General features: G+C 52.2%; 5 protein-coding genes across 6 annotated transcripts in view; all 5 read left to right on the top strand.

The window, feature by feature from the left end:
- LOC116963257 (serine-rich adhesin for platelets-like) overlaps positions 1-350 on the top strand; it is a 975-nt gene extending 625 nt beyond the window's left edge. The window contains exon 1 of the mRNA XM_032999379.2: positions 1-350. This exon is cut by the window's left edge and continues 625 nt beyond it. Coding sequence (XP_032855270.2) covers positions 1-350 — 350 coding nt within the window.
- Positions 351-14,986: 14,636 nt separating this feature from the next.
- Positions 14,987-18,988, top strand: LOC116963258 (olfactory receptor 52B2-like). Of its 2 annotated transcripts, none has more exons than XM_032999386.2 (2): positions 14,987-15,914; positions 18,963-18,988. In XM_032999386.2, exons 1-2 carry the CDS (start codon positions 14,987-14,989, stop codon positions 18,986-18,988), a joined length of 954 nt encoding a protein of 317 aa, XP_032855277.1. The 2 variants fall into 2 exon arrangements, with proteins under 2 accessions (XP_032855277.1, XP_042649415.1); XM_042793481.1 differs by lacking the exon at positions 18,963-18,988 and adding an exon at positions 17,955-17,959 and having other exon boundaries at positions 14,987-15,896.
- A 2,161-nt stretch (positions 18,989-21,149) lies between these two features.
- On the top strand, positions 21,150-23,584 carry LOC116963256 (olfactory receptor 52D1-like). Its single transcript, XM_042792655.1, is given in 4 exon segments — positions 21,150-21,176; positions 22,066-22,116; positions 22,651-23,283; positions 23,285-23,584. Coding segments are annotated over 4 exon segments (1,011 nt in total).
- An 8,919-nt stretch (positions 23,585-32,503) lies between these two features.
- LOC104359944 (ubiquilin-2-like) lies at positions 32,504-34,282 on the top strand. The gene is made up of 2 exons (XM_032999377.2): positions 32,504-32,855; positions 33,003-34,282. Exons 1-2 carry the CDS (start codon positions 32,504-32,506, stop codon positions 34,280-34,282), a joined length of 1,632 nt encoding a protein of 543 aa, XP_032855268.2.
- Positions 34,283-38,729: 4,447 nt separating this feature from the next.
- Positions 38,730-42,656, top strand: LOC104365584 (olfactory receptor 52B2). Its single transcript, XM_009972400.3, has 2 exons — positions 38,730-38,837; positions 41,196-42,656. Exon 2 carries the CDS (start codon positions 41,203-41,205, stop codon positions 42,160-42,162), a length of 960 nt encoding a protein of 319 aa, XP_009970702.3. The 5' UTR covers positions 38,730-38,837; positions 41,196-41,202; the 3' UTR covers positions 42,163-42,656.
- Positions 42,657-69,149: the final 26,493 nt, after the last annotated feature.

Below are 69,149 nucleotides of genomic sequence, written 5' to 3' on the forward strand. Positions count from 1 at the left end.
CAACAGCCACTTCAACGGCCACCTCAATGGCCACCTCAATGGCCACATCAGTGGCCACCTCAACGGCCACCTCAATGGCCACCTCAACAGCCACCTCAATGGCCACCTCAACAGCCACCTCAATGGCCACCTCAATGGCCACTTCAATGGCCAACCCAACGGCCACCTCAACGGCCACCTCAATGGCCACCTCAATGGCCAACCCAACGGCCACCTCAATGACTGGATCGTGTTGGGCCACCTGTGCTTTGGAGGACACCAGCCTGAGCCTGGGCCTGCCGCAAACAGCGCGGGCAAGGCTGCCAGCGTGGCACTCGCCCAGCCCCGTGGAGAAGGACGCTGGAACGTGACGTCCTCATTGCTGAGGGATTTTTTTTTTTTTTTTTGCTGCTTTACTGGAATCGGTTTGGACAATGACAGGGGAAAAAGGGTTGCTAAAATTAACTGTGTGGAAGGAATGCTTTGTCTATAGAAACGGATTCAAAGCTTTGTATTGCCAGATATCATAACAAAGAACAAGGACGATCAGTCTGCAAAAAGCAATGAGCCGTGGCCGGAGATTTCAGCAGCTGGTGTCATCTGAAAGGCTGGCAAATCCCTGTTGCTTTTGAAGGTGTCGGTGCCTGTGAGCTTTTATTGAACTCAAGCTGTGCCGAGGGATAGTTCAGCAGTGATAATGATGCTGTTAATAGTGATTACTTCCTATCTGAGGAAACATATTTTGTCCTTATTAAGTCTTAAGTATTTTTTATGTTTTGGTCAGAAAATAAATTCTTAATGTAAGGAAGTGAAACCTATTCTTGATGGAACGCACAAACAAGAACACGTGTCGCCGCCCCCAACCCCTTGTTTTCGTGGGGGTCTGATGTGCTGCCGTGCTGATGTGATGCCCGCTGGGCCTCCCCACGGAGCCGGGGCCAGGGCTGTGCAGGTGATTTTGGGGGGAGGATTTCCCCGGCAGGACCCCCACCCCTCCCCAACCCCGGACACGGCACCAGCACAGCCTGGTCAGCCCCCAGCCCTGGAGAAGCCCCCCCGGCTGGTTGGCAAGCACGGCGAATGTGAAAAGGACAGAAAAGTCCTCATGTCAGCCTGACCCCCCCCCCCCCCAGCCTTGGGGTGGGGGGGAGCATGGCCCGTGCTGCGGGGTGCTGGGGGGTGCATGTGCGGGGGGGGGGGGGGGCAGCTCCTCGCTGGGGGGCTGCCTGCCGCCGCAGCTCTCGCTGCTCTGCTCCCGCACATGCCCCCCCCCCCCCCCATTTCAGAGGTCGTGGCTCACGCGTGCGGCCCCCCCCCCCCCCCCCACTGCTTCACTCGAGGCAAAGAGGGGGTCCTGCCGCTCCTGCACGACGCACTCAGTCATTTAGTTATTGGGTTAGTTAGTTGGTTAGTTAGTTAAATGCAACCCCCCCCCCCCCACCTCCTCCCCAGGCTGGCGTGGCCCTCCCAGTGCCCTCCTCCCGTTGTTTCCCAGTCCCTGTGATGTGCCTGCCCGGGGGGGGGGGCAAGAGGCATCCCGGGAAGCCCCTGCTCCTCTCTCTTCCTTGAGAGAGGCCGAATGTCCCTTTTTTGGGGCTGGAGCGGCTTCCCTGGTGTTCCAGTGGATTCTGAGGGCTCGGGAGCTGCTCGGTCCAAGCTCTCGGGGCTTACGCCGTTTCGGGCTTTGCTGCTTTCAAGCCTTTCCTTTTCTCTGTCGGGTTTGCCCTTGGACAAGTTGCCTGGCTGTGTTTCATGGTCACAGGTGATGTGCAGCACCTCTCTGAGCACAGCTCCGTTTTTCGGGCTGAGCCCTCCCCAGCTTCCTTGCGTCTTGCCACAAAGTGGGGCAGGATCAGCAAGTGGGTTATTTCTGACGCCCGTCTTCCTCTTCCCAGTATTTCCAACAGAAAGAGCCGCCTGGGCTGTGTTATCTGAGCAACGTGAGCCCTTTGCTCCCGCTTTTCTTCCAATAAAAGATCTATTTCGTCCCAGGTGTGGGCGATCCATTAGGAGCCTTTCTCTGTGGCATTCAAAAACGTTTCCCGGGCTGTGTTTACCCTGCGTGTTCGGTGCGGCGTTAGGCAAACATTTTCACTGTGAACACAACGTGCTGCCTGTGATGAGCCGGGAGGAGCATTTTGCCCTTGTCCGCGCTTTTGTCACCGTGTAGGCGCCCGGGGTGGGGGGGGTTGGGAGGGGGGAAAGCATCAAAGCAACTCACAGAAGCGTACCCAGTGCCCTCCCGAGTTGTCCCTTGCTCTTCCCGAGTTACGTGACGTACCCGTGTCCTCGGTGTTTGTTAGGAACGGCCTCCGCTGCACCCGCACCCCCGGTGCCTGCACCCTGCAGCACCGAAAACCCGCAGCACCATCGGAGTGTGAAGGGAAAATTCGCATTATACCGGCAGAGCCGGCTCCGGGCTGGGAGCGGGGCAGGGCTGGGGCGATGCTTTGATGGGCGCTGGGGAGCCCTGAGCGGCCCCGTGGGACCTGTCCCTGCTCCGGTCCCGCTGCGTGGGGACCCGTCGCTTGATGGTTGGCGGTACAGAAAGCCAAAAGCAAGTCTCGGTGCTGCCCACGGGAAGGGGTCTCGCCGCCCAGCCCCTCCTCAGGTCTCCGTCGCCGTTCCTGGGCCGGCTCACACCTCGCGTGGGGACCTGTGGGAGGACGGCTGGGGGGGGGACACACACGAGAGGGGCTCACGCCTCCTTTATCCGCAGAGGGTCCCCAGAACATGCCTGGCTTTGGTGGCAGAAGGCGAGGCCGAGGCGGCCGTGGCAGGGAGGGAAGGGGCAGGGCACCGTGTCACGGCACGATGCTTCGGGAATAGCGACCGCTTGTCCCCAGCCCGTGGCACGGCCGCTCCTTCCTACCCCATACAGATCATGGTACACTGCGGGGGGGGGGGGTGTGATAAATGTGCCGTGGCAGTTTGTGAGTGGGGAGGTCGGGAAATAAAGCTGAGCTTTTTTTTTTTTTTTTTTTTTCATTTTCCCTCAGAGGGAAGATGATCCGGGAGCAAAAATAACAGCTCTTGAGCATCAGTGCTGCTGTTTCTCTGCATCCTCGTTCTCTTGACCTCGGGGATGTGCAGTGTTTGCCACTGAGCTGTTGTAAGCTGTGAGCATCGTGTTCTGTGTCCCTGCACTCACTGTGCTTTTCTTCCTGGGAGAAAACACTTAAAGGTTAAATATATACCGGCCATTGCTCGGTGAGGTTCTGTAGCTGAAAAGACAAACACAAAACAAACATTGTGCATTTGGACAAGAACCAAGGGTAGATGTAATTTTTCCCCACTGGGGTGGCTGAGCCTGGCTGTGGCCTTGGAGCAAGAGGCAGGAGGGTTCCTCCTGAGCCCATTTTCTGGTGTGAACCTTCCCCCTCGCTCTGAAAGAGAAGCAGAAGAAAAAACAAATAAACACAGCTTGGCCAGTAGAGAATTCAGCCCTGTGCGCCTCTGATCTCTTTATGGGCATTTTGAGCGTTCTGGTTTTGAAATTGAAATGAAAGTTGGAAGAAGAGAGCCCAGTGATGGAGCGAGGAGCTGGTCGGCAAAGGCGACTTTCGGGAGAGCCGCTGCAGCCGAAAATCTGCTCAGAGGCCATTTCTGTGGAAGCCAAACAACAGCCCCTGCTCCGCTCACGTCTGAGCTCTGCTCGGCCTCAGCACCCTGTCTCCGCGTGGGTTTGACATTTCCTCCTTTCAGTGTCCCTGTTAGAGATGGGGGTGTGGGTGGGGGCGGCCGGGGGGGACATTTCCAAACTGACGTTGTCGGCAGGACACCGGGTGCCCATGGAAAGCTGGTGTGACACGGACCACAGCCGGGGCACCTTCGATGCTGCGTTGGCTGGTGCTGCTCTCGTGGTCCCTCCTGCCCCAACGCAGCGTCAGAGCTGGGCCTGACCTGCTGCTGCTGCTGCTGCTGCTGCTGTGCAAGATAACGGGGGAGGCTGAGGGGCTCTGAGCCTCCTGTACGGAGCCTGGCACGAGCGCCAGGGAGGGGGCAGGATGCGTCCCCCGAGGGCCCTGGGAAGGGCTGTGCTGGGGGATCAGGCTGGGTGCTGGTGCCACAGGCAATGGTTTGGGGACACGGCATCCCCAGGGGAGCAAGCAGGGTGCTCCCCTCTCTTTGCACGGGGGGTGGGAAAGGCTTCAGGTGTCACCGCAGCTCCGGAGCACCAGCACCATCGCTCTGCCACCCTCCTGCTCCGCACCCTCTGTGGCAGGAGCTGCGCAAAGCAGCGCTCGCCGTGCACCGGGCTGGGACCAGGGCTCCCTCCGGCCCCCGCTGTGCCCAGAGGAAAAGCCCTTCCCCTGCTTGGGGGGGCCTTTTGCCCGCACCCCTCCCTGCAGAGCCACCAGTGCATCCGCACCGAGGAGCATCCTGACCAGTGTTCCCAGTGCAGGGGGACATTTGGGTGCCTGTCCTACCCCCCGCCCCCCCCCCCAAACACACACACCAGCACCCACCCGGGGATGCTGCACCCCTGAGGGCACTGCCAGAAGGGCTTTGGGTCCTGCTGACCCCTTCTTTGAAGGTGGCAAGCGGCCAGGGCTGCGCGCCTGCAGCGGGGGCACATCCAGGGCTGCTCGCACACGTTGCTGCTGCGAGTTGCTCCGTCCGTGGGATGCAGGGAGGGAGCATCCTCCGCCAGCACAAAAGTTCCTGTGGTAGTAAACGTGTGAGGCCCCGAGGGAAGGGTGTGCTTGGCTTGCCACGCGGCTGGGAAGAGAAACATCAAAAGCGTGAGCATCAGCCCAGAGGAGATCCCCTTAGATGGGGCTGAGCTGCAGTGGAGTGGGGCAAGTCTAATCCAGGCCAGATGTCAGCTTTTCTGCACTCAGGTGCACCAAGGAGGGAGAGGAAAGTCCCTTCCTCGCACGTTGCAGGTGCTGGGAGGAGAATAGGCTGTGCAATAAATAAAAATGTTTTTAAAAAAAGCCTTGGGAACAATGGCACAGCAGCTGTGTGCGTGTGACTGGGCCGCGGGAGGGGGAGTGAGTTGAGGGAAAGCGAGCAGGTGATGCTGCCGGGGTCGGGGCAGGGATCGGGCACCGTGCCGAGCTCCACCCGTCCTCCGCGCCCTCTCGCTGTCCCTGTGACGGCCTGGCTCCTGTCACCAGCGTCCCCGGGGGTGTCAGCGGCTCTTTGCACCGGGATGGGGCAGAGCCAGGATGGTGGCAACGTGCTTTAACCGTGTGTGCTGGGTGCGGGGAGGGGGGCCAGCTCCCGCAAGACGCAGCGCTGCCTTCTTAACTCCCCTCAAACCCCGGTTCCTCTTCAGAGTCTCTGCCTTCGCCTTTGCGCAGGGGCCAGCCCTCGTGCTCCTGTGCAGGATTTGTGTCCCCTCGGGCGGCCGCAGCCCTGGGAGGGGACTGAGATGTGCAGGTTTTTGCATGGGCAGCGTCTCCCGGGGGGGCCTGAACCGTCTGTAGTTACAGCACGGGCAGAGCTTCCACGTTACACACACACACACACACACACGTGTGTGTGCGAGCATCCCCGTTTGGCAGTGGTGCACGGCGTGCAGCGTGGGCTCAGCTGTGGCAGTTTTGGGGTATTTCTCCTTAAATCTCTGATAAAGTCAGAGCTCGGCCAGCTGTGGGGTAAACGTGACTTACCCGGAGAGGACGAGGAGGGTCTCGGTGAGGGGCTGCGTCAGGACATGCCTTGGAAACTCCCCACGTCCCGGAGGACAGACCGGGGATCACGTCCCTGCTCGGCGCTGGGCTGCACAGCACCCCTCGCCCTCTCGCCCCTTGGTCCTCCCCTGCAGCACAGCACCCGGCCCGGGCCCTCCTGCCACCTCCCCGCCCGGTGATGCCACCCCGAGCCCGGTGTCGGGGGGGGGGGGGGGCCGGGGGGCCGCAGGACCGAGGCATTTCTTGCCTCGCAGAGACCTCTAGAGCTCACTCTCCCGAACGCTCGGCGTTTCTCCGGTCTCTGCCAACGGCGCCGGCCACGTCCCCTCTGCCGCCCAGGCTGGAGCCCCGCAAACACTTTTTTTTTTTGGGGGGGGCTCGTCGCTGATGGAACCGCACGCTGCCCTTCCTCGGGGAGGCCCCGGAGATGTCCCCGGCGTGTCACCCGGCCCTGCGTGCCGCTCCTCCCCTGTGTCCGGGACTCCGTCCTCGTCCCTGCGCCTCCGTTCAGCCCCAGTGATGCTGGGGCATCCCTCAAGGATGCATCCTGCATCCCCCCCAGGAGGGCTCCTGCCCACCGAAGCCTCCCGGTACCCGTGCTGGCGCGGGGGGGGGGATGTGGCAGGTGGCTGGGGCAGGGCTGAGGGATGCTCCGGGTGTCTCCTGGGGACACCCGGCCGCTCACTCCGGGGTGTCCAGAGAGGGGGAAGGTGGAAACTGGCCCGTGGTGGGAAGTGTCCCTGGGTGTGTGGGGGGAAGCCAGGGCGCCTTGTTTAAAGCCCCGTGTTTGCAGTGCAGCAGCAGCACAGCCCTCATTTGCCCTGCAGCTTCTGGTCCCTGCTGGGACACGGTGGCTCAGCGGGCAGCAAGGATGGGACACTGTCACCGGCTGCAGAAGGAATTGCTGCCTGCCCTGGAGGAAACCCAAATTTTGCCTTGGATAGCTCAGCATAATTCAAATTCCTTCCTAAAATGAGAAGTGAGGGGAATCTAAACGATGCGTTTTGAAAAACACAATGCATACGAAGAGAGACAAAAGAAATTTTTCTAATTCTTTGCGTGGTTGCCATTGAAAATTCCCGTGACTACTGTGGGTGTTATGATCCCTGCTGAAGTGCTATTGCCCTCCCAAGATCCTAGATCCCCCTGCAAGACCAGGGCCTCCCCCTCCACACCCTTTCCTACCCCAGGAGCCATGGGGAGGCTCTGGGGGAGGAGGGAGATGCGGCCCAGTGGAAAGGGTCCTGATGAGGTGACAAACAGAATGCGCTGATCTCCTGCCGCGGAAGAACCCACCGAAGACAAGGGGATTTTAAAGGCGACACTTTTATTTCGTGTTGTCCCGATGTCACGGAGAGCGCGAGCGCAGGCAGTGGCTGGCTCTGCCAGGTCCCTCTCGTACGGCCCTTTTGCAGGGCTGGAGGGGTCACTGCTCACCCCAAGCCTGGAACCAGCTGACGCCCCCCGTTTGCTGCACTGGGCTGGTGCAAAGCTCTGTGAACCAGAGGGGTGGGAGAGAACAACACCCTCACGTTTCTAATCAGCCCAGACTCTGAAACACTCCGCAGGGTGCAGCCCGGCCGTGGCTGCACCGCTCCAGGGACGGAGCTGGGAGTTTGCTCAGGCTCCCTCCAAATTTGGGAGGGGGGGTTTCACCCCAGCCCGAGCCTCATCCCAGGAGCCAGTAATCTCGTGGCAGCCTTGTCTGTGCTCGGTGGGAGCATTGTCCCCCAGCTCGTGTATCTCACCATCTGCGTGTTGCTCTTTAGGTAAAGAGTGTCAGGAAATATTCGCAGCGTGTGCCCACGGAGCTCTATAGTTAGCAGGGTTTCCAGCTGGCCACGGTTATTCCTCTGCGCTCGCTTCCAAGAGGCGAGAAGCAAGCGCAGAGCTTTCTCTCCATCGACTTGAATAGAAATGGCCCGAGCCAGGCGTGCAGCGGTTTGCAGAGCAGCTCGCGAGGCTCCCAGCCATGCCTGCCGTGGGGGGGTGTGTGTGTGGATTTGGGGCCCCCCCACGTTAGCTTCCCTGGCAGGAACATCTCTCTCCATGTCCCACCGCCCGGCTGCATTTCCCTGGCCCTCGGCTGGGGCAGAGCAAGAACGTGGGGGCTGAGATCCCAGCCCACCCGCTCCCGTTGATTTGCTCGTATTTCCACTAGGTGTTTATAGTCTGATTCGGCCTCATTCTGCCAAAAAAAAAAAAAAAAAAAAGCAGCATCTAATCCCCTCCAGGACTAACAAGCCGGCCATCCCTGCAGACAAGCCTTCTGTTCCACCTCACAGTGAGAACTGGGACCTGGCGGAGGCACCAGCCAGAGGTGGGGACAGGGACAGGGCTGAGGCACCCAAAGGCCACGCGTGCGCCTCCAGCTGCGTGCAGCGATGGGGAGGCAGCACCGAGCCCCCCCGTGCCGGCCAGGCTTGGGGAGGGGGGATGCTCGGGGTGATGGACCCGGGCTCTGTGATGGCTCATGTGCATCCTGCGAGCTCCCTCTTCCCTCGCTGGAGCCCCGTGCACCCCCGTGGCTGCGCACGGCCGTCCGGAGGGCACCTGCAAGGACGGGGGTGGACGGAAACTCTGCAAAAATCAATCCTGGGCTTTGCTGCTGAGAGCTGGGAACACGTTCAGAGCACGCCGTGTCGGGCATCCTGAATTAAAGGGCTGTGAACTAAAGTAATATTGATCTGGAAGCTATTCCCCGCAGCAGGTAGGGTAGGAACGGAGCTTGTTTCTGTACTGCAACTGCGTCCATCAGCTAACAGCACTCAGTGCAGACACGGGCTGAGCCTGCCAGGCTTGTCCAAGGAGCCTGGGTCAGCTCATCTGATGCTTTGTTCCGTGCATTGCAATAGGAAATGGGAGCTGGGCACAACCAGGGCTCACCACTGGGTTTTGAACATGCCCCAGGGAAGGAGATGGTCGCATTTGTTTTGTCCGGGCGCTTCCCAGAGCTGCCTCTGGTGAGTGAAATCCTGGGGGAGGTGTCGCTTTGCTCAGCATCGCGTCCTGGCGTCCTCCGGCCCCGTGCCCAGTGCAGACCAAGCTCTGGGGCTGCCCCGGTGCCGGGGCCGAGAGCCGAGCTGCTGAGCAATGCCCAGCAGCACAGAGACCGAAGCTGGGGCTCGGCAGCACTTCGCACCCTGGCACGGGGCTGGTGGCAGAGCGAGGAAGCGCTCCTTTCGTCCTCGGGTTTCTGGAAATGCTTGAAAACAGGGAGCCAGGAGCTGCGCTCCTCAGGCACAGTCCCGGTTGCAGATTTGCACCAGCGATACGTGCGTGGGAAAGCGCATAAACCATGGATCTGCCTTGCCAGGAACACAGAAAAATATCCTTAAATGCCAGAGCAGAGGCTGCCAGAGCGGGTTGGGGTCCATGAGGCCTCCTGGACACCACCCCCCGGCTCCCCGAGCGGGGTGGGACGAGGAATTTGGAGTGCAGCACCCACAGTGCAGCCTCTCATCTCCTGCGCCCGCCCTGGAGGCGCCTCTATCCAGGAAGGAACCAGTTCAGGGAAGACAACTACCTCTTGTAGCTTCTTTTTGCATTCCCCTGTTGCTGTAGACTCTGCAGTGCCTGCTCAGCAAGAAATGCAACAATTATATTAAGAACGAAGTGAAAAAAGCATTAATTTGTGGTGATTGAGGCTGAAGCCGGCCGCAGTGAAGCATCACAGCTGAGGGAGTGGGTCAGCGGGCAGAGTGAAGGAGATTTTCCTGGTGCTGGCTGTGTAGGGCAGCCCTGAGCCATCCTGGTGACATGCGGCTGTAGTAAAAGAAAAACAAAGCCAATTTAATGGAGTGAGAAGAAGTTGTGTACTCCCTCGTTCCATCATCTGCTATACCAGATTTCAGAGAAATAATGGGAACACTAAAACCCCCGGTATTCCACATGAAACAATTTTACGTGGCAGGGAGAAGGTATTCACTTTACCCTGTAAAATAAGGTTACCGTTGCACTTGATTAGAAATACTTTAGCTACTAAAATGTTTTGAAGAGTTGAAATAAATGGCTGCCCAATAGTTTCTGGAACAGATATAATTCCCATTTACCGCTGGCAAGACTATCCTTTGGTGTTTAAACCTGTGGTTTGTTTTAATATGTGACAGAGAATATAAGTCAGGGTGTCATTTTTCTAGGGAAAAGCTTGGGGAAGGAACACAACCTTCTTCCGTATATGTCTGTGAATGTTTGAGACAGATTAAACTCACTTAACTTAAGATATCTTTTCCTGAACTAGTAATTTCAGGCAGCAGCGGAGGGAAATGAGCACTTTCAGGAGCTATTCATCTTCTCCCAGCGCAGACAGCGGCTCCTGCCCTGTTTCTGTGCCAGCTGCTGGGGTGTGAGGTGGGTCGGACGGTGCTGGGTGGCTGAACCCGCTGCAGCCGCAGGATTTCTGCTCGCCTGACTCCGGGTGCCCCCCTTGGGTGTCAGCCCCCCGCTTCCCCCCGTCCCCCAGGGTGCCAGTTCCGAGGGATGGCACCGGGCTGGCTCTGGTCATGGGGGGGGTGTGGGGGGGTGCTGGTGCTCCCTGCTGCTGGTCCCCCGATGTTCACAGCGCTGCTCTCATGGCAGTAAATGGGGGGGGGGGGGGGAGGCTCCCCCCTTTCACAAGCGGGCACATCTCCAGGGGGGGATGCTCTCGGGGGCTGCGCCGTCGCGGTGCTGCCGGGCTCTGCCGGCAGCGTCCTGCCAGAGCCACGGCAGAGGCGGGTAACGCTGAGGAGCAGGCACGGCGAAAGGCCGGCACGGAGAACTTGCCTTTCTCGGCAGCCAAAATACAAATTTCCAGGGTGGAGACCTGTGTTTGCCTCCGCTTTCAATTTTATGCCACTCCTGATCAGCGTTTGCCTAACCTGGTTTTTAAATCCCCAGAGATGCAGACTCCACTCCCTCTGGAAGTTGAATTACTCTTCCTAATTTTTTTCCTAATTTCCTCTGAATTCCTCTTCCTAATTTTTTTTTTTTTTCCCCAGCGTCTGATCCCAGTAATAAAATACTGCTCTTTGTTTCTGGCCTCCCCCAGGGACGCGGCACCCCTGCCTGTTCACAGCACCCCGTCACACCTCTGCAGGCTGTTGTCACACCTTCTCCTTCCCAGGCAATAAATCATGGCAGTATAAGGCTTTGGGGTACCTGAGGTGGAGCACTGGCAGCCGCTTGGTGCTCACGGGGAGGGGGACAGCTTTGGGGAACTGCTTGGAGAGGGACGCACTGGCAGCCTGGCTTTGCTGCTGGGGGGGAGTGGGGGGCGCAGATCGTGCCTGCAGCCCCCACCCTCGCTGGTGCCCTCGGTGAGCTGGATCCGCTGTCAAGCTGCAGTGGGGGCTCGGTCGTTCCCCCTGTTTGCTGGGACCCTGGGATGCAGAGGACAAGCCAGGCTCTCCTCTGGTGTCTGCCCTTATGTGTAAGAGTTTTGCCAAGAATCAAAAATTTTTAACCCGCAGCTTTAACATTTTTGTAGTGTCCTGTTGAGACATGTTATCCTTCCCTAGCAGTAGAGACATTTTGGGGGAAGACACCTGAATTTTCTGATTCCTCTTTAATTAGTGCATGGCTAGAGAGTACCCAGCCTTTTCTTAAAAATACTCTCTGATGTAAAATCTAGGAAACCCAAATTCCTCCCCATTTCTGACAGCTGAGAAGTGGAACGGCTGTTCCTCAGTCTGAAAGGCTTTGGGCCAGCTCTGTTCCGTACAAACCGCGGTGAGAGGAACGAAAAGGAAATGAAAAGCCATACACTGATAAGGTGGACTTGCCACGTGGGTTTGAAAGATCTCCAGTACTCACGGGTGCCAAGGACACGAGGCGCTGTCTGGCGGGAGGACGATTATCGGAGAGTCTGACAGCAAACGGGTGGGTTTTCCGGGGCACGAGCCCCCCTTCAAGCTTTGCCCTGGCCCCGAGATGTTCAGGAGGGTTGGGCCGTTCCCACAGAACCCGGTTTTCCTCGTGACGCCCTCACACCCGCGCTCCATGGTACGGCAGATCAGCAGCATTAACGTCCAGGAAAGCCCCAGGCCGACCTCTGCAAATGTGCTCGCTGCTCCGGGGATGCTCCCCGTGGGTCCTTCCCCATGGACACCCCCCGGGGGCAGGGGCAGCCCCCAGCCCCGGGGGGTACCCCCGTGTCCTCCCTGCCCCTCCCCGCGGGCGCTGCGGGGACCCGGCCTCTCTCTGGCAGCAGATGCTAAATTGGGAATTACTGCAATATTTCAGAAGCAAATCCACCTTCCAGAGCAAACACACCGACAGGGACTCGGGCGGCTCCGGTTGCTGTTACCGAGGGCATAAACGGCATCCAAAAACTCGCCGGGTGTTTTCCAGGTAGGTGAAGCCTGGAGCTCGGGCAGCAAGGGCTCAGCACGCGGTGGGGGGTTTGGTGGAGGGAGCCCATCCATACTTATATATGATGGTTGAAAAACCAGACAGGCATCTCTTTTCTGTCTGCCTGTATTGGCTACATATTATCTCCGAACCTGAGGCACTAGAGCGCTGAGACAAAACAAGAAATCACTGAATGATGAACGTTTCACTGCAGGCCAAGTTATATAGAATTCATAGTCCTTCATTTCATCAAAAAAAAAAAAAAGAAAAATACAATCACTTTCAATCATTTTGATTTGGTCCTGGGATGAAAAAAAGACATTAATTCATACAGTTCTATGTATTTTTTCTGCTGCATTGATGGATCTTCAACATGTTGGTGGCAGGCAAAGTGTTTTCAGATCATCTTTTAATTCATTTTTTTGCATCCTTTGAACAGATAGAGCTACTGTTTCAATTCTTTTTTTTTTTTTTTTTTTTCCTTTTTGCCATCATCATGTACTTTACAAATTATTTTGCCATAGCAGTATGTTGCAAATTACGCAACTGTGGTGTTTCTGTTTTTCCAGCTGGTGCCAGTTCAGACCAGCAGTTCAATCTGGGTAGAAATCTCTGCATCCTCCTCCGTTTTGCAACGCCACGAAGGCAGCTTTGTGCTCGCAGCCGCTCGTAGGCTTCGCTATTTGTAGATCATTGACCACGGGCTGGAGCCAGGCGGGCAGAGGAACCTCTCCCACAGAGGCACATGGCAGCGTGAGCAAAACGCAGAGGCTTTTTCGGGAGGTTTCGCCAGTATAACAAGGCCGTTTGCACCCTGTGGGGGATAAACCACTGCCGGACATCAGAGATGCTCCTCTGCAGCCTGGGGGCCCTGCTCGGGCAGCGTGCTGTGCCTGTCTCCTCAAGTCCTCGCCACGGCCAGGAGATGCAGCCGGTGCCCAGGCAGGGACAGGGTAAAAACACCTGCAATGCAAATGATGGAAAAGCAGGAAATATCTTGGCTCGCCTGGGAGTGCTAACTGCTGTTAATCTTTAATGCGCTAGCAATTTAAACTTCCACAAGTCGACGGGCTGATGTTCCTTCTGAGCTTCAGGAGGGGGAAGGATTAATATCACCAGCCCTCGGCAGCACGGGCAGGGTTTGCACTCCCCTGCAGCTCTGCGCCCGTCGGGGCTGAGGTTCCTCGTTCCTCCTTGGGGCTGGCCCTTGGTGAGTCATTTTATATCGAGCACTGGTGTCTGGGGCAATGCTTTCTGGTTTGAAAAGGATGAAAGGGAGTAAAGCAGCATGTGAGAGAAATGTATTTCCGTATCACTAAGAAGTGGAGGTGTAAAGTCTTGCTGAGCTGCTTTGTAAACCATGTGCAGCCAGGCATCGGCTGGCACTGGTGCCTGGGAACGTTCCCAGGGTGATTTAATTTGCAATTACAGACCTAGCCTATCTTTATTCACCTCTGTTGAATTATGTGGTTTTAAAAGTGGAAGAGGCATTTGGATAAATAGCTGTGATGAGCTGAAGATCTTTTCTATACTGATTGATGTTTTCAGTGGACTTTCGGTTCGCAGAGGACAAGAATCTTTCTTAATGGAAATGCTTAGAAATGCAAGCATGTCTTGCACTTAGATGCCTGCAGGTTGCAATAAAAATAAACCAGGCTGCAAGCAGGTCTGAAGAGCGAAGGTTTAGCTTTGGTCCAAGTCAAACTTATTTTCCTGCATCCCAGCCCCGGCCTGGGCTTTGTCTAGAGTATGATAGAGCTTACACGGGGGATGGGGTGAGGCTACAAACAGGGGCAAAATGGGGGGAAACACAGAAACCCAGCATGCCGGCAGCGTTCCTTCTCCTCAGAGCCCTTCTGCCAGCAACGCGTCCACCACAGAGGACTCGGCAGGCTTGGCTCGTTTGCGTTACTCCAGTCTGCCAAAATCCCCTCGGGCTGGTCACCCCTCCGTGGGACCGGGGTCGGGGAACGGGGAGAGAGACGGGGAGGTTGAGCTCGGTCCCGCGTGGGCCGAGCATCGGTGCGTGGGTCTGAGCTTGGGGTGTCCTCCAGAATTACTGGCACTTGGCTGCCCTGGCAGCGCTTGTAGCCTTGCATCTTGGGCCAGCTTTTCTTTGTCCAAATATCACGCCGTGCAGCCCACCCTCTTTACGAAGGAGGGGAAAAGGAACGAAGGGCAAAGCAGGGAATCTGCCAGGTAAGAGAGTGGCTCCAGGTCGTTCGGAAAGTCTGGGCATGGGCGGAAAGTCCAGCCTAGCTCTCCCCTCTTCCCCTTGGTGTTTGTCAGTGGTTGGGTCTCCGGAACCCCTGCGGGATGGGGAAGAGGCACAAAAAGCACTTTGCGGTGTTTGCAAACAGACGGAAGCGTGGAAATACAGGTGGGGCTACAGGGAGTAACACGTCCAGCAGAAGTTTCAGGGGTGGTCAGACCCTTCAGAGGTGGTATCTGAATGTCAGCCACATCCAGGACACTTACCAGTGTTGGTACTGGTGCAGTTTTTATTCCTATTTCAATAATCTGCGCGAGGAGCTCTCAGAAATGAACTGGCCACCGATCTGAACAGAGCAAGACGTTGTATTATTTCATCTCCTGGAAGAAACGCACAGGCCTCACAAAGACACACGGCTTTTCAGGTGCACACAGCTATAGAACCCACCAACAGTGGCAAAGCAAGTAATTCTGACTTTTACAAGCCTTATTGTGACAGTGGATAAAGCGGAGATAGAAAAGGATGTGGCCTGTTTTGTGTGGTGCAAATGGAGGGACAGAGAAGACGTTTTTCTTACTGACACAGTCGGTAGGGTTCATAGGAAAGAATGAATTTTCCTTTGTACAGCAAAACACAGCGAACTGACCTCTCAGCCTTCAGAAATGGCTCAGGTTGGAAGGCAGTTGCAAATAGGACATTATACGCACTGATTTGCACACGTGTGTAAGGGGTGATGGGCTGACGCCCGGCTCATCAGGAGTTATTTATCCCTTCTCTCTCTTGCACAGAGCAGGGTCAGGCTGACGCTGCGCACCGAAGCAACATGTATGAGCTCAACGAAAGCAGCTTTGATCCCATCACCTTCGTCCTGACGGGCATCCCGGGCATGGAGGAGTCCCACATCTGGATCTCCGTTCCCTTCTGTCTGATGTACATCACTGCGGTGTTTGGCAACTCTGTCCTCCTCTTTGTCATCACCACAGACAGGAGCCTCCACGAGCCCATGTACCTCTTCCTGGCTATGCTGGCTGTTTCTGACCTCATGCTTTCGACCACGACGGTGCCCAAAATGCTGGCGATCTTCTGGTTCAGTGCCAGGGAGATTTCCTTCGACGCCTGCATTACACAGATGTTCTTCACCCATTTCAGCTTCATCGTGGAGTCATCCGTTCTGCTGGCGATGGCGTTTGACCGATACGTGGCCGTCTGCGACCCGCTGCGGTACTCTTCAACCTTAACCCCCTCGGTGATCGGGAAAATAGCCGTGACCGCCGTTGTCCGGGGGTTTTGCATCATGTTCCCACCCATCTTCCTCCTGAAGCGGCTGCCGTACTGCGGGCACAACGTCATGCCCCACACTTACTGCGAGCACATGGGCATCGCCCGCCTGGCCTGCGCCGACATAAAAGCCAACGTCTGGTACGGGCTGACGACAGCTCTTCTCTCCTCCGGCCTGGACGTCGTGCTCATCGCTGTCTCTTACGCTCTGATCCTCAGGACGGTCTTTCGGCTTCCGTCCCCGGAGGCTCGCCTCAAAACCCTGAGCACCTGCGGCTCCCACCTCTGCGTGATCCTCATGTTCTACGTGCCTGCCTTCTTCTCCTTTCTCACGCATCGGTTCGGCCACCACATCCCAAGCCACGTTCACATCCTCCTGGCCAACCTCTACGTCGTGGTCCCGCCGATGCTCAACCCCATCGTCTACGGGGTGAGGACAAGGCAGATCCGGGAACGTGTCGTCCGCCTCTTCTGCCCCACGGGGGAGCGCCCCTGCCCGGGCTGGGGGAGCCGGTGCTGAGCGCTGCCGGAGGGAAGGGGGGGGACACGGGACAGGGAAAGCAGCCCCGGCGCTGCGACACTTCTCGCCCTGGAGGAACAGGTTTGCCCAAGAGGTTCAAGAGAAGCTGAGGGTGGTGGGATTTCTGGAAAGGTGGGTTTGGGTCATCAGGCCCTTCACAGCTCCCATAGAGATGCTCCCCCTGAATGGTCCATCCAACAGAGACTGGGCAGAGTTCAGCTGAGGAGCATCAAGGCTCTTACATCTGATTTACCATCACCTACTGCTGCTGATTTTGTCTGCTGTCCTGCAGCTTAGTTTCTGTTTGTTCCTTGACCTGTTATCCCAGTGTCTAGACCGTGAACAGCTCGTTGGTCACAAGGCCAGAGCCTGCTACACGAACCTGGCTGGACAAAGTGCCGCTTACCGCGGCACAGATGATGGTCTGTGCTCCTGTCTTCACGGGTACAGCTTGCATTGCTGAGGGACCTCTTGCTGCTGAAGGTGTTTACATGCCGGAAAGCCCTGGGAGGACGAGAAGGGCTTTATTGTCCTGTGTTTAAGGGAAACACATCCCTTAAACCATGATGTCCAAAACTGAATTCAAGCCTTTAGAGCGGAGTGCACGATGGTCTCCTACATCCAACACATCCCACAGGGACGTTTTCTGTCCTGCGCTGCGCTGCTGAGCAGTGCTCGGTGTGAAGTACTTGGTGCCTCAAGATCCTTTTGTGCCCATGCGTCTGGCTCATCACCCACCGCTTTGGTTTTGTACAATCGATTTATCCTTCAACACCAAAATAGCTTTGCTGAACTTTGTCTTGTTCCTCTCATTGGTGTAGGGACCAGTCGTGTCGATAATACCGTATTCTACCTGAAGTCAGTGGCAACCTGCCTCCAACAGTTGTGAAAAGCACTGCAAACTCTAGATATTGCTGGAGGAGCGGCAAGGAGAGTTCTGTGCATCCGTATACAGTCTGAGCTTAACTTCATTACGAACCTGAGCAGCAAGGAGAGCCCTTTTCCTTACCTCTCCCTTCCTCAGCAAGGGCAGCAATGCAGGCTGTCAGAGTAAACTCATCTGCTGCCTCTGCTTTGGTGAATCTCACGAGTGGCAAGGGCAGAAAGACGGGGGGTTTGTCGTCTCAGTGTGGTGAGCACCGGCACTGCTGAGGTGTCGCAAGTGCCCGTGAAGACCCGTGGGGAGGAGGGAGTGGAGGCAGCACTGGAAAACCTCACACCAGCAGTTCAGGTCTCTGCTGGCAGGTCAGCGTGCTCTGCTCCGCCTTTGAGGTGGGTTTCTGCCCCATCATAATTTGGAGGACGGAGGACACGCTGATGCCACACTCCTGTCGGAAGTCTTTTGGTTCCTGCAGCCCCACCTGCAGCAGGAATGGGCTGTTGCTGCGTGGCTGGAGCTTCTCAGCCCCGTGGGAAAGTCAGAGCCGCCCTCGCGTCTGCCCGGCTCTCACCTCAAAGGGGCCGCTGGCTGGGTGGGCAGCGCCCGCTCGGGTCTGTACCCCAGGGTCCTGATGGCCATCCCGGCTCAGCTGCTAAATGCCAAGGCTTCTGTAACCCACTGCGAGGGCGGCAGTGCGAGCTGCTGGTGACCAGGGAGATGCTCTCGGCGCTTGCTCAGGGCTCGGGGGGGGGGGAAGAGGCTCGGAGGTTGGGCAGCGCGGTCCCCGGGGGCGGCTGAGCCTTCTCCCTGCGCAGCCCCGGCTCCTCTGGCTCTGGGGTTCTTAAGCACTAAACCACCAGTATCCTTCAAAGCTGCGGCACTGCTTTCCTTCCCGCTGTGGGAAGCAGCTCTGGGATGAGGAAGAGGAGGGAATGCACCAGAGCCCAGAGACCTTTCCTTCACGTTTTACTGGGTGGGATGCGGGGATGGATGCTTGCTTCTCCACTCTGTGTCGTACCTACTGTCAGCAACATCCCTCTCTTACTGAAGCACGGGGTTCTGGGCACTTTTTGGTCCCCTCCTGAGCTCGGGGACCTCCTCGGATCTGGCCAGTATAACTCTCTCTCATCCAGCAGCAACTGGAGGTTTTTATGGCAGCAATTAGGGAGCCCTTCCTGAGGGCTCACGCTCTGCGGCGCTGCTCTCCCAGCAGTGTCAGGAGCTGGGATGCTCTGACCCCAGCTCAGCTGTGAGACCCGCAGGAGGGTCTGGGGCGTTCAGGCACCAGGCACAAGAGGGAGGGGATCATCCCGCCGTTTCTGCAGAACACCCCTTTCTCCCTGACCAAAGGGGTGGTGGGCACTTGCCAAGCCCACAGCCTGGCTGTGCTGCAAAGCCATTTCAGAGCTGCCCATGGTGGGGAAGCTGCCTCGAAGGCAGCCACCGCCGCACACCTGGGACAACTTCAAAAGAAATGGGAAAGAAAGAGACTCACTATTTCAGATCAAAACCGCTCCAGAAGTTCTTAACTCTTTCTACACACTTTTTTTTTTTTTTTTTTTTTTTCTATTTCATCACAGGTTGAAACTGTGTGACAGGCACAGGGGAAATGAAAGTCTGTTCATTAAAAGCTGTTTGCTTAACAGTGAAGATAACAGAGCTGGTTACAAAAGCCACTCACAAAAGCTGCTCGTATCATTGGATTTTTTTGATGTCCTCAAAACATTGGTGTCTGTGTTGGCTTTCTTAGCAAAAGAAAGAGTATTTACACAGAGCAGTCTGCCTGATTTCTGATAGGGATGGATCTGTGAGAAAGAAAACGTGTCAGGAGAACAAGTTGTTATAGGCAGCACATGAATACGTTTAGACTGAGATAGATGGTTTAAGGTCTTCAGGGTGTGGAGGACCTGGAGTAGCTGCACAGCAGCCGTCACGGGGGTTACGGCAGATTTGGAGGTGGGGTGAGATGGGAGATGGCTCACGACTGTGAGACTTGTCAGATTCAGAAGGTCTCCTCCAGCCCTGCCTTCCTACCCGAAAAGAAGAACCTGTTGACAAAGCAACCCTCTGCTGAAGAGTTCTCTCCTGAAAGCCTTTTGGCCGGCTCGAATAACAGCTGAGCTGCCATCTCAATTTGTCAATATTAAAGAACAGTATTGCCCGCTGGTGTCTCTGTTACCTGCTTTAACTCACACGGTTATTTCTGCCGCCTTCTTCGCTGCTTCCCCTCTCTGCCCTCTCCTCAGCGATGAGCCACGGCATGTGCTCAGCTCCGAGCACCGCGGCGGTGCAGCCGAAGTGAGCGCGTGTGCCCAGAGGTGGCACGAGCCTGAGCGTGGTCCTGGGAAGGGACCCTTTTATAAAACGCCCACGAGTCTCCTGCCATCACCCCCTTCACCGTGGGGCTGGGGGGAGGAAGGATCTCCCCTGGGCAGGCGCTGCACAACTGCAGAACAAAAAGCCTGCCTCCGCATCGCTTCCAAGCTGAGTATAAGCGATGGAAAAGGGGTAAGGAATGACAGTTCCTGGGGTGCTGTACTGCAGCGAGTGGTCCCCCAGCGCTCGGGGGGTGCTCTCGCAGGGGGGATGCATTCCTGCAGGCACCCACATTTTAGCAGCCAGCTTGGGTGGGGTGGGCTGTGTCTCCCTGTACCAGTGGATCCTTCTGCTTCTCCGGGTTTCCCAGAACAGGTTTGGAAAACCGAGGCGGCAGTTACAAGCTCACAGCCCGTGCGCTGCTCCGCTTCTTGGATGGATGTGGTGGCCGGGTCAGGGAGCAAACTGCTCAGGCAAATGTCCCTGAGTCAATGAATCACTAGCTTAGCAATTAATGTCCAGAGGGGCATGCATAATGGGATATTAGCCAGCTGATCAGGAAGATTTATATTTCTAACGTGGTTAAAATGTTAGCTTAATAACTCACACGAGATGTGAAACCAGAACTTCCGCACTTTGTATTTAATTTCCCACTCTTGAAAAACCTATTTTTTTTTTTTAGCTCAGCTGATGTGGTAGGCTCTCTGTAAGCGTGTTTGGATTACAAGGACCCTCTTCTGAGTAAGAGGAAGGGATTTTAACTGAAGTTTTTTCATGGCATCCCCATAACGCTTGCAAAAAAGAAATTAAATCTCAAAACCTTTGGGAGATAAGTGGAAGTCAGTGGAGTCACTGTAAGAAACACTCCTCTGTCCTCAGTGAAGGCGTGGGCAGGCTCCTCGGCTGCTTCCGTGCACTGAGAAGGAGTCAAGCCTGTGCCTGAAGTGGAGATCATGCTTCAGGTTTGTGCCGAGTCGAGCTCCAAGCATATGCTTTAAAGGAAAATGCTCTTCAGCTGTGTTTGAGTGCTTTGCTGAATAGACAGAGACAAGCACGTCTTTCATCACGAACAAAGCCTTCAGTGTTCCAAGTTGAAGTAGCCCATTTCCATTCACTTTTACTGCTGTTTACAAACAATGGTGCTTTATTAATTGTTCCTCATCTGCAGAGCTCTGTGGGTAATAAATCAGAGTAGAATGGCTTAATGATTTTACTTCATCTCGCCTCCGTCATCATAATGTCTTAGCAAATGTTAGTTAATTAATAAAAATCCCCACTACACAGACAGGCGGATAATAAATAGCACATCCCTGTAAGCTGTCCTGCCTAAAATGAGATGGTAACTCGGCAGCCAGGATGGAGTTACTGGTTGACTGATTTGCTCTCATGTGTTAGAGGGGCCTGCTGGTCCCCAAAGGTCCCTGACAGCTCCCCTGAAGGGTTGTGGCAGTCAGGAAGCTGCTGATTGCATTCCCCTGACCCCACTACAGTCTGCTCAGGGTCTCTGCAGGTTTCTAGCGGAGGAACAGTAGTTCAATAAATCCATTGCTGTCTGCTAAAATCAGAAACGAGGACAAAATCAGCTCAAAGGGTTTATAGCAGGAATATCTGCTGATCTCCAGCTCAGAGCTCCCAAATTTCTCTCCGTTGTTCACAAAAAGATAAAACAGGTCCTGGTCCCAAAGCACTTTCAGTCTTAGGGCAAGGAGGAGGGTAAAACTCACACCTCATTGTCAGGTCCCTGCTTGCCCAGGCTGGCTCCTGCACAGCCCCGGGGAACCTCTTTGGGATCCAGGACCAGGCAATGAATTTTGCAGAAGTTCCTGTGGTCGGGGGGGGGGGGGGGGGGGGGGGGGGGGGGCGGTGGTGGGTGATGGGCTGATGGGGATTCACCGAGGTTGCTTCGAGGACAACCTGAAGCTCTGCAGGGCTTGTACAATCCCTACCCAATTAGCATAGTAATAGGAAATACTCAGGGAAAACGAACTGGTGATGCCCCTGATGCTCTTCGCCACCTGCGTCAGGTAGGAGCACAACCACCCCTGCCCTGGGCTGCGCCAGGACACGCTCCGGACCCAGTGTAAACACCCAGGATCCCGGTGCTGGCTCCCTGGTGAGTTGGCTGGGTCACGGCACTGTTGTTTCGACTGGGTTTGGTGAGGTAGAGATGGATTGGAGAGACAGGGGCACGGCAGGGGTCCCTGCACGATTTATTGCGTGGTGCCACTGCCGGAGATCCGTCAACATTTCCTGGCAGCGGTTCTGGCTGCATTATCCCAACGTCCCTGCCTGAGTGGGGCACGGAGGGCACAGGACCATGCGTTTCTCAAGGGGATGGAAGCAGCATGCTTCCCCTGCTCAGTTCTTCCAGACACAGGGGATGTAAAGGGATTTCACTTGGAGCGAGAATAGACTTGTGTTCTGATACTTGAAGTGCACGGGGTGGGAGCTAGTACAGAAGTCTGTCTGTAAATTTCCCATATTCTCTAAAACTGTAGTCCCCAGTGCCAGGGAGTTTCATTATTTGTTTTGCACTGGCTCAGTAGCACCTGGCAATCCAGCAGCAGCTCGGAGCTTGGTGGTGGCAGCTCCTGACACACAGCTGGTAACTCCTCAGGGCACTGTAAATTCCTCGTTAGACCCTGGACATTTTGATAATGCCCTGCTGCTGGTGGCTTTTCACTTTTTCTCTCTGTAACTCTGACAAGAGAATTTCTGCAAGCTACCTGGGCGATCAGACACTGCTGCCTGGGGCTCTTCTGAAGCAGAGCTTTTGGGATGAAAGGGGCTCCCCCCCTGCCTCTCACTCACCTTGCTCGGGGTGGAGTGAGCTCACACACAGTTACAGACGGACCTTTCGTAGGAGTTGATACGGACTGATCAAGCTCCTTGTGTCCTGGTTTCGTAGGTAGCTTTCAAACAGCTCCGAGTCACTGAAAGCTGGGTGTCCCAGAGCAGGGTAAGCGATGCACATACCGTCTTTGTGACAGTCATCGGAGAGCAGAGAATTTTCCTTAATACATTTCCAACCCTGGAGATTTCTCAATTGCACCATAAAGGGGGGGGGGGGGGGCGTGTCACATCCAAGTATGTCAACCAGAGTAGCATTTATGCGATCACTGTTTCAAGAGTGAATCTCCCGCATATTTTGCTCTAGTTCCCAGCAGCTGAGGGCAGTTGCAGGCAAAACACTTTCCTTGCGTCAAAGACTCAGACAGCAGATACGATCGCTCCTAGTGAAGGGACCTGACTAGTGGAGGGCAACCCTGATGGGGCAAATTGCCCAATATTTAACACCTCCAGATAAAGTGTCTGTGCCACGAACAACACTAATCATGAGTTCATGATTTGTATCCCCAGTATAGTTCAGATGCTCTTAGAACCTTCCCTTCTACCATTGCACAGCTCCGGCGAGCCAGAAATGACATAAGGTTGCATCGAGCCATGTCAGGACCCAACCGGTCGGGATCTCACCTCATCTTGGTGGGGATAGTCTCCCACGTGGATCTCCATCCCAGTCTGCATGACGTACTCTGCGGCCCTTCTCGAGAACTCGGTCCTGCTGGTCACCATCGTGAAGGAGCGCAGTCTCCATGAGCCCACGTGCATCTTCCTGTGTGCGACCTGCTGTTCTCCACTGCCGCCATGCCCCAAAACCTTCAACGTCCTCTGGTCTCTGCCCACCCATATCTCTTCCAGTGGCTGTCTGGCACAGATGTTCTCCCCCTGTTCCGTTTTTGTGGCGGAGTTGGCCATTTTGCTGGCGATGGCCTCTGATGGGTGCATCGCCATTTATGACCCCCTGCGATACGCGGCCATCCTGACGTGCTCCGTCGTGGGGAAGATCGACGTGGTGGCTTTCATCCGGAGTTTCTGCATCATGCTCCCCCCCGTCTTCCTCCTCGGGGGGCTGCCCTACCACGGGCACAACGTCATGCCCCACACCTACTGCGAGGAGCACATCGGTGTGGCCCGGCCGGCCTGCGCCGGCATCTCCGTCAACATCTGGGATGGGGCAGCTGCTGGCTTCCTTTCAGCCCGTTTGGATGCCACGTCCATCGCTGTCTCCTACGGGTTGATTTTCAGGTGCCTCTGGGGGCTGCCATCCCCGCGTGCCTCCCCCAAGGGCTCCGCACACCTGCAGCTCCCACCTCTGTGCCATCACCACGTTTTACACGCCGGCCGCCTTCTCCTTCCTGGTGCACCGGTTTGGCCAGCACGTTCCTCGGTGTGTCCTCATCTCCTTGGCCAGATTCTGCGCTGTGGCGCCGCCCATGCTCAACCCCAGCATCTACGGGGTGAGAACAAGGCAGATCTGGGAGCATGTGGCTCATCTGCTCAAGCTGGGGGGCTTGGGCAGCAGGGCATGGCCAAGGCAGGTGGGAATGGGCAACCGGGCCGGTCTAGTGATGGGAGGGGTGAAATAAAACTTTGAAAAGAGGGAAACGAATGGAAGACAGTGGGGACCTGGCAAACACGGACCAGGTGGGAACGTTTTCAAAATAAGCGTGTTCAACGCCCATCAACATCCAACGCATAGCTGTGTTGCAGAACAGCTGGATGGGTTCCCAGAGGTGCTGGTGGGAAACAGCTGTTTGGGATGGCGGGAGCCAAACACCGGGGACCACCACTGTTCCCGTGTTCCTGGGATCCCCTGCGTTGTCCTCTTGGGTATTTGTACAGTTGAGGCCTTTGCAAGCAAAAATAGTTTCTGAATCATTTAGGCGCTATTGAGGATCTTATGAAACAGAAAGCATTAAAGAAGTACATATAATATGTGTGCCTGTTATCCCAGTACACCAGCGTCTCTGCTCGAGCTGGCTGTTGTCTCCATGGGATGGGAGCAGGCGTGGCTGGGGCAGTGATGCTCTCCGAAGCCCCTCAGGTCTCCTCTCTCTTGATGCCCTCCCAGAAGGCTGCAAGGACACAGAGATGGTGGGAGCACTGCTCGGCTCAGCCCAGCTCCCCGGCTGTTGGCACCGCAGCCAGCCGTCGCCTGGGGCAGCCGGAGAGCATGGAGGTAGCTTGCCAGGACCCGAGGTGATCAGGTCTTGGTGTCCTTCCCCGCCTAAGAGGGGGGGCTGTAGGCTTTGCTGCCAACACGGTGGGTTTGCTTCCCTGCTGCTCCTCCGCGCTGTGCTGTGGGCAAGGATGGGAAGACCTGCTGGCTTCTGGCTGGGCTGGGCACTTCGGGGTGAACGGGGGGTCAGCGGTCACGGGAGACATCCCGGTCCCGTTTTAGCATCTCTGTCTCTGGACTCCCAGGACACGCGCAGAGCCAGCCGGGCTGCCAAGTGCGGGGAAAAGCCCTGCTAGCTAACGTCGGATGGAACTGAAGTACAACACGTTTGCACAGAGAAGTGTCCCTGATCCCACACTGGGGGTAACTGAGCCAAGTCCAGCAGGATGAGGGCCTCCAGCCCCCCAAACCTCCTCTCCTACCGTTTCCACAGAGGTCCTTCTTGGGGCAGCCAGCTGGGGAGGAAACTGGGAGCAAATCTTGATATCACATCAGCTGTGGTAATAAAAATATGACTACCTGTCATCAGTAACCTGTCATCAGTACTCTTCTTTCAAGTATCTCAAAGTGTTTTGCAAATATTCATATTCCTACTAGTAACACCAGTAAGCTGGTCATTAGTATATTTTCTCTAGTAGGGCCACAGCTACTGAAAAAGGGATGTGCCTAAGGGTGAGGAGGATGGCAGGGGTTACTAGAGAAATACAGGCATGGCCAGTGACATAACACTTACATTGGTGAAAGCTGAGATAATGGTTTTGAAGCCTGTGTAGTGGTGCTAGCAAATACAAGAACCATCCCTTTTCTCTCTCTCCCTCTTGGTTTGAATTTCTAGGCCCCTCCTCCATCCCTTTTCTGCACCCAGAATGGGCTCGCTAGTGTAATTCCAGGGTGATCCGTTGCGTGGACCGGTCTTGCAGGCTTTGGGACCGAGCTGCAGGACCATGTGGATGGACCACGGGCCCGTGTCCCCCCGTTCCTGGTGTCATGCCGCAATGAAAGGGCAGTTTTACCAGGGAGTGCCTCCTCTCTGCCCCGTTTTCAAGGAAAAAGGAGATGGTTTGGGTCTGTGAAAGGAGCAAAGGGCAGAGGTGCCTTCCCAGAGCCTGACTGTGCCTGTGGGGTGGAGATGGAAAATGTCCCTGTTTTCAGGACTTCTGCCTTGACACAGTCACCTGAGGAAGTATTTCTGATGCATCTCTGCTGACAAAGTTTTGCTGAATATTACAGACACCTCAGGCAACCCCAAAATCTCCAGCGCACCTCAAACCTCTTTATATTGCGGTACCCATTTCAATTCAGACTTTTGCCTGTGAATATTTCCATTCACAATTTCGACTGCAGATTCATCCCATCCAGAGCTGTTGGGAACTGGACTCAGGCAAGTGGAAATCAGCAGGTCTGGATAATGCGTGCCTGGGGGGGTCCAGAAGAGCTGATGGGGGAGCCACCGGGCCTGCAAGTCTTCCTCAAGTATTGCCATGCTTAGCAAAACTATTGGAAAAAAAAAGAAAAAACAAAACCCTTTCTGACATGTGCTGATATTAAAAAGGTGAAATGGGATTACTGAAGAAATTTGAAACTGCTTAGTTTGACATTAGCTCCAAATAAAATAATGGAAAAGTGAATATGAGACTTGATCAATAAAGTGTAAAAAGGGCAAGAATGTAATTAATGGCAATCAGTACTTATTCTTTTCTGTTTAGCTTCCGCAGAATCATATCATTTCATTTTCTGATGACTTCCACATTTGGGTAATAAAGTTACCTGAAGGTTGAATACAACAGTGAGTATTTTTTAATTTTCACAACGTTGTGATATATACCTCATTATAGCAAGCAAACAAACAAATAAATAATAAGTAAAGCAGATGTCAATGGAGTTTGGCTAGCTGCAAAGTCTTATTCCAGTGACAGCCCCCCATTGAGAACTAGTTTTCCACATATTCCCGGGGTGATTCAGTAGCGATTGATTGGATGCTGGGTCCGATGCTGTATATGATTGTTACCAGTTGTGTAGAAGCAAGTATAAAATCATGGCTAATGAGGTTTTTAGATGATGCAAAGACAGCTAATTTAACAGAGGCGAATGCAAAGTCATACTCCTAGGGAGGAGGGGTACGGGCTGTACCAGAGAAGGGGGCTGCAGCCCCCGCGGAGGCGGCTCCAGAGGAACGCGGGCATCCGAGGGAAGGAGCGTGTTGGCGAGGGCACCTTGGGTGATGCTCGGCCAGTGGTCAATGTGGGGGTCCCAGCGTGTTCCCGTAGCTCTGTGTGTGTGGGGGGTGGTGGCCAATTCAGGTCCATGTTCCCCTCAGCTTGTTCTCAAACTCTTCACCCTGTCCCGCGGGCCACATTTTTAAAAACGTATGGTGAGCTGGGAGAGTCCCTCCATGCATGCGGCTCTCGGTGGCATGGGGAGGGACCAGGGGAGGCTGGAGGCTGCTGGGTTCGAGGAGAAGTCCTGCTCCTTGCCCCAGCATACACCAGCGATGCCCAGTCCCCGTGAAACACCTCTCCCACCCCTGCAGTAACGATGGGGAAAAGATGAGGGGGAGAAAATCAGGAGAAACCAGCACTTTGGTCCAACTTTCCTCAGCCACGATAATGACTGAGAGCTGGTTCACAGTCCCCTTTCAATGAAAATGAAAGCAAATCATCTTACAGATGCTTTATGGTGTTATGAAGAGGGTGAAGGTGGGTGATTGCAGCAGTCCTCTGTGGTGTTAAAGGCCATGAAAAATAAGCCTTTGGTCCCAGGAACTGCTGGGGATCAAGACAAGCTCCTCTGAATGTCAGCTGAGCAGATGGGAGGCCATCTGGTGACTTCAGGTGAGATGTGGGGTGCCAGCTTGAAACTAAGAAGCACAGTCTTCCCCCAATGGTGGGATATGAACAGGTGAGTTCCCTTTATCTGTTTTACCATTTCTGTCATCAAATATGCTTCTCCTGGTCTGATGAATCAAGAAGAGCAAAACTCCGTGTTTTGAGTCACAGAAATCTTTGGCTCATGAGCACCATCTGGAGAGCTTCCTCTACATAAGTACAACAGAGGAGTCTAAAACATCTGCCTGGTATTGCAGCTCTTTATCAGAAGAAATGGGAAAGAAGTGTTCCTTTTCTGTTTCTTCTTGCGGTTTGAGATGGGGTGGGGACGGGTGGAAGCAGAGTGAGCTGTCTCCCGGGTGCGGGTCCCCCAGCCCCTGCAGCCCCTTGTTCGTGGCCGGGGCAGGAGACTGGCGAGTTGTTTGTGCTGAGGGAGCAAGTTCCCAGGCTTTTAGGGAGGTGCAGAATCTGTGGAAGGGTTGAAGTTAAAATTACACCCGCTGTGTCACTGCCAAAGGCTCAGCAACCACCACCGTTTTGATGGTTTGCAAACAAGAAGTTTTGGTGTTTGTAGGGTGGTTGCCTATACCCACAGGTGAGTTATGGCGTGTGCTGTGCTTAGTGCAGGTTCATGTGGAAGGAGACGTTTAATCTAAAAACCTGCAGGAGTGAACCTGCTGGCTAACACAGACGGGAGGGCGATCTCGGCGGTGGTCACGGCGCAGGGTGTTGAAGCTGCCCTGCCCTTGCTGAAGGCAGAAATGGGCAGCTGAAAACCCTCCCAGAGCAGCAGGAAAGTGCAGAGAGGGCTGGATCCATGGAGCTGCTCCAGCAATTCGGATCTGTTAGGCAGGGGTGCTTTAGTGCAGCCTCTGAGGGCTGGGCCGTACCCCAAGGGATGCTCTGTCCGGTGCAACATGTGCCCAGAGAATAAAGCACATCTGACCAGAGACATTTTAGAGTAAAGATCTCTAGAAAACATCCATTGCTGGGCTCAGTGGAGGATAAGCTGGTGGCTTTTGGCCTGGCTGACCTATCTGGGGCTTGTACCAATCCAGGCTGTTTTAGCCTTAAAAGGAATTTCTAGGGAGGAGCAGGTTAATGTCAGTCTTGCAGTGCAGTCTGGGGGTGGGCTTGCTCGTGGTGAGAGCGGTGCTGCAATCCTGCTTTCTGGTGTGGGGTCTGTGTTTTAAAAGATAGCAAAAAAATCTGGAGGGGGAGGGAGGGAGAACAGGCACATTATTCAAGTGCTGGAGAAAATACTTGATCTATAAAGGGTGCAAAACATATTAATTTTTAAAGAGCTGTAGAGGCATCTTCATTTCAGGGTGGAAGTCTCAGGAGAAAACATCTGATGCTAAGGATCATTGTAATGTCCTTGAGAGGGATGAATTTGAATGAATGGAAAATGAGGCCAGACACATTCTGATTAGAAAGAAAAGCTTTCTTTTGAATAATGAGAATAATTAACTGCTGTAAGAAGCTCATGAGAGCAACAGTAGATTTTCCAGCAGTGACTATACCCATCTATATATGCCCATGTGGAGAGTGGAAGTTATTGGGTACAAAGTTGTTTTCTCAGCGAGATCTTTGGCTTCCAGAGTGCTGGAGGACGGAGAAGCAGTCTGCATGCCTGGGTGGCCTCCAGCTCTATAAAGGTGCACGCTCGCAGTGTGATAATTTGTGGTATTTCTGAGATGCCCCTGCCCATTCTCTTTGGAAGGGCGCTTCTAAGCAAGGATAGATGCTGCTGGCACTTTGAAGTCAGATATGTCATCTTGTCTAGTGCTTGGCGATGAGGCTTGTTGGCAGCCACAGTGCCTGTCCCGCCTCTTCCCCATCACCCTGCCCCATCTGTGTTCCCCTTCCCATCACTCGTGGCGATGCCACTGGAGGAGACCAGGCCCTGCTCCCTCCTCCCAGGATCCTGACCTCCACCACCTCATGGTCCCCGTGGCCAAGGCTGCTCCAACATTCCCATTCCTGATCAGTTCATCCTTGTTTCAAATGGTCAGGTCCAGCAGAGCCCCTTTACTCGCTGGCTCCTTCCCCACCTGGGCCAGGAAGCTGTTGTCCATGTATCTACAGATCTCCTAGGTTGCTTGAGCCCTGCTGTATCGTCCTTCCAGCAGATATCAGTGCCAACTTTGAGCAGCGAGCAACCCTGAAAATGTCCCAGGAAGGAAAAAAGTGAGATTGGTTGGGAAATTCCATCCTTCTGGTTTTCATTCCCAGATTTATTTGTCTCCTGGCTCACCAGAGGAGAGGCACTACCTGGGCACACATTAATATAGGCATCAGAAATAAACCTGGGCTGCGAACCAGAAGGAATTTCCCAACTGTTAGACAACCAGGCTGCTCCAAGTGGTGTAGCAGGAGCGAGCTGGGCAAACTCCTTTGGAACGCGGCGCCGAGCTGCAAAGCGGGGCGGGTGTGTGAGGGTGAGGCAGGGTGAGTTCACGCGCCCGGGAGAGCCCCGTCACACGCTGCTCGGACCCGGGTCCCCTCAACGTGGACCCTGTGCCCTTGCACTTGGGTGCAGCACCCACGGCACCGGAGCTCTGCCTGGGGCAACGTGCCGGGGGAGATATCTCAGGGCGGTGTCGGCTCCAGGGTGTCGGTCTTCCCCGCATCCCACTGGTGCCCACAGCGGAGCGGGAGGACCATTCCCGTTCCTCCTGTCCGTGCTCTGAGACCCAACCAACCCCGAAAAACGGCGATCGACCCGCCGTCGCTATATATTTAGCACCATTTTCCCATCACTTCTCAGGGAACTGGAGCCAGAGCTGCGGCCAGTGGTGGCGAGAGGGCTGGGGGGTCACCACGCAGAGGGACGGGCGCCCCGTGCCACCGCCGCTGCGCCCAGCGGGGATGGGACGGGGGGGGGGGGGTGTCGGTGGCAGCGACGGAGGGGACGGGTCGCGGCGGGAGGGAGCGACCCGGCGTCGGTGCGCCGGTGTGCGTGCCAGCGTGTTCTGGCCAAACCAAATAACTGCAGAGGAGCTCTTTGTTACTGCAAACAGGAGCGCCGGGGCTCTGGAAGCGCTCTGCTCTTGGCATGCTGTCTGGAAACAGAAACTGTACCACGTCCTTCGGGGAGCGAGCACGTGGCACGATTGGCTGATAGGAGGTAAACGCTCTGCCGATAGATCAGAGGATTTTTGATGAAAAGAAAGCTTCTGTAATTTAGAGAATTAATATCAACATCAAATAACCTGAAAGCTGTGAAAAAAAGGCTAAACAAATGAAGCTGTTGTTCTGGTATGCACCTGGATTTTTATACTGGCTCCAGGAAAGTTGTTCTTTGAATTTTGCAGATGAAGAAATTAAGCACCAACCTGGGGACTGTGAAAACTTTTTCTCCAAGCGTCACACAAACAAGAAATAAAAGATGGATGCTAAGACAAATTTACCTCATTTTGGCTTTGTTTTGAAACAAACATCATCTCTCTCATCTGGGTGAAGGAGAGATGTGCTCTGCTAATGGTGCTGGAGTGCGTTTGCTTTGTGAGCATGGAATTGAACGTGGCTGTTGTTAAAGCAGCATCCACAAGGATGGTGCAAAGTGTATTGAAACCGCACAGCCCACGTAACCTTTATCTGGGAACATCTGCACCAGGGCAGTCTCGGGGATAACATTAAGATAAGCCCTGAGTGATGGTGTTTCCCAGTTGAAAAGCTCGGGATGAAGAGGGGGGATATTTCCTTCTCAGAGAGCTGGGGTGTCAGGAAGGCGGCACAGCACTGGTAGGAGCCTGCAAGAGGAGAGGGCTGGCCCGAGGTGTGGGTGCTCAGGTGTCACGTGGAATGGTTAAGGCAGAAAATCTGAGTGATAATCAATTCACCACTATCAGTCCCATTGGGTTCAATATACTAAACTGTTACGATTCAGACACACTAATAGTGGACGGCACCTTCAGTCCAGTCGTGCTCACGGACCAGCACGGCCACTCTTTGGTCGCGTTCGGTGAGAAACCGAAACGACGAGCTACTTAAACGGTACAGTTTATTTAAGTGACAGATATAGAGGTCCTTATGATTGCCGGTGATAAATACACTGTCTGCAAAGCACGTGCAAATAAGAGAATATATAAAGAGCGCAACAGAATTATAACAATACAGCCAGGCTATAAAATTGGAAAGGAGACTTTCTAGAAAGATTTCTAAGCTCTTAAGTCTTACCCAAAGGCATCCCTATAGAGGGAAAGAGAGGCTCAGCCCATCAACTGGCCCCAGAAGTTCATACGATGATGCCTTCCCCCACCTTCCTTGGGCTAATTTTATACTATTTTTTACCTTCAAGGTGGAGTTTGAGTGACTCTAGTCATAAATACTTTTATTAGGATTGGAGTAAAATTCTCTTGCACTACAGTTAAAGGTATAAATTACGAAAATTCAGGGCTCAGACTCAAAGAGGAGCGGTCGCACCTTGGAGGCAGGCAGCCTTTGGGATGGAGGTGTGTTTTGGTATTCTAATGACATTCTAATGAGCAAAGCTCACACACAGGACAGCATTGCATCCAAATCCAACAGGAGGTTGGCTCAGGGTGGCCAGCGTGCAGCTTATCAGGTCTGTAGCACCAGCTCGTTCCCGTACCTGCTGTACCATCACGGGGAGGGACCCTGAGCTCTCCAGCCCGCTTCGCTCCCCGTGGTGCTTTGCAAGCGATATCGCCCCGGGAATCGCCGGTGACGTGGTGGATCCTTCACACACCAGCTGCAGCTGTATCTTACCCTAGACGCCTTTTGATTTCATACCTTTCCTTAATGTGTGAACAATGCTGTACTTTGGTCATTTTAGTAATTATTCCACAGCAGGGATGGTAGAAAAACCACCAAAGGACCCAACGGGTGATGGGCCTGGGATGGAAACCTGGCAGGAGGGGGGTGTTCACTGAGACAGGGGTGCAAGGGCTGGAGTGGAGAGGGTCAGTGCCAGGGGGGGCTTTGCAATGGGGTTGGCAACACCGGCCTGCGAGCGGCCAGGCGCGGTGGTTGTCCTCAATGGAAATGGTCCTGGAGTCCCCTGAGCCCCGATTGTCCCATGTCGTGGCCCTCCCCGTGCCCCAGGGACTGGGTTGGCCGGGGACCGTGGAGGCGAGGAAGCCCAAGCTCAGCTCCAAGGGAGGTCCCCCCTCTCCAGGCCATTGCTGCTCCTTCTGACATCAGCGGTGATGTCACAGTCCAGGGATGGTTCCATCACGACCACCTATGTGGGCAGGAGGCCACAGCAGGACAAAGATCATGGGGGCACTGCTTGGGTGGTGAGCGAGCAGAGCAGCTGTGCAACATCTGGCTGGTACGTACACTCGATCTGCATTGCGGGGAGAGGCGGTCCTTGTCCCTGTGTCACTGCTCCCTCCCGTCAGCTGCCACCATCGCAGGAGGAGCAGCCACCCCCAGTCTCAGCTGGCAGCCACTGCCCCTCCTTGCTTCTCAACCTCCTGCCCGCACCTCTGCTTTTCAACAGACCAAAGCACTGTCCTGGTCTCAGAGACACCATGTCTGAAAGCAAAAGGGCAGCGGAGACCAGTCAACCTGTTGTCACCATGGATTCCTCAAATATCATCAACGTTACTGTGAAGACCTTCAAGCAGAAGGAGAAATTTGAGGTTGCTCAGAGCAGCACCATCCAGGAATTTAAGGAAGAAGTTGCCAAGCGTTTCAAAACATCCCCTGATCTACTGGTCCTGATATTTGCTGGGAAAGTCCTCAAGGATCAAGACACTTTGAGCCAGCACGGAGTTCACAGTGGGGTCAAAATCCATGTGGTCATCAGGTCCCCAAAGAACCCAGAGGACATCCTGTCTGATCAAGAAAGAGTGACCACCGTGATGCGACCTCCCAGGCACAGTAATTCCAATTTATTCTACTTGGGAAGCATAGCTGATGTGCAAAATCCGTGCTTGATCCATGGTAACTTGCCTGAGCTGTTGACCTCCAGCCAGGAAATAGTGGCTCAGACCATGGAGGACCTCTTGTCCAGGATCCTCAGTTCAGGCCTGGATCTGAACGCCATCAACAACAACGCGTTTTTGCTGGGGTTCCTCCTCGGGGTCACGGGCGTACATCTCCTAGGCCTGGACTCAACAGACATGTTGGACTTGGAGCGTAGCATTCAAGAACAAGATGTGTCCGCACACGGCTTGAGAGGCGAGATGATGCAGAGCACATTCATGGAGAACATCCTTGACAATGCTGATCTTGTCAGGGACCTCCTCATGTCCAACCCTCAGATGCAGCAGCTGGCTGAAGAAAACCCCGAGATCGGTCAGATTCTCACCAACCCACATACTACCAGAGAAATATTAGAGGCCTTCAGCAGCCCTGCCGTAATGCAAGAGATGATAAGGAATCACGATGTGGCCATGAACAACCTCGAAAGCATCCCCGGGGGGTACAGTGCTCTGGAGCAGCTGTACAGGGAAATTGAGGAGCCCATCTTGGATGCTGTGCAGGCACAGCTGGGCAACAACCCGTTTGCTTCCCTGAACAGTAACTCACCCCCGAGCGGACCCAGGCTACCAGCCCATACTGAAAACCGGACGCCGCTACCCAACCCTTGGGCTCCACAGCCCGACAGAGGCAGCGATAATGCAGATGACTCTGACAGCCAATTTGTCAGCAGCAATGCAGGCGAAGGTTTTATCTCGCCGAGTGTGGGTACGGCAGCCGGCGCAGTGGTACCCAACGCGGGGCAGGCTCAGAGCGTGGTTCAGCAGCTGACAGGAGACCCAGACCTCATGCACGAGCTAGGAACTGCGCTGACGAACCCCAGCAGCCCAGCACAACTGCTGCTGAATAGCCCTCATCTATCCAGCGATGAAAATTCTCTACCTCCAGATCAATGGGCGCAGCAGCTGCCACCGGAGATGGAGAACGCTGAGATTTCATCCTTGCTGAGAAACCCCAGAGCGCTGCAGGCGTTGCTACAGGTCCAGCTGGGATTGCAGACCCTCTCAGTAGAAGTACCAGATTTTATCCTTTGTTTGAAGGAGTCACATGTGGAGCTGGATCTGGAGAGCATGGACTACTCGGCACCAAGCAGTGAGTCTGAGGAGGATGTGATTTTGGTGTCAGATGAGGAAGAAGCAGAGGGTCAGAGGGAGGCGGATGAGGAGGCACCACAGGTCAGATTTAAGAAACAAATGGAGCAGCTCAGTGCCATGGGCTTCCAGGACCAAAGTGCAAACTTGCAGGCACTGATTGATGCAGAAGGAGAGATCAATGCAGCAGTGAAGATACTGTCAAAAGCACCATCATCGAGCAAGGTACCGTAACTGGCTCATCCAAATGAACCCGTCGCAGTACCTCATTTGTTGATTGTTGTGTTTCAGGCTCATCGCACAATAAAAACAGCGGGGTGCACATTAAGAAGTTGTGTGCTGTAACATTCTTCTATCCATGAGAATGAATTTCCTCTTAGCTGCAAGGGTTTCTCGCATTCAAACGCAACAGGCGTGAGGACCTTTCTGTGCTCTGAGACTCAGCACAGGCCCTACCTGAATGTGGTGCTGCCCCTTTACAGACAGAGCCTGCGATCCAGGTGTGTACACAGGGAGAAAAACACGTCAGGAAAAGACAGCAGAGAGGGAAAACAGGCTTTTTTACAGGTTAAGAACTGAGATCTAGAGATGCCGAAGACCAGATGATAAATGAGCTTGCCTCCCATTTGGACTCCAAAACCAACAGTGGTACTTTGACAGCTTTTTTTTTTTTTTTTTTTTTTTTTTTTTTTTTCTGAAATTTGGTCCTAAAGAAGAGAGACAGGGAGTATCCTTTCCTCAACCGAGCAAATGCTGTTTTAAAAGACAATCTCATTTCTGCCACTGCTTCTCCTACGGGAGTAAAGTCCATGAGGCTTATGGTACCCGTCAGTGATGCCCAGTTCTCCACCCGTCCTATCATCTCGCTGCCTTCCTGCTCCTCACCCGTCCCCTCTGCCCTGCCACCTAAACTATGAGTCTCCTCCTTCCTGCTCTGGGTTTCCCCCTCTTTTCTTCTGCAAGTGTTTTCTCTCCCAGGATCCTTCCCCTACAATATGTCCAGTGAGAGGTTTTCTACCTGTTTCTTTCACCTCCTCCTCCACCTGGTCCATTTACAGTTCTTTAGCCATTATTCTTGTGCCAAATTCAGACTTTTTCTGTCCTGTCTCTCCTTGCTATTTTGCGTCTTGTTCTTTCTTTCTCCCCACACCCTCCTTTTTCACCTCTCAGGAGGCAATTGGAGGGTTGGTCCTGGGGACACGGGCTTGGTGCTCAGCAGACTGTGGCTGGAAAAAGCCCCTCTCTCACAACAGACCCCAGCAGCCGGGCTTCACCCGACCCGCTGTGATAAAGCGAATTCCCTGTGAGAGCATCAGCCCCTGGCAGGAACAGACGAGCTGATCTCGGTCATGGCCTCCGTTTGCTGACGGGCGAAAGCTTCAGCCTCAGGATGCTGGTCTCAGGGATGCAGGTTATCCCGGGGACGGTGATCCCGGGCTCGCCGGGTCTCCACGCAGCAGCCGTGGCCTGAGGACCATCAGCTGCACCAAGTCGAGACTTTGCAAACTCCCTGGTTAAAACTGCCACCAAGGCTTCAGGATCGTGCTGCCGGGAAACACCTCGGCTTTGTGCCCTGCTCGAGCACGCGGATGACAACGCCTGCCCCTGGGGTCATACGAGGCTGGACACGCGTGCAGAGCCTCTGCGATCTGGGCTGGGCTCTTTGCCCAAGTGCCGTGGTTTAGGCCTGGTTGGCAGCCAACCACAATGCAGCACCTCTCTCTCCCTTCCCCTCCGGCAATGAGAAGGGACAGAGAGCCAGGCTTGGGGTTCAAGATAGGACTGGGATGGGGGAAAATCCCCCTTTTATGATCACGAGCAAAAGGCAGACTCGTTAGGGGAAGAAAAAAAGAACATACATTTATTACAGACACTAACAACACATAACAGAGTAGGACAGTGAGAAGCATTGCCACATCTTGAGAACACCTTCCCCCCACCCCTCCCTTCTTCCCGGGCTCAGCTCTGCTCCCGATATCTCTACCTCCTCCCCCAGTGGCGCAGGGGCAGGGAATGGGGGGTTCAGTCAGTGCTGCCACTTCCCTTCTCTTCGGTGAGGGGAGTGTCCAAAACTTGTTACCCCCTGCTCCGTCGTGGTCCCCCTCTCACAGGAGACAGTCCTCCACAAACTTTCTCCGACTTGAATTCCTCCCATGGGCCGCAGCGTTCCCCACACTGCTCCGTCATGGGTCACTAACTTCCTCCGACTGGATTCCTTCCCACGGCTGCAGCCCTTCCCGAGCTGCTCCGGTGTGGGACTCCCCCGCATGCTGCAATCCTCCCAGCACTGAATTACAGCAGCGGGGGCTGCCTTTTCCCATGAGACCCCGGCCTTCTTCGGGCACAGAACCTTGATTATGCCGAGCAGGAGCAACAGGCCATAAATCAATGTCTGCTCCACCGCAGATCTCCATGGGTGGCAGGGGGGGCCGCCCTGCCTCTCACCACAGGATACAGGGGGGTCTCTGCTCCGGCACACCTCCCCCCTCCTTTCTTCCTCCGTTCCTCCACTGACCTTGGTGTTCACGCAGCTGCAGCAACTCCTCACCAGTCCCACTGCCCGTCACCACGTCCCTTCTTAAATACGTTATCGCAGAGGTGCAGCTGATTGGCTCAATTTCTCAAACAGAAGTGGAGCTGACGTGGAGCTGGGGGAGCTTCGAGAAGCTTCTCCCAGGGGGCCGCCCCGATAGCCCCCTCCCCTGCCACCAAAAAACTCCACCACTCACTCAACCCAGGACACCAAGGCTGATGCTGGGGCTGAGGTCAGTGTGGGTGGTAGACACCAAAACGTAGGGCTCGAGATGGGAGTTGTGCACCCAGCCTCTCTCTGCACCCCGCGGAGGCCTTGGCGTGGCTCCGCTGTCGTGCAGGGGAGCCCAGCACCACTGGAGATGCCCGCGGGCATCTGAGGCATCGGCACAGGGCTGGTGGAGGTGACGCAGGACCTACAAGACACCTGTGTCCCACCAGGTCAGTGGCTGGAGATGAGGAGGAACGGCATAGGGCATCACCTCAGGAAATGCGTTCAAAATTGGTGGAGCATTTACACACAAAATATTATACGAAACAAAAGGTTAAAATGTGTTTAAAGTGGCAATTTTTTTTAGTACTTTTTTTGTAACTGAAACCTTAAAACTGCTTGAATTTGAAGCACAAGAATTTTAAAGTAAGACTTTGTTCCATCAGTTATTTTGGTAAACCTGGGAGGAACTCATGACACATGAAGAAATCACTGAATGTAGATTATTTTTTTTTTGGCATTTTTTGCCAAGAGAGATTGGACCAGATGATCCTTGAGGTCTCTTCCAACCTACTATTCTATGATTCTGTGATAGTTTTTTTTTTTTTTCCCACAAAAACTAACTCCTGACTTTGCTCAGCTTCTGCATGGCGTTTCTGGTGTAGTTTGGCTGTTGCTGGAGGACCGTGGTCCCTCACAGCCTGTGTAGCAGGGAGCGTAAGGACCATTTGTGCTCGCAGGACAGCATGAGCTCTGCCGCTGCTTTCACGTCCTTCTCTCTTCTTGTCCGCGGGGGCAGCTGGGCTGATAAACTTCAGCTGTTTACCTTGTTAGCAAGCTGCTCCTCATCCCCTGGAGCTGGGCTTTTTTAAAGGTGCCTGAAGGCACGGGTGCACTGCCGGGAGCCTGGCAGGCGCAGAACAGCAGGCCCCGTGTCTGGGATGCTCACCACGCTCCGAATCAGGGGGCTGATCCAGCCCTGGGCACTGCCAGCTCCTGTGTTGGGGAGCAGGAGAGAGTCTGCTGGCTCTGGCTGCAACACCCCCCCCCCCACCCCGGGGAAATGCTGTGCTGCCCATTCGTGCCGGCGGCCGAGCTCTGGCGTTCCCTGGCACTGGCTCCTGCCCTGGCAGCAGCGGCGGACGGTTCCAGGCACACCTCACCCCTCCAGCCTGGCCGAGGCAACGAACGTCCTCTGCCCCACGTCACCCGGGGGAGCACCGACGGTGCTTTTTTTAGGTGCCCGAAGCAGCGAAGCCGCTGCAGCATCGATGCGTCCTGCAGCACTTCGGCAGCCTGCGGCTGGCCCTGGGCTCTGCCACAGCCAGGCAGCACGGATCCTAAACCAGCCTTGGCACAGTGGCACTTGTGCCGCGGGGGCTTTATGCGTGTCGAATGCTGTCCTCCACAACTGCCCTTGTGAAATTTATTTCTTTTTCTGGACCGAATCTTCCTGTGTTTCTGCAGGTGTGGGCGTGCTGCTGAGCCTGCGACGTCCGCAGCTGCCTCTGCTTGGAGGCTAACGTGTACTGAAATGATTCAGCCTGCGGAGAATAGTTTCTACAGGCTAATTTATTTCTAGCCCTATGTATGGTGAGATTCCTGAGGGGCTGATGGGAGGGGTGGTCACCGACTGATCTGGGGACCAGGGGCAGTGGCCAGTCATTCAAGGAGGGCTCCTAAGCCCCAAACTTTTCCTCCCATCCCCTCGAGGAGCCCAGCCCATGAATTGCCTATCTCATTGCAATGGGGAAACTCTTCCAAATTCCTCCTCTTGCATTAATCACCAAGAGTGTTATGCATCATGCTCAGTAATCTATTCAAAATATGGATTGCTATTTATACATATGTGCTAAGATATTTGCAAAAGTAATTGCATCGAGTTTGTATGCCTCCATGCTCGGTCTTTTGACAAGTCAGACTGCTTTTTTTTAAGGACTTGTCACACCCCTTCTCCCAAAGCTTGACAGTGTCTTGCCACAACCTGCAGCTACATCACGTCAGCCCAGCCAGGGCCCCGAGGACGGGAGATGCAAAGCAACGCGGGTATAATTGTGTGCTTGGTGGGAAGGGAGGCAGGGCAGGCACAGTGCCGCACATCAGGGACCTGCGAGCGCGTCTGCAGAGACCAACACGCTTATAACGTGTGGGTGTGGAGGCCGACATGCTTATAACGTGTGGGTGCGGAGGCCAACATGCTTATAACGTGTGGGTGCGGGGAGCAACGCGCTGATAAGGTGTGGGTGCAAAGGTGGGGCTGGAGGAGCCGGGGTGACATCCCAGGGCACGTCTCCTCAGCTGGAGGGCACCCACGGAGCTGCTGAGCGGGGCACGGTGCTCCCCCCAACCTTCCTTTATCTTCAGTCTCTTGCTAGCAGGCAGTGACTCACCAGTGGAGCCTTTCTCTCCCATCCTGTTTTTGTTTCCCTAACCTCTCTGCTGAAGGCTGATTGTTTGCAGGGGAGGCTGTGCACTCCCCCCCCCCCCCCCCCCCCCCCCCCCCCCCGGGTTGGCAGCGAGGGGGGCTCCAGCCCCGCTCCCTCCGCAGCACTGGGAAGCCGCATCCTCGCCCAGAGCCCTTGTGCTGGGATGTGCTGGGATGCTCTGGGATGTGCTGGGATGTACTGGGATGTGCTGGGATGTGCTGGGATGTGTTGTGATGCACTGGGATGCTCTGGGATGCTCTGGGATGCACTGGGACGCACTGGGATGCTCTGGGATGTGCTGGGATGCTCTGGGATGCTCTGGGATGCACTGGGACGCACTGGGATGCTCTGGGATGCACTGGGATGCACTGGGATGCTCTGGGATGCGCTGGGATGTGCTGGGATGCGCTGGGCAAACCCAGAGATGCTCACAGCGACAGACTTCTGCCTTTCTGTAATCCTTAGGCAGCTCTGGAGGACTGTGATTTTTTTCCCTAGGTTATAGCTTTGAGTTTAAATTAGGATTAAGAGCTTTTAGGAAAGAAGAATCCAAGGGACTGCTCGGGGGTAGCTGTAGGAGCTGCATCCTTAGAGCTGCATCTGTATTAATACAGTTTTGCAGGTAGATTGTGGAGGAAGGGGTCTAATGCTGAGAGACTCCTCTGGTGCAGAGCTCCTGGTTGCAATGAGATTCTTGCCTGCAGGTGCAGTGGATCTTTGTTTATTTGCAGTTTAACATTTGCATTTTGCAAGGGATGACTAGCTCCTGGTGTGGCAGCACAGAATAGATATTTTACCAGCATTAAGAATATTTTGTCTGTTAATACATCACATGTGTTTTTATTTAATGTGATATTTATACTGAATTGTTGTAAATAACTTACAGAATTAGGTAGTTATTTTTTTGACTAATTTTATTTTTAAAGGCAGTCCCCTGTCATGTTTTGTTTCTATGGAGCAGGCTCCTTGGGCTTTCTTGGTTCAGGATATTTTAGGCTTGTGTCTCTCACTGACTGTGAACAGGGAATCAAATCTCTTTTCTCTCTCATACATGGAGTCAATAGTTTGGTATGAAGCAACTTCACAGTGTTGTTTTTAAGTACTTGCATCACTTTCTCATGTCAGCTGTGTTACGGGTAATTCCTATTTTGAGTTTTGGTATTTAAGAGCTGACTGTTATTGCAGAAGCTGCTGGAAAAACGTCGCAGCCCATTTGAACTGGTGTGAGTCTGGGTCCGATGCAGCCTCCAGTGCTCTTTAGACCTCTCCAGGGCAGCAGCGCATCCCTTTCTTTGTCTGGTGGGGAAACTGTCTCACACAGGCTTTCCCCTGACACAAATGTCTCTCCAAGTGCCTGGATAAATTTTGTTTCTGCTAGATTGGCACTGACAAAGGAGTGCAAAGCAAGCTGAAGTGGGTCCCAGAACCAAAAGGAAAGGGAGAGAGAAGTTTGGAGATAAGGAAGGAACATGGGAAGCCAACTTCAAACCTAGAGCTAATTGTGTTCTCTAACCTAGTGTGAGTCCAAGTACCTTAAAACTCCCAATTAACCCCTCTGCAGTTCCTGATGACTGAGAACATTTTGTGCGCCCCTGCAAACGCTTGACTCTCCTCTCTCGTTGCTCAACTTCTTCCTTCTACTCTGAACTTGCAGAACATCAATTTAAGGTATTTGTGCAGTGAGGGTCGATTCTGTCTCTAATCACTCTGGTCTAAGTGGAAGTCCTTGGAAGAAAAATACACTTACATTGTGTTAAAATCAAGTGAGGAGAAAAGTTGGACATTGCTGTTTGCACATAACAGGAGTATAAGTTCATGCTGCAATACTTTGCACACCATGGGTCTTTATAATTTGGGTTTATACCTCCGGCTGTGGCTATTAGCAGATCAGAGAAGGTGATACAGGGCCTTTGCTAGTGATGGAAGAGCTTCAGTATCTGAAATAACATTCTTCAGTGTCTTCTGCCTTCGCTTTCAGGTGCAACATGCCACCATTCAACCTTACCAGCTTGACGCCAGCAACGTTCATCCTGGCTGGCATCCCAGGGATGGAGAAGCTGCACATCTGGATTTCAATCCCATTCTGCTCCATGTATCTGGCGGCTCTGCTGGGAAATGCTGTGGTGCTGTACGTCATAAGGACAGAACGTAGCCTCCACCAGCCCATGTACCTCTTCTTGTCCATGCTGGCCGTCGCTGACTTCGTGCTGTCAACCACGACCGTGCCCAAGATGCTGGCTCTGTTCTGGTTCAGCGCGGGGGAGATTTCCTTCGGCGCCTGCCTGACCCAGATGTTCTTCCTGCACTTCAGCTTCTCGGCGGAGTCGCTGATCCTGCTGGCCATGGCGTTCGATCGGTTTGTCGCCATCTGCTACCCCTTGCGGTATGCCTCAGTGCTGAGCCACTCAGCCGTTGCCAAAACCGGGCTGGTGGCTTTACTGAGAAGCTTCTGCATCATTTTCCCGTGTGTATTCCTTTTGAAAAGGCTGCCTTTCTGCGGGCACAACGTCATCCCCCACACCTACTGCGAGCACATGGGCATCGCCCGGCTGGCCTGTGCCGACATCTCCGTCAACATCTTGTATGGCCTCGCGGTGCCTTTTGCAGCAATAGTGGTCGATGTTGTGCTCATTGCTGTCTCCTATGTCTTAATTCTCCTGGCGTTGTTCAGACTCCCTTCCAGGACTGCCCGTCGTAAGGCTTACAACACCTGTGGCTCTCATGTCTGTGTTATATTCCTTTTCTATATTCCTGCTTTCTTCACCGTTTTAACACATCGCTTTGGTCAGGAAATCCCCCGCCACATCCACATTCTGCTGGCCAACCTGTACGTGCTCTTCCCCCCACTGCTGAACCCTATCGTGTATGGTGTGCGGACACATCAGATAAAAGAGAAGGTTGTGAAAGGGTTCATCTGCCCCAAGAGTCGTTTGTTGATAGAATAAGTGAGATGTCACAATCAGAAAGCGATGAACACCTTGGCGAGACTCCAAGCTCCTCAACCCCAGTGCTCTCTTTGCACTATTTCAGGCAACGTGCCTAAATCTTCTGCTATCACAGTCAAATACAGAACACCCGACCTCGCCGCACTGCTTTCCCCAACGGTTTGTAGGAAATGTAAGACAAAAGTCAGGGTCTCTAATTGGCAGTTGAAGGAGAGCGATAAAAGAAATGAGAACCCCCCCCAGGTATGTAACTTGTGGGAAATCCCCTGCAAGGTGGAGGCAGGCGGCTTTCACTGCAGTGTGACAATAAATGAACATCTCAGCCATTTTGTCTGGAGTCAGGTGAAAAGACACATAATGAACTTGCTCTTCTGAATCACAGGTGTGTAATATGGAGTTCATTCATTTTAGGCAGTGCTTCTATTAAATTTCATAGTATTGAAAAAGCCTCCAAAAGGAGTAAGACAGAAATAAAAGCAAGTGTTGCACATGCATGGGGTCTCTCTATTCCTTAACTATTATGTGGCCATACTTTGAGTAAACACATAGGTGAAAGACTGTTCCCAAAAGAATATCTGAAACTATTTATTTTGCAATAAAATAGGTTATAATAGAGGAGTGGGATGCTTCAGAGGCCTCAGATTGGGTGTGCCTTTGGCTCCAGAAGTGTCAGTCTCTACACAGGCAAACTCTCCCAGTGCTCTGAGTGTCCTCGTGGGCCCCAAAAAGCTGCCCCTACAAGAAAGCCGCTTTTTAAAGAGGAGCTGAGAGGTCAGTGGTGGGTCGGAGGAAGACAGAAAGAGAGGGTGGGGTGGGATCCCGGCTGCAGGGGAGGGTTGGATGCTTTTTTTTGCACTGGGAGAGCGCAGGAGGGCGATGATCCTCGGCCCTGGGGCTGAGCCTGCGGGACGGTGGCAGCACCTCTTGGGGGGTGGGCTGGAAGAGGGAGATGCAGCCGGGCTGGGGGGAGCAGCTCCTCTCCATGTGTGCCTGGTGGGGGGGGTGAACAGCCTGGTGAGGCCACCGAGGTGCCAGGCACCCTCCCCGTGGCTAGAAAGGCGCAGCTTGGAAACTTCACCCCAAGGGAGGCTCCTTTCCAGATGTTTGGTGCTAACCAGATGTTTTTGCTGACGCCAGACCCCGCCAGTGCATCGGGGAGCTCAGCGCTGGGTGTTCATGTGGGGGGGGGGTGCAGCTGCCGGGGCAGGGAGCCGGTGGCCGTCCCAGTGCTGCAGAGAACTGCCCTGCCCTTGGCGGCACGTGCCGTTTTGCCGCCGGCACTCAACGCACACCAAAGTCCTGCTTCCAGGCTTGGCAGGGAATGTGTTAAAACGGGACCATGACACGTGGAGCACAGCATGAGGAGACACAAAACGCGTGTGCAAAGCCGGCCTGGAAATCCCAGCAGCGCCAGACTTCACCTTCCTGAGCAGACGGCGTGTCTGATGGCGGTGTGCCCAATTCTTCGGGGAGAAACCTCACTTTACCTTTTCCTGTCAAGCAGCAAACCTCGCTGCCGTTAGCTGAGTGAAGCCAGTCGCCAGGCAAACGTGTCCCCGTGTCCCTCGCTGTGTCAGAAGCATGTCAGTAAGTGAAGAAGCATGTCAGTAGCGTGGGCGAGATGCTTTCGACAGGCTCAGCGTAACCCGTAACCGTGCTGGGATGACCGGGTGTCTGGCAGTGATGCTGTGAAATGGAGTCCTGCAGCCAGCAGACAATGCTGCAGAACCAACAAAGAGCTGCACGTACCGGTGAGAAACTAGTCGAAAGAATGATGGATAACCTCCCCGGGCCGCAGGTCTTACCTTTCAGGAATGAATAATGGTGCGTTCATAGGTTAGAGGAATCTCTGGCATCTAGAAAGTAGAGATTAACTAAGCATTGAAACAAATCATTGTTACCAAATCCTGAAAATGTTCTTGCTCCAGAGTGGCTGCTTTCCTGGAGTATCTGGCCAAGAGCTTAAAAAAATCTCTCGGGCATCACTTTGCAACAGCAACTGGAGGAATCAGAGCAACACATGCCCCCAAAGCAGAGCTGCAGACCTGGACAGAGGCTGCAGAGCTCCTCAGAGCAGCCTGGTGTGGTGGGGTGTACAACTGAACACACCCACTGCCAGCACTTTTGTTGCTTTATAAAATACCCTTTTCGTCTGAGTTACTATATCTAAAAATAGCCAAAAAATATTTAATGCCATTCTAAGATGGAACATAATAGTTTTCTTTCAGTACCTTGACTTTATGCATGGCATTGTTATTTAATGAAGAAATTATAAGTAAAAAACAAAACCCATGTTACCTGTTTAAAGGTGGCTGTTAGGAATCAGAAAATTGATGCTTGTCTCCAAGTCAGAGCAGGTTGCAGTAGCAAGCGCGTGTATAATTTACTGTTATCTCTACGGCAATGGGTACTTAATCCATCATTACTTTATCGCTCCTTTAATGCTAGCAACTTAATGTTACAGGAGAAATCATGGCTGTATTGTCGCCTACCGTACAGTCGCCTAACAAGAGACCCAGAGGGTTTGCAGTTTCTATGAACCTGCCAGTTTATGAGGACAGAAGGAAAGAAGTGTTATTTATTTTCATTTTGAGCAGCAAAGATAGGTTAAGAGATTTGCCCAAGGTATATCAAGCCTCACTTCAGAAAGCTAAATGGGATTAAGGTCTTTCATGCTAAAGTCTCTTTTTCTAAACCCTTAGTGGCACGTTGCAGTTAGAGCCCTCGGCACATTCACCCCCTCTGCCTCCGTGCATGGATCACTGTTCCCAATCTGCCTCGTTTTTATCCCCAAAATAATAGGGTTAAAGACGGGGGAACTGAATGACATAAAAACTATCCAGTAGAAAGTGAACATGGTGAGGTGAGGACCGTTACGGCCAAAAAGGTGCCTTGAAAACGAGCAAGAAGCCGGCGTGTAAGAGGTGAACGCAGACACGTGGCTCCCAGGGGCGCAGAGCTGGCAGGGACCGGGCGTGGGAGCTGGAGGGACACCAGAGGTGGGTGACCCCCCCCCCCCCCCCGTGCTGCTCCCACCCCTCCGCTCTCCCTTCCAGCTCCTTTCTCCCCAAATCCAACAGCAAACCTCCCGCCGCCGCCTCTGCGCCGGCGAGGGGTGCCACACCATTGCCCCTGGCACGGCCGCCACGGGCGAAGGGTGCAGAAACCATCTGTAAGCCAGACTTCTGGTTTTAGGTTTGTATATGCTGAAATGGGAACATGGCAAGTGGACCGCACCAGGAAAAGACGTGAAACGTGTGTGCAAAACTGCCCTGGAAAAACTCGGCCTCCGGCAGCGAAGCACCAGTCCTCCAGTAAGACATCAGCACTCGCCTTCCCAGCAGCTCCGAAATTCATCGTTCTGAGAAAACCGCGCGTCTGGTGGTGGTGTGTCAGAGCCTTTGGGGCCAAACCTCACCTTACTTTTTCTTGCCAGTCACTATGTAATTTATTTATTTTTTTCCTATGCAGAAAGTCATATGAAAAAGGTGTTTTTTTAACTTCTAACTGCCTTTAGCTTGAAACGGATAATGATTACAAGCCTAAATACCCATAAAGAATATGTTTGCCTGAAGAAGCACTCTCATTCAAACATTGCTAAAGATGCAGGAAGAATAATTTTGTCATTCCTAATCCTCTACTAATACACAGGGCTGATTGCACAAAGCGTGCTGCAAATCAGGAATCTGAAAGGGCAGAGTCAGGCTAGTTCAAAAGGGAACCTGCCAGCCTGTAGCTGAGGTTACTGTCTCCGTGGCTTGCAAGGGAGCTATTTTGGGTTCCTGCTTGAGCATTTCCCACTGTGTTGAAACCACAGAAAAGTTTCAGGCCATCTTTCAGCCCCAACTGCCACTGGTTCATCTGAAGTGGGGAGGAGAACGATGATGTGTGACTCCCCGAGCATCCCCATCTCCTCAGCGGGGTTTGGGTGGAGAGAGGCAACCGGAGCTCTTTGTCACTGCCACCGGCAAAGCCTCCAAGGAAAGCTTGGTTAGAAACATTCCAGGCTTCAGTTTTGACAGATGAGGACACATTGCCCTCCTGGATAACTTTAGGGTATGTATCCTGATGTAATGCAACCCCCCTGGCTGACCTAAAGAACAAAGTTGCTGAAGAAAATGCAATTAGGGCCAGGAAGGGGAAAAGGAGGCAAACCAGAAAATACTGATGAGATTCAGACATGGCCTTGAAGTACACGGGCATGGGCAGGAGGCTGAGGCTGGTGAGAGCCCTGTCTTCCTTCAGAAAAGGTTCTTCCATCCTCTGAAGGTGCTTGTGCAGGCCAGCGTGGTGATACCCTGCAAGGCTGTCCTGCGAGAGGTGGATCACAGGGGACTGCATCCACGCCAGCTCCAGGTCAGGAGCAGAAAGCCCGAGGGTGGATAATCCCCTGTTGGTTCTCCCTGGCGTGGCCAGGCTGGGGCACAGCTCACGTGTGGATTGAAAACCATGGCCGAGGGGCCCTGAGCTGCTGCCATGACCTGAAGGGTCACGCTCACAGCAGCAGCGGTGGGGATGGCACAGAGGAATGTTGGTCCTGGAGGGAGAAAGCGCTGGGCAACTGCTCCCCGGAGCTGAACGGAGCCCTCCATTAGCAGCTCGAGAGGTTCCAGACCTTTTCCTGGCTGTGGAGATGCTGCATGGCTGCCGAACGTCTAGACAGAGTGTCTGCAAATACCGGCTCCATCCTGAGCATTCGTTTGATTTGCAGGTCACACACTTGGAGTCTTTTCTTCCATCGCTCTTGCCGATGAGTATTTTTATGATCAGTTTCTGCTAATATTGGTTTCCTATCAATAAAGGCATGGCATTTATTGCTATTACAGAATAAGCCAAAGCTTTCTCCTCTATTTGAGAATACTGATGTTAATTTTTTTGCTAACACCTGTGGTGCATAAACTATTGTTTTCAATTTTAGCAGTACAAAACCAACCATGGATGATTTAGTTTTGTTTTACAGTTATGGTACGTTCCAGAATTTCCTTCCATCATCTCCTGCAGTTTAATTTGTGTCTTGGCCATCCTTTCTCAATAATACTTGGAGGTTACTTCTTCTGCTATGCTCAGGCTCCCTACATAGATCACCACTCCAAAAGACCCTTTTGTGTCTGCTTCTTGAGTTCTGGAGTAAGCAAATGTTACTTCAACCTTGATGGGACCTAGCTGCACACTTTATTTCTTAATTTACTCCTGTCATTCACATTGTTACCTTTATATATTGTTTGTATAAAAGAATTCATGAGCAATTTACTGTAATGTTAACTCTTTCAGCCAGCTCTTCCCTGTTGCTGGGGTTGGGACCTAGAAGACCAGTGGTGGAGAGGATCCTTCCCCTCTGCTCAGTACTGCTGTGGCCAAACCTGGAGTACTGTGCCCAGCTCTGGGCTTCCCAGTACAAGAGAGATACGGACATACTGGACTGAGTCCAGCAAAGGGCCACCAGGATGAAGGACTGGAGCATCTCTTCTATGAGGAGGGGCTGAGAGAGCTGGGACCATTCAGCCGAGAGAGGAAAAGGCTGGGGGGGAATCTTGTGAGATTCATACAGTTCTTGTGAGAGACAGGCAAACTTAACTCCTGTCCTCAGGTCTGGAGAAGGGAGTCTGTGCTGGAGAACTTGTTCCCTTTGTCCATGTGCGCAGATCCGGCTGCAGAGGGGAGAGGTGGCCCAGTACATGGATGAATGAACCCACTGCAGCAGCAGCTTCCCTGATTTTAGAAAGGCTGAATGCAACAGTGTGATTTCTGTCGGCAGTCTTAGCCTGCCTCAGTAAGACTTAATTTGCCGTGGTTGGAAATGTCTGCTTTACAACGAGTTGCCTGCTGCTTTGTATGCAAGCAAGCAAGCGATTTGATTCGCATCTATGCTTCTGAGTCTGCGTCTTTACCTCTGTGCTCACAACCTCAGCTGCACAATAACAAATATAACCTTGAGGTGGTCTAGTTTACTATCTGCTAAAGGATACAGAAAAGGTCAGACTGTCTTTTGATGTGCCATGTGGAAGAGGAATTTCCTTCATGCAGTTTATTGGAAAAAAACACTGTGTTTTTTTCAGGACTTTATACCAGGCACAGTGAGAAGAGACATTTAATTCTCAGGGTTCCCAGCACTTGACACAAAGAAAGCTGGGCAAATTAACTGCACGCGAGACAGTCATGTATTTTTTAATTACCAGGAGTTGGCAGGGGAGCGTGTAACGTACTTGGTGATCTGCGTTTGCGGGTGGAACCGCGGCACACAGCACTGCGCACCCTGGCAGCTCGTTGTTTAGAGGGGAGGCTCTGCGGGGGGGCAGCGCCGAGGGGGGGTTGGGGGGCACGTTACTCCCCAGGGAGGCTCTGGAAAACGGGTGCGAGCTCCGGCGTGAGTCTGACACGGGCACCCCTGCACGCACCAAATCCCCAGTGCAGGGAGCCGCTGCCGGGTCGAGCCGACCCAGGGGCAAGGCTGGGCGGCCCAAACGTCCAGAAACGATGGTTTTGTCAGTGCGTGTGCTGTTGGCACTGCGGGTCCGTGGCCCAGGCCGTGCTGGGTGCTGCTCGGAGCCGCCCTCCTGGGCTCTCGCGGCTCCCGGGAGCGCTCCTCTCGCACAGCGGGGCCGAGCGATTTCAGCCGTTACCCTCCCAAGCTGTCAGACGCCGGAGCCCTCGGGGAGAGAGAGCAGTCTTAACGCAGAAAGGAAAGCAAACTGCTTCTTCGTAAAGACCGTTTCTAATTTACGACAGCTACCTCCGGCCCTGTGCTTTTGGGGGGACAGGCGACCTCCAGCAGCTCTGCCTGGGCAGCACCAGCCTTTCGCCTTCCTTCTCGCAAGGGTGTCCTGCGGGTTTTGAACATTTCCTCGCAAACGTGAAGGGGCTGGTTTGCTTTCTGCGGGCCCTGTGTTAGTCTAAGCCGATGCCCGGGTGTAAGTGACTGTGAGGTGGGCAGGGGGAGTTTCCTGCTACCTCGGGAAGGTGGGACGTGGCGCACGGCAAGTGCAAAAGCAGCAGCTGCCCGGCTCGCGGCGAAGCCTGGGTTAGACACCGCCGGCCACGGACGTAAGGCCCAAAGGATTCACAAACGGCGCTGATAAAGAGCATGGTTGCTGCACTGTGCAGAAGTTCACTTCTCTGCAGTCCCTAGGAATCATAGGAAGCTGGTCAAAGTATGTGAAATAATCGGGGAAAGAAGGCTGAAGTCACCTGCCACAGATCTCCTGAAGAAGTTACCCTATCTACATTTCTTATCATTGCAAGAGAAATCAAATATTTTGGGCTACTTGAAATGTTTCCAGCGTTCCTGTTCTCGGAGAAAAAAAGTCCAAACAAGCACTGTGTTAAACTATTTTAATTTATATTTTGTCATATTATAAAATTCTGCTCTGTGAAATGAAAAGCCAATTTTTCCTTCAGATCTGTTACCTAGCAGGCAATAGAACAATAGTTTTCATTTTTTCCTCTTTTTCCTTTTTTAACACATTTTATGTGTTGTATGTTTAACATACTTTACACACTGTGTAAAGACATAAAATCTGGTATCACCAGTCGACATCTTGAGCAACGAAACATGAATTTTCTTCCACTGAGAAGAATAAAATGGTGTGCAACAGATATCAATTTTCTGAGTAGTATGCCACTCTGAATTTTTAAATGCAGTCTCTCAGGTAATGTAATAAAAATAAACTAACAAATAGGTTCTGGCTCTAGAAATCATACAGGAAATATTGTTTAATAACTTACTGCCCACATTCATCTTCTCTTGTTGTATTCTCATTGTGTTTACATTGATTTGATGTACAGGCCAGCTGTAGTATTTCACATCTCCCAGTATTCACGAGTATAAAGTCGTGATAAAATACACATTAAAACCAAATGATCTCTGCAATGTAGAAAGAAATACAGCTAATGCTATCGTCTAATGGCTGAGTTTAAAGACCAAGAGAAGTTTGTGGGCTGGTTAGACACGTGGGTTTACTGAAAGCCCAGTTAGAGGGGCGATTGCAAATGCAACACAGTGAGGACATGCAAGCGTCGCGGGGGGCTGCTCTTAGGGATGCCATCCTCTCCCTGCGGGATGGGGAGCGGGGGGACGGGTCCAGCCCCCCCGGCGGGATGCGTGCCCGTGGCCCTGGGTCCTTGCACGCCCTGTGCGCCCGCAGCTCGGCTCGGGAGCGGGCACCCAACCCTTTGTGAGCTCCCAAGGGCAGGTGACACCCCCGGGCGCCTGCCCGGCTCCTCTGATTCTGCTGCTTCACTCTGCTCAGTGAGTTGGGTGCCTGCTCCTGGGCCTGATTTACCCCAGTGACCCGCGCTGCCCCTTCCGTGCCTGGCCAGATGAGCTCAGGATGGTGCAGTGGGTTTTATTTCTGGACCCTATCTGCTCACCACTTACCCGCCCAGACAGCAGCAGTACAAAACCATTGACTTATCAGGCTGTTATAAATGGGAACGACAAACCTTCTCTCCTCCGTTGGTTAGAGACAGCTTCCCAGGGGAGTAGCAGGGTCAAAATCCCAATTGCTCAAGGTGGAACTCAATCTTGTTGCAAGAAGGCCTATGCTCTGTGGTTCTCTGAGACAGAAAGGGTGCGGGCTGAATTATCTGAATCCCTCCAAACTTCCACTCCTAACCCACAGGCTGGTTAGGTCTGCTGCCTGGGGATCATTCGGAGGATGCCCTTTCAAATGTCTTTGCTGTTCACGCTGTGAATAGGAGAGCTGAGAACAGGAGGCACGGAGAGGTGACTACTGACCGTCAGAGCAAGAAGTGGAAGATCCTCCCCAAACCAGCGTGTGGTGGAGACAGCGGAGACGAGGGAGACACAGGGCGTTGAGGTGCTGCCCTTGAGACCTGGCGCTGATGATGGTTGTCCGAATCGTAACACGGGGGATGACAAGGAGCAGCGAGCCTGTTCCGGAGAGTCGGATAACAGCACACGGACCGTACGAAACATGGAGAGAAACGTCTGCACGTGGCAGCTTCGTTACGTCTGGGCGCGGACAGAAGGGAGGAGAGAGGGCACAGCAGAAAGGAGAAATGCCAAGGGCGATGGCACGCCAAAGCCTCCCACGGCGGCAGCCAGCCCGATGCCCAGCGTCCTGGTGCCACTGAGGGCAAAGGTGCAGTGCAGTGGGTTACAGATGGCAGCGGAGCAACGGAAGGACACGGCCAGCAGCAGCCCCAAGCTGAGGAGGTGGAGTGGATGAAAAACATCTAAGGTGAACAAGTGCTGAAGCCGCCTCCTCGGGAGTCAAAGCAGAAGATGGTGAGCACTGTGGGCAGGGTAGAGGATGAGATCCTGAGGTTGTTGAGGGACAACATGCAAAGGAAGAAGTACGTAGGTTGATGAAGATGTCAGTCTTCTCATATGATGCAGATAATGGTGCAGTTCCCCACGATGGAGATGGTGTAGAGGGTGCAGGTGAGGAGACCATGGATGCAGCCAGCATCCAGGCCAGGGTGACTGAGGAAGGAGGTGGGCTGGCTGATGCTGCTGTCGAGGGCTGTCATCACGAGCAGTGGCTGAGCTGACTGCACCAGATGTCCCCACGAGAAGCAGCTATGGATGTGAGTCCTGGTGCGATGGGCTTAAAAGGAAAGGCATCATGAGCTGAAGACCTGCAGTCAGGGGCTGTGCCTGCAGCATAAGAGGGAGATGTTCCTGGGGAGATCTTCTCCGGGAGGCTGGAGGGACAGGTCCTGAGACTGTTGTGGCTCATTTGCCAGGTGAAGTGTCCTGCCACCCTTTCACTGCTCACAACTCCTACCTTTGCCCAATATCTCTGCATTTACAGCAGATCTGCCCCAGGGAGAAAGAGCACATTGGAAGTGCTGGGGCTTGCTGAGCCAAATCAGCCCAAACGTTTAATTTGCTTCTGAGATCTGTGTCACATACAGACAAGGACAAGGAAGTGTACTGGCACTGTGTCTCATCTGCAAACCAGCCTCTGGTTTTTCAGTCGAAAAGGACTGGAGAGGTTTGCGGGCTTTGCGGGGCTGCACTGCGTTTTCCTGGACTGATTCATGTGGCAGATTCTAAAAAGCTGAGAAGAGGGGAGGATTGGTAGATGCAAACAAACCTTTCCAGAGAAGTGAAGACAAGGCATCCACCTGCGGTTTGACCCGGGAGAAGGTTTCCTGATGAAAGGTAGACCCTTTTTTTAAAGTGTCCTGATTATAAGCTTTAAAAAGAAAGCAAATCCATCCACAGCTGAAGTGCTCCTAACTCCTGTTGGAAGCCAGAATTAGAAGGGCAAATAAATCAAGCTCCTTCTCTGACTTATCAAGGGTGATTTGGCTATTCCAGTCATTTTGCAAGGAACAAATCTGAGTAAAGAGCTGACCTGGCCTCTCAGACACCATCTCTCAGGTTGGTGACTCTCACCTTCATTACTTCCTTGTGGGATTGGAGTCTAAAGGGAACTTTGGGAGAACCTGGTGTTTCCATGTGTAAAATCCCCACCGTGAATCTAGTCCCAGCACAAGTCTTAACCCTTTCTGGGTGCTTTCCCTTGGGTACTTGCCATTCTGTAAGTCTGAACTCTAGGCTCACCCTATGGACACTGCAGTCTCCAGACACTGCAGCCACCGGAGGTTGTCGGTATCTGTTCTCTTCGTGTGTTCTGACTTTATTTCCAGTGATGATATGTGTGAGGAAACTGAAGATACATGAGCATACAGCAGCTATATGATCGAATTTAGCAGCCTCTGAGTCAGGCAAAGCACAGAACGTACAGAATTCACCTCCTCAAGCCCCAGATTTTGTTATTATTCCTGGGATTTAATGTTCTCTGTGGTCATACAATGGCCTAAATGTTCCAAAGTGGCTAGAAATGTTTGCTACCTCATTGTTGTAGTACTTAGCTTGAAAATTATTCATATATGCTGGTTTTCAAAAAAGCACTCGGGTCTGTCTGCAGCTTTGGCTCATAGAGCAATGTTTCAGTTTGAATACCATAACATTAATCCACCCTAAATCACCAGGAACTTCTGCACTTTGAAGATATAGTTAATCTGTTCATCAGCCTAGGCACTTATAAAAGAAGATGCTATGCAAATTGAGGCAGGTCTCTGCTGTCATCCCCACACACTGCTCCATCCCTTACAGGAGCAGCTTGGCAGGCTGGGAGATGCTGATGCTGAGGGCTGCCACGATAAGCAGCGGCTGCAAAAGCTGCTCTGTGAAAACAAAACACACACACAGGTCAACCTGTCAATAGGAAAGGGAGAAGATGTGTAAAATCACAGAATCACAGCCAGAAGAGCACAGAGCAAAAAGGGCAAGCGCTTCTGGGGAATGGATTCCGATGGGATGGATCAGTCCCCAGACATTTGGGCGGTGAGCTCAGATCTCGGGGCTTGTTCCCAGAGGAGATCCCTGGCAAACGGATGGGTGGGGCGGGTGCAGCTTACAAAACTTTAACTATTCTGCTTTTTTTTTTTTTTTTTTTTTTTTTTCTGGAGATTTGAGCTACCACCTTCAGCTCAAGCATGTCTTAGTCTAACTGAGAAAGCTTAAATCATGACCACTCAGGAGGACTGCACTTTGCCTGTACAAGGGAAGCAGATAGATGCTTTCTATTAATTTCAGTGCCGGCTTAGTTGAAACAGATGCAAGAAATAGAGAACAGCCTCTGCAGTATTCCTTGAGAGGCTTCCCCTTTGTGCCTGAAGCTTGCCGATTAACAATGTTGTGGCTTTCACATTCTAGACAGAGATTTTCAGAGGTGTTTAATGGACTTTAGCTGCCAAGCCTTTCATTCCTCTGGCTTCCAGGCAATAGACCTTATTAAACCTCCCCAGTCCAGGTACAAGTAGAGAACAAACACTCATTGGCACAGAACCTGTTGCATTCCTTTTAGGCAACAGCATGATAGAAATAAATAATGATCTTATGCTAATGAATCGTTTCTTCCAGAATTAAGATTTGCTCATTTTTTATTCTGTGTCAAGTGTGAGTCATCGTGACTAAGCCGTATATGCATGTCTGTGTGCCTGAGAGATGCCTGAAATAACGTGCTCCTTCCAGAGCTGGAGACGCAGCCAGACTCAGCATCTCTGAGCTTTGCGGGATTTGATGTTGTCCCAGTTCTGAGTGACTTTGTTACCTGGACACGTCGAGTGTGGAAAGAGGTGTGGGCTGGGGAGGTGTGCTGTTCAAAGTGCTTGGGCACTCACCTCACTCTGGTGGGACATTCCTGAGCCACTGGGTCAGGTCGGGGCCCCCCGGCTCTTTGCAGGGTTGAGCCCTGTCAGAACAGTGAGAAAAGGCACCTCAAAATCCTCACTTGTGTCCCATCAGGTTCATTAAAAAAATGCAAATTCCTGCACCTGGGACAGAAGGCGCCCTGGGTTGGTCCTGCCTGGCTGGAGAGCAGCTCCTCAGGAAGGGTCTGGTGGGCAGCAGGTTGGAGATGAGCGTGCCCTCGCACTGTGGACTGAGCTGCATTTGTGAGAGCGCAACCACCAGGTCAAGGGAAAAGATTTTCTTCCCTCTAATCAGCGAGTGTGCGACCGCATCTGGAGTTCTTTGTCCAGTGGTGGGTCCTTCCATGCAGACAAAAATAATGCTATACTGGAGCAAGTCTGGGTGAGACCACGGTCAGGTGGCTGGAGCTCACAACATGCAAAGAGAAGCTGAAGCAACAGGGAGTTTTTGACCAGAAAAAAAGCAGGGAAAAGCAGTTTCTAATTAAGTCTTCCAACACCTGAAAGATTATAGGAAAAATGGAGTCGGACTCATCAAAGATGAAAAGACAAGAGGAAAGGTACGAAAGTTGCAACAGGGGAAAATTCAGTCAGACAATAAAGGGAAAAATCTTCCTCATGGGGGTGGGAACTCAGTCCTTGGAAATTAAAAAAAAACATGGGACAAAGGCCCTATAAACCTGATCTAAGTAGACATTAAGACTCTGAGCCAGTTAACAGAAATATATAAATTAATTTTGTGCATGCACAGTGAACCGACTGGGAGAGAATAAGTAAAAGTAGAGAGTTCTCCAACCAAATGTGTGTGGAGCCAGCCCCTCATCCAGCCCCTCACAGATGTGCCCCGGCATAATGCCACAGGCATCAGGGAGTCCGTCTGCTTTGGGGAGCCCATGCTCACACCATCCCAACTGTATTAATGAATACACACAGCTTCCCAAAAGAAACTCTTGTCTTAGGTTACAAGTCTAAGATAAATTTGTGCTGCTCCATACTTCAGGTACAGGATGCTGTGCACCCGTTGCTTGTCCTTCAGACTGGAAGCGTGTTTACTCTTAAGGACATTATAGGTTTCAACTATAAAACTTGTTTTCCATTTTAACTTTCTATCCTTGACAATCGAGATTGGGAACCGCTTCAGTACAATCTTTCTCATATATCTGCCACTGTTGGGAGTTCTCAGAGGCACTTAATCTCTCAAGTGACTGATTTTCTTGTGTAAAGTATACAAAGATATTGGATATGTCATTAAAATAATTTCAAAGCAGGAACACATGTGCCTTACAGATTTTACTAGATAGGGCGTTTGGAGAATCAGCCACTCAAAGTCTGCTGCACAATATTTCTCCCTGCTAAAGTTGTGTCAGACATGTGGAGGCAGGAGCGATGGATGCTGTGTTCCTTAGGTGGGGCGAAACAAATTTAGACAAAACTATCAAGGAGTTTTGAAATTTATCAACTATCTCAATATGCTAGAAGTTCCCAACAGCAATATTTTTTTTTTAAATACTACTGGTTCAAAGGAATAAATCGTGATTAAATCTTGTGTGTCCATCCAGCAGTGAGTTAGACTTTCCTAACCTCTGTGACACAGATGTTGTTTTAGGAAGGTGGATTACAGTACTGAAGATGGCTTTGTTTTTGGTTTTGGTTGTTTGGGTTTTTTTTTGTTTGTTTGTTGTTTGTTTGGGTTTTTTTGTTTGTTTGTTTGTTTTAGGTTTTGTTTTTGTTTTTGTTTGGTTTTGTTTGTTTGTTTTTTCCAGTAAATAAGATTTCTTATTCAAAAAGCTTGCAATTGTTCATCCGATAGATAGGAATTGAATAATGACTTGAAAAAAATTAAAATATAGATTTAATGCAGTTTTCACCTAAGGTATCAGCAGAGAGAAAGAGCTTTCTGAGAAAGAGATCTGCAGGAATAGATCTCGTGGCAATGCGAGCCCCCCACGTACGATATGCGGAGTGGCCCGGACGGGGCAGCCGGTGCCTGCGTGGGAGGCGGGGAATGCTTCCTGCTTAGTCCCTCCTGGACAGAAACCCTGGAACCCCTGCGTGACAACAGTCACTGCAAATGAGAGATCTTTCCAGGGACATGGGGACCAGAAACTTCAGGAAGAGCACTGACAGTGAACTTTATATAAGACCAAACCTTGCAGAGGTATATCAAAGGAGAGGCTTTTTTTTTTTCTTATCCTCTGGGAAAACAAGACTTTTACCTAAGGACTTATTTAGTTTAGACTGATGCATGATAGCTGAATTGATCTAAAAATTGTCCACCAGTCGGTGCGTGGTTGACAGTGATGGCTAGTCAATATAACCCCACAAGCACAATGTGACCCAGTGACTGGAAATTGAAGTTACACAGAAATTGGCTGAAAAGAGATACTGCTAGTTTGCAAATCTGAAAATAAAAAAGGACAGATGACAAATTCTTAATGTTTTGGATCTGTAAAGCTAAGAGCAGAAATTCTTCTGAGCTGTATGCTTAGCCTGAAGCCCATACGATGGGTTTGATGAGTAGACTGGTTATGAAATTCTTCTGGAATTGTGAGGCAGGATGTCAGAAAAATTCACCAGAGTGAGCCTTTCTAGATCTAATATTTTCTAACTCTCCTGTAACTAGGAAAAAGCCCCCACATGAATTAAGATATTAATTAGAACAGAGAGAAGGGATTAAACATTATTTCCTCACTTTGCCCTTGAGTTCCATACAGTGAAACCTCAAAGCATCAGGATCAGGCTCTGCAAGTGCCGCCTGCGGTGCGAAACCTCACGGCAACGTTCCCGCCTGTTGCATTTTGGAAACTTCCACAGATTCTGCTGCGGCCGAGGCTCGGTTTCGACCGCGGTGAGAAAGCCCGAGCCAGACTCACAGAGTTTGCAGACGGTCGCTGATGAGGTCTCAGCAACACCCCCCCCCCCCCCCAGGGACCTGGAATAAAGGGGTGCGGACACACGCGCCAGAGAAACCTCCTCTGCATCGCACCCGGGAAACACAAAGCACCCCTGGGTCTAAAGAATTGCCTTGAGCCCCGGCTTTGCCTTGCGAGCACGGGAGGGTCACGGCAGGCTGGGGGTGCTGCGGGGTGCCGGGAGCTGGAGCCCGGGGAGGGCAGAGCTGGGACCAGTTGGCATTTAAACTTCATTCGTGTGTTGCGGCCGGATGAGACCGGTGTATTAAATTGCTCTGGCCCCCCGCAAGTCAGCTGCGTGCTCACGCAACTTGGGGTTCCCAGCCTCCGGGAAGACGTGAGATTATCTATACTGTCCTCTCTTTATAGCGTTAGCTCTAATAAATAGTATGTTAAATGTTGTTTTACAGGGTCTGAGTGCCTTTCTGCCACTGGCATCACTATGGACTAGAAGCTCCTGGTGCAAAACTCTGCCCTGTAAGGAATTTTTTCACCATGGTTGCCCAGGATGGGATGGCAGTGAAGGGCTCCCACCTTTCAAACCCCAGGGACTCTCCCTGCCTGAGGTCTGGTCTCTGTGCCACATGCTCAGTGATGCTCCATGGGGCTGGACCCCCCCCACCCCCTCCAAGCTCCAGGCAGCTTTTCCCCCTGTCCTCGGTTCGGGATGGGAGGTGGGGTGGTTGCAGAGTTGCTGCTGCTCCTCGGGGAGGTGAACAGCCCCCGGGGATGCTCTGTGCTTGCTGGGGAGAGCTGGAAGGTCCAGCTGGCCGGTGCTGTGACCTGGGCAGTGTTCAGAAAAGGAATAAGTGCACGGCAAGCACGGGGGGGGGGGGGATCATTTCTCTGCTAACCTCTATCGATCTGAGGCTCTGGCACTTCCTGAACCAAGAACTGTGTTTTGTGTTGAATATTCTTTAATGGATTTTTATTCTTTTTTTCCTGTGGATTTGTCTTACTGCTCAGTTGAGCCCCTGCAGACTTTTGGCACTTGCAGTTCACTCTGACAAAATGTTCCAAAGCTTAATCCTGTTGAGTGAAAAACACCTCCTGTAATTGGTTTTAAATTTGCCACCTGCTATTTTATTTCATGCATCTTAGTTCTGGTATTAAAAGAGACAGTGAGCAATTACACCTGAATGTCCTCTTCAAGTTACTTGAGATTTTACAGAGCCCTTCCACATCCCTTCAGTCATCCCTCTTCCAGACTGGAGAGTCCTGGTTCACCCAGCTCTTTCTTACATGGCAATTATTTTAGCCCCCTGGTTGTTTTTGCGGCCTCTTCCCAAAACCCTTCTAGTCCCTGTGAGGGCATGTGGAAGCTGAGAGCATCTGCCTCAATGAGGTTGTCAGATCATGACCTTTGCAGCTCAAACAGAAGAATAAGTGACAAGGAAAGACACAAAACACACAGAGGAGCAAACCTGATTCATAGGTAACGGAGACAATAGCAAAGACAAAATTCTTCAGCCACTAGTTGACAGGCCATTAAGAAACTCCAGGCTCAGCTTTGGAGTGGATCAGATTGGCCTTTGTAGCTGATAAGAAGGGGGAAATGATGGACATGAGGATTTGAGATATCAAAGGGTCCTGTGGGAGTATGCAAGGCTGATAAAGAAACCCTCAGGAGAAGGGTCAAAAGTGGGAAAGGGACGTTGGGGAGGGGGAAATCGAGGGGATGGGGTACAAAAGGGGCTGATTGCAGCTGCATAGAGGTCAAACACCAGCTCAGGCTTCAGGGTCCAGCCCGCCCCGTGTTTCGGCAGCAGACGGCCGCGGTCGCAGCTCTGCGGCGCCCGAGACCCGCTCAGCAGGCAGCTGGCACCCACGGGTGGCAGCGACCACCTGCACCGAGCCCCACCACGTCTGGGGTGAAAAACGATCAGAGCTGGGAGAAGTTGCTGAGGGCACTTAAAATGCCAGTTGCCAACATACTGTTAACATGCTCTTACTATTCCTGAAATATTTCCTTGAGCATTCCCTTCACTGTTAAAAGCCACACGTAAACCCTGGGCCCCATCCAAAGACAGTTTCAATATTGTTTCTCATTGGACCTTGGCTTACAGTCACATAGGGGAACAGGCAGAAACTACATTTGGTATATGCCAGAAACCTTGCTTGACTGGTCGTTACCCCATACGCTCTCTCTGATCATTAACACACACTGTATTGAACCCAGCAGCTTGTCTTTCTCCAAAGCATCTTCCAAAAGGTTATTCAGCCACATCCTGAAAAGCTCAAAAACTGGGGAATTCAGCATGTTCCTAATGCTTCTAGTAACATTTTCCAGTGGTTAAATATCACCACTGCAGAATGTGAACCTGACTTCCACCCTGGGACGCTTTCATTATGCCAGAAATTGGTGGAAAGCAGACGCACCCAAAGAAATCCCTCCCTGGTGGGGTGGCTTTTGAAGGCTGCAGGGAAGGTAGTGAACTGTTGTGCCGATCTCCACAGCACGGGTGTAAATACAGAGTGAAATGAGTGTGGCTGCTGGGGTTTGGGAGTCACAGCGATGGGAGCAGGAGAAGCGTGTGGGTTTAGCGTGATGCACTGCATGAAAAAAAAAAAAAAAACAAACCCCCTTGTCCCTTGTGCAGAGGAATGAGTGAAACTTCTGACTGAACCTAGATTGAAAAAGTCCGATTCCCGTTCCCCTGAGCCCTCTCATCCCTCGGCTCATGTGTCTTTCTGCCCGAGAGCAGCTTCTGCCCAGCGCAGGTGGAAGAAATCAGACGGCTTGGGTCTAGCTTTGGCAAAACACGGCTGACGAGAGCTGAGCGCCGGAGGTTCTTGGGAGACCCTCTCCCAGGTTCTTGGGAGACCTTCTCCCAGGTTCTTGGGAGACCCTCTCTCAGGTTCTTGGGAGACCCTCTCCCAGGTTCTTGGGAGACCCTCTCTCAGGTTCTTGGGAGACCTTCTCCCAGGTTCTTGGGAGACCCTCTCCCAGGTTCTTGGGAGACCCTCTCCCAGGTTCTTGGGAGACCTTCTCCCAGGTTCTTAGGAGACCCTCTCCCAGGTTCTTGGGAGACCCTCTCCCAGGTTCTTGGGAGACCTTCTCCCAGGTTCTTGGGAGACCCTCTCCCAGGTTCTTGGGAGACCTTCTCCCAGGTTCTTGGGAGACCCTCTCCCAGGTTCTTGGGAGACCCTCTCCCAGGTTCTTGGGAGACCTTCTCCCAGGTTCTTGGGAGACTTTCTCCCAGGTTCTTGGGAGACCTTCTCCCAGGTTCTTGGGAGACCTTCTCCCAGGTTCTTAGGAGACCCTCTCCCAGGTTCTTGGGAGACCCTCTCCGCTGGCAGCAGACTCTGTGCTGCTGCAGAGCGCCCGGTGCGGGCTCAATGCTGTGTGGCCATGCCATGCCCCGGTGCTGCGGACACCCCGGCAGCCCTCTCCCCTCGCCAGGCGCGTGTCCCCTGGCACTGATGTCCCCCTGCAGACGCTTTGCGCGATGCTGGCGGCACGGCAAGGGGGCAGGGAGCTCGTGCCTGCTCACAGCGTGCCCTGCAGACCTTCCCTTCGCTTCCCCAGGCTGCCCCGAGCGCCGGGAAGGCACTGGCAGGCTGAGGACCGGCTGGATGCTGGAGGAGGTGCTGAGCCTCCTCAGGGTCCCTGTCACCGGGTGTAGATACGCCTGCGGATGACAGAAACCCACCCGTGGTGCCCGAGACGTGCCCTGGGTGCCCAAGCTGGAGATTTGGTGGGGATCTGCACAAGCGTTAGTGCCCAGACAGCAGCTCGGCTCTGCTGGCGCCGGGGATTTCAGCCGGGCCGGGGTGTTTTCCAGGACGGTCTCGGCTGGACCCGAGTGCCTGTGCAGGCGTGGGCATGAGGACACGGGTGACAGACACCTCTTCAAGCCGAAGGAGCAGAGGTAGACAGGGTGGCCTTGAGGATGGCAGTGGCCAAAACGGGGGCTTTTGCTGGCCGCCCTCTGAGCACCCTGAAGCACGTGGAGCGGGTGAGGTGCCGGGTAGGTCTGTGCCTGCTGCAGCCTCCTCCTGGGCAGAGACGGGGCAGACTGGGACCTGGATGTCTCAGTCCAGAGTTGCTCTTTTGGGTAGCTATTATGTTTAGGGACTGTTTAATCTTTAACTGCTCTCATCTCACCAAGGCAGGAAGGATATCAGCATCTCACAGGCGTTCTTTTAGCATAGATGATGAAAAACACAGCATCAACCGCATCACTCTCCTGGCATGGGGCTAACTGCTTCCTTTATAGTTAAGGGGCAGAAATACGCATTGCTGAGGGGTTGTCTGTCCCATCTTGGAGGCACGGCATGGACCAGGTAAGCTCCTGGCAGTGTCTGACTCCCCAGTGGATAAGGAGGGTGGCTATATGCCAGATGGGTATCTTTTAGAGGCTTATGGCATTTGGCCCTGAACAAGCGAGTTTTTCCAAAACCTTTTTTTTTTTTTTTTCCATTTTGTGCTCTGATTGTTATTTCTAGTATAATTTATTGACAGGAAAATGAGAGCACAGCACCTGCCAGACTAAGATGCAGAAGCCTCACAAGCTGGCTCTTTCATCCCAAGCACAGTTAATAGACGTCAGTGGATCTGTGCACCGTGAATGTGCTGTTTGTTCCTGTTTTCAGCCTGTTTGTTCAAATCGGTGACTTTTACAATCGGCCCAAGGTGCATTCAGCTGCGACTGGATAAGTAAATCCCCAGTGTAACCCAGAAGAAGAGCCACTAAAAAGTGGGGAAGTGGAGCGCAGCGGAGTCAGACTCTCATTTCCCCAGGGAAAACTCCAGGAAAATCCTGCACGGCACCTGGAACAAGAGAAGAATCTCAGAAACAGGGCACATTTACATAATTCTCAGGCTTTTCTTTTTAACCACATTCTCATTTTGGAACTCAAGAACTTGAATTTTGCCAGGCTGGAATTCGTACCCTTCCAGGTTGTTCTGTGACCCAAACTGAAGCAGGTAGTCACAGAGCATATTGCTCCTCCTGGAGCGTGGATGCCAGTTGTTTTGCACAGGGGATGCTGAGATTTGGGTCATATTCAGTAACCTGAGTGCTCGGTGTAATTTGCTCTGACAGCCAGACTGGGGGCTGCTCCTGCTAGCTGACAAAACGAAGGGAGAAGTTTCCCTGCTACGCATTGTATCTGTCGAGAAACGGGCAGTGCTGAAGCAAACTGATCTGATGAGAAAATAGAAGAGATATTGGGTAGTAAGATCATATCTAAGATAGTGGGGTGAGTTTTCTGAAGCACTTCCTTGGGTATAGAAAAACCTGCATTTGACCACTTTCAAATCCAATGATTAATTGCTATTTTTGCCTCTCCTTCCAGGTGCAATGACATATCCAGCTGAAGGATGATCTGTGTCCAAGCGGTCAGCTTCATGTGTGATTTCATTATCCAACTTATCTCATAATTACCCCAAATTCTGGGAAATAAACCCTTATGGGGCTCCAATGACATTTATTGCTGACCTCTGCGGTGCCCCTGACACTGGCAGTCGTTAGATCAAGGTGACTCACCCATTAGAAAAGGATAGCTTCCACATCAGTAATTATTTCATCTTCATTCATCAGGACATAGTTTTGCTGTTGGGAGCAATGGATTCAGTATTAGAAAATGGTCATGTATAATTTTTTGAAAAGCTAATTGCTTTAATGCTGGTCCATTTTTACCTCCAGCAAACAACAACCATTAATGACGCATTTTTCTGAAAAATGCGGTTTTATTAGATGTGGCTGGCTGACCCTGCCTTTTGTTTCAGAAGAGAGATAATTTCTTTTATTCGCCCAAAGGATGTAGTTGGAAGATGAACCTTGCAGAAGAGCCCTCTTTCTATGAAATGTGCTGATGTAAATAACAGCCTCTGGGCACACTTAGCTACCCCTCTCTCCTTTAATGTTTGTGTTTTTAGGGGTCCTCATGGCTTCACACAGAAAGGAGTCAGAAGGAGAAACCTTGTCTGCATGGGAGTTTCTGACGGGAAGCTCTGTGCATCCAGTAATAACACACAGTATTACTCTAATAACATTTCTGTTCAAAGTCTGTCAGGTCCTCAGACTGAGCCTGGATGAGGGACTCATGGGGCGCAAAGCCTGGCTTAAATCCAGGATGTTCAAGAAAAACAAACAAATACACCTTTATGTTTAATAGATGAGAAATCCAATCTGCCTCTGCAATTTGCTGACAAAAATACAGGAAGGCCAAGAGCGATGGTGGGTCTCTACCAAGACCCAAGTGTTTATTATTACTGAAATAAGACCAAGGAGTTCAAACCCTCCTATCACTGCTTAGCGAAGATCAACGTATGACTAGGCAGAAGATGCTATCCTATATGTAGCTAAGGAATATCAAAATACACATTCAACAAATGAGATGCACAGGACAGTGGTAGAAAATATTCATCTAATGTGAGATTTTTGATAGAAATGTGAAAAGTAGAAGGACCCTCAAGAGATCTTTCAGTCCATCTGCCACCCTAGAAGACAACCAACCCAACCTGGAAGGGTATTTAGTAAATCTGTTCCAACATCCCTGGGTGGCACCTCCATACCTCTCCAAGAAATACCACGCCTGAAAGGAGTCCTCATTCTTCATATGCTATGGACGTTTAATTGTTTTGTTGCTCTCCTTTTGCTAAAGGGGCTTTTTGTTCCTTTGCAGAAGGTGCCCCCACCCGTGGGTTTGGTGCTGAGAACATGAAGGTTACTCTGTGTACCCTGGGTACAACACTCCTACTCATACTTTCTAACATAGTCATCACTTTGGGTTTTATTTTCTTGATTATTTTAGCAAACTATAACACTGTTGGCTAATGTTTGCCTTGTCATCTCTGATACTTCCCAAAGCTTTGTTATAGAGGTACTGCCTTCTCTATTTCTATTTTGAAAAAACAATATAAAACCCCTATAGATTAATATTGCGGCCAGACTAACCAGTTTGATACTAGTATTTCCTGACATAAACCCTTCCATTCCTCCCACCCAACAGTGTGAACTGCATTTCTAATTTCACATCCCGCATGTCAGGACAGTTCTGAATGTCAGCCTTCTCCCTGCTGTACTTTCAGTCCTTCTGCCTTGTTCTCACTAACGAATTAATAAGTAGTCTCCCTGGCCAATCACCAGAAGGATGCTGGAGTTACACCAAAAAATTTAAATAGTCAAGCAGAATAATAAAGAAGACATCAATGTGTTACATTCACGTGGAACACATGGATTAAAGGCCAGCTCTTTTAAACGAGATCAGAACTATGTATCCAAAATGACAGGACAATGGCTACATTCAGACCCAAAGAAACCGCTATTTCCTTAAAAGCTCATTAATGAAAATAGTGAATAACTGCAGAAATAAGATAGCTTCCTTCAAATCCCTGTTTGCTTCATCCTTGACAATGAATAATTGATAACTTCTCTTTGAAAAAAATTTTTTTCCATTGAGTTTTGCCTTCGCTTTGTGGTAGTTTCATTTAGATCATTCTCCCCTTTCTTGTTTCTCAATACGTGACGTGGAATGTGTCAAAAGCGTAATTACAGTCAAGGCAGATTTAATTTTCTGTTTCTTCCCTGTCAGCAAGGCATGTTACCCCATCTGAAGGAAAAATTAGATTGCTTGGTCACAATTTGTTCCTAAGAAATTCATGGTCACTGCTGCTTATTTCCTTGATACGCCACGTGTGCTCCATAAATATTTGGTTTGTCTTTTTCAGTATTTTTCAGGAAATAAATGATAATCCAACTGGTTTCTAATTCCCTATCTCTTCTTTACCCTTTCTCACCTTTCTGAAGTCAGGCCACAGGGTTACCTTCTTCCAGCCTGGTTTTCATTCTCATTTATCTTCTGTTCATCCTCAAAGTTATCTGCCAGCAGCCTTTGGACTGTTCTTGCTCCCTCTCTACGTACTCCACGGGGAATGTCACCTTGCCCTTACACAGCCCCTGTAATTTAAAGCCATCCGTTTTCTTAACTTTTTTCACCTGTTTCCTCTGATTTCTTACTTTGCTGCTGTTGTTAGACTAGTTCAGGGAAAAACAATTTCTAATTAAAAAAAAAAAAAATGTCATGCATGTTCATATCACTCATAATTCAATATGCTTCCCTAGTATTTGTATAACAAAGACATTCTTACATTAATCTGTGTCTAACTAAATGCAAATTGCTTTTTGCCTTCCCCTTCCTTTCTGTTTTCACTATATATGCTCTTGCTATTTCTTTCTGTAAATCATTACTGGTTTGACCAAGCTCAAACACTCATGTTTTTTCTCAGGCTAGGGATCACTGCAAAGGTGGTGATTTATGCATGAAGATTTTTAGTGCCCTTCTTGCTTATTTATTTTGGTGGGGTTTGAAAAGCATGCTCTTTTTATTGCATCTTTAATGAACTGCATAGCTTCCTGAAAAATATTCTTCTAGACATTTTCCTCATGAGATATTGCTATCTGTTTTGCCAAGTCCACTTTGCTGAAGTCTAGTGCTTTCAGCTACAAAAACCAACCAAACAACAAAAGCAAATGAAAGAATAATTCCTGCAGAATAAAGATACCTAAAAATTTGTAGTTCTGTTCAGTGGCACTGCTGCTTTCCTTGAAATAATTACCACGGACACCATGGGAAATTTAATATTCCTGTACTTGCCTATAGAGCTGTTGTTTGGGCAAAGCTGTAAGCCCTGCACGAAAATCAAGTATCACAGGGGAGAGGAAGGTATTTTGGGGCAGGGCTGAGACCAAGAAGTTTCTCTTCATCTTGCTACCAAATTCTGCCTGGAGAATTTGCAGCTGCCCACGTCCGGCTCCCCATCCCCTCTAGTTCCCCATCCCCTCCAGCTCCCCATCCCCTCCGGCTCCCCATCCCCTCTGGCTCCCCATCCCCTCCAGCTCCCCATCCCCTCCGGCTCCCCATCCTCTCTGGCTCCCCATCCCCTCTAGTTCCCCATCCCCTCCGGCTCCCCATCCCCTCTAGTTCCCCATCCCCTCGGGCTCCCCATCCCCTGCAGCTCTTCATCCCCTCTGGCTCCCCATCCCCTGCAGCTCTTCATCCCCTCTGGCTCCCCATCCCCTCTGGCTCCCCATCCCCTCTAGTTCCCCATCCCCTCCAGCTCCCCATCCCCTCTAGTTCCCCATCCCCTCTGGCTCACCATCCCCTCTGGCTCCCCATTCCCTCCAGCTCCCCATCCCCTCTAGTTCCCCATCCCCTCTAGTTCCCCATCCCCTCTGGCTCCCCATCCCCTCTAGTTCCCCATCCCCTCCAGCTCCCCATCCCCTCTGGCTCCCCATCCCCTCTAGTTCCCCATCCCCTCTGGCTCCCCATCCCCTCTGGCTCCCCGTCCCCTCTGGCTCCCCATCCCCTCTGGCTCCCCATCCTCTCCGGATCCGGCATGCCACGGTCCTGGCTGCCACCACGGCTCCTCTCCCAGGGATGCCCAAGGGACACAGCCTGCCTGAACCTGCACATCACCCCCTCTGTGCTGCTGGGTTCATCCTCAGCCCCACAACCCACCCCCCCCCCCCCCAAACCTTGCTCACTCCACAACCCGGGTCACAGCACCCTTTGCAGACCAGCCGCCTTCTCCTTTTCAACCCATTGCTTTGGGCACAATGTTCCTCAACCTGTTCAGGTTTTCCTGGACAACCTGTGTGTGCAGCTTCCACCTGCACTAAACCTGATCATTTCTGGGGTGAAAGCCAGTCAGCTCTTGGAGAAATCACTGAAAATACTCAACCCTTTGAATTTATGATCGCTGAGGTCTCCAGCGATCATCCCATCCTTTCAGAAAGCTGCACAGCCTCCAACATAGCCAGGTTCACTGACCTCCTCCTTCCACATTCCCTGGAATCACCTGCACACTCCGTGTCACGTGGAATGGTTAAGGCAGAAAATCTGAGTGATAATCAATTCACCACTATCAGTCCCATTGGGTTCAATATACTAAACTGTTACGATTCAGACACACTAATAGTGGACGGCACCTTCAGTCCAGTCGTGCTCACGGACCAGCACGGCCACTCTTTGGTCGCGTTCGGTGAGAAACCGAAACGACGAGCTACTTAAACGGTACAGTTTATTTAAGTGACAGATATAGAGGTCCTTATGATTGCCGGTGATAAATACACTGTCTGCAAAGCACGTGCAAATAAGAGAATATATAAAGAGCGCAACAGAATTATAACAATACAGCCAGGCTATAAAAATGGAAAGGAGACTTTCTAGAAAGATTTCTAAGCTCTTAAGTCTTACCCAAAGGCATCCCTATAGAGGGAAAGAGAGGCTCAGCCCATCAACTGGCCCCAGAAGTTCATACGATGATGCCTTCCCCCACCTTCCTTGGGCTAATTTTATACTATTTTTTACCTTCAAGGTGGAGTTTGAGTGACTCTAGTCATAAATACTTTTATTAGGATTGGAGTAAAATTCTCTCGCTCTACAGTTAAAGGTATAAATTACGAAAATTCAGGGCTCAGACTCAAAGAGGAGCGGTCGCACCTTGGAGGCGGGCAGCCTTTGGGATGGAGGTGTGTTTTGGTATTCTAATGACATTCTAATGAGCAAAGCTCACACACAGGACAGCATTGCATCCAAATCCAACAGGAGGTTGGCTCAGGGTGGCCAGCGTGCAGCTTATCAGGTCTGTAGCACCAGCTCGTTCCCGTACCTGCTGTACCATCACGGGGAGGGACCCTGAGCTCTCCAGCCCGCTTCGCTCCCCGTGGTGCTTTGCAAGCGATATCGCCCCGGGAATCGCCGGTGACGTGGTGGATCCTTCACACACCAGCTGCAGCTGTATCTTACCCTAGACTCTTTTTTTGATTTTATACCTTTCCTTAACATGTGAACAATGCTATATTTTAGTAATTATACCACACCTAGGTTTTTCCCGGCCAGCCCCAGCCCAGGGCACTTCGGCTCGCCCAGGCAGATGGAGAAGCAGTGGCTCATCTGCAGCTGGAGGTGAGAGGGACATCGCCCACCATTGCCCCCCCGGACACCCACCCACACTGCTCGGAGGGCTGCGGACGTGCTCGCTGCCCTGCCGTTTCCCCCTCGCCCTCGGCAAACCTTGCTTTGACATCTCCGCTGCACTGAATATCTTGACATTTCCCTGAATGTCTTGACATTTCCAAAGGAGTCACTGGGCAAAAGCAGACCCCATTTTCTTGACACCACCCCCCCCCCCCCCCCCATCCTGACACCCACTTGCTGCCTGGCTGCCCTCCTGAGACATGGTCTTACTGCCTCCAATGTTGTTGTTTTTTTTTTTGGTTTTTTGTTTTTTGTTTTTTTTTCTCTCTCTCTCTTCATTTTCATCTGAACTCTGTCAAAACACTGACCAACTCGAGCCTGACCTCTGGCTCAGGGATTTTCAGAGCCTGTTTGGTGGCTGCGTTCAGGGTGTCCCAACGTGGTGGACTGGGATGGACCCACTCTGACAGCATGAATTTCTCAGACCTGTTTCTACAAACAGCAGCTCAGGGACCCCTAAAGTGGGTCTCTCCTATATCTGTCTCCCCGACCCCTGGCCCCTCTGATCCAGACATCAGACACCAAAAGCCAGACCCCTCACCCTCCCTGCTCTGGCCAGAAGTTCACTGGTGGATCGCACACACATTCCTTTAATAATTCCCCATAATTCCTGCTATCAGCCCTTCCGCTAATCTTCCCATGATTAGGCAATAATCCAGGAATTTGTGCAGCGTCCTGGAAAGAGTTTCTTCTGCTGAATTGCTTTAGTTTCCAAACAGGGACAATGGCTACACTATTCACCTCCGATGGTCTATAGAAGCAGTAGATGTAGAGGAACGTGCCTGGCTGTTTTCCCCACCCTGTCACTGCCCCTCTGAGCGGGGCCACTCGAGCAGATGTGGTCACCTACCCTTGCACATGGACTTGGTCAGCAGAGCCCCTAATGACCCCCAGGGG

Source organism: Tyto alba, unplaced genomic scaffold (assembly GCF_018691265.1).
Source record: "Tyto alba isolate M040663 unplaced genomic scaffold, T.alba_DEE_v4.0 Super-Scaffold_2, whole genome shotgun sequence".
Lineage (NCBI taxonomy): Eukaryota > Metazoa > Chordata > Aves > Strigiformes > Tytonidae > Tyto > Tyto alba.

What these genes read in the sequence shown, in the direction of transcription:
- LOC116963258 (XM_032999386.2), top strand. Translation starts at nt 14,987, where the DNA reads ATGTATGAGCTCAACGAAAGCAGCTTTGATCCCATCACCTTCGTCCTG. An exon ending in ACGTGTCGTCCGCCTCTTCT is followed by an intron (nt 15,915 to 18,962) that starts GCCCCACGGGGG and finishes ATAACAGCTGAG; the next exon opens with CTGCCATCTCAATTTGTCAA.
- LOC104359944 (XM_032999377.2), top strand. Translation starts at nt 32,504, where the DNA reads ATGTCTGAAAGCAAAAGGGCAGCGGAGACCAGTCAACCTGTTGTCACC. An exon ending in GATGCGACCTCCCAGGCACA is followed by an intron (nt 32,856 to 33,002) that starts GTAATTCCAATT and finishes TCCTCAGTTCAG; the next exon opens with GCCTGGATCTGAACGCCATC.
- LOC104365584 (XM_009972400.3), top strand. Translation starts at nt 41,203, where the DNA reads ATGCCACCATTCAACCTTACCAGCTTGACGCCAGCAACGTTCATCCTG.